At 39.9% G+C, this 72,089-nt stretch overlaps 1 protein-coding gene and 1 pseudogene across 1 annotated transcript; one reads left to right on the top strand and one right to left on the bottom strand.

Moving 5' to 3' along the window:
• Positions 1–16,099: 16,099 nt before the first annotated feature.
• On the top strand, positions 16,100–16,200 carry LOC114884909 (annotated as a pseudogene).
• Positions 16,201–39,735: 23,535 nt separating this feature from the next.
• On the bottom strand, positions 39,736–57,215 carry LOC114883814 (protein FAM240B-like). The gene is made up of 2 exons (XM_029201875.1): positions 57,073–57,215; positions 39,736–39,829 (listed from the first exon to the last, which is right to left on the bottom strand). Exons 1-2 carry the CDS (start codon positions 57,213–57,215, stop codon positions 39,736–39,738), a joined length of 237 nt encoding a protein of 78 aa, XP_029057708.1.
• Between the last annotated feature and the right edge of the window lie 14,874 nt (positions 57,216–72,089).

Raw genomic sequence — 72,089 nt, 5'->3', positions numbered from 1 at the left:
CAGGGGTTGACCAGCTTGGGAGCTCAGCAGACTCCCCGGCTGAGTGGGTCAGGCAATTGCCTTCTGCTCCTCTCCCACTCTTCCTGGAGAGTCCCTCCCACCTGCCTCTCCTGATCTCCCCGGCCTCAGGGGAGCTGATCCTGTCTGACCTCCACTTCTCCTCCCCCCTTGGTCCCCCTACAACCTACCGGTTCACTCTGGGGTTCCTCCCATCTCCTTGGGGGTCAGTCTCACAGCAGTGGCCGGCAGGTGCCTTAGTTGTGGGGAGATGCTAACTCTGCATCTTCCCACACCACCATCTTGACTCCTCCCCCCTGCATGAGCTTTATATATATTTTGGATATTAACCCTGTATCAGTCATATCATTTGCAAATATTTTCTCCCATTCAGTACATTGTCTTTTGCTTTGTTATGGATCAGTGTGCCTTTGCTATGCAAAACCTTTTAAGTTTAATTAGGTCCTATTTGTTTATTTTTGCTTTCATTTATTTTGCCTTAGGAGACAGATCCAAAAAAAAAAAAACTACTATTTATTTCAAAAAGTGTTCTACCTATGTTCCCTTCTATGAATTTTATAGTTTCATGTCTTACATTTAGGTCTTTAATCTATTTTGAGTTTATTTTTTTATACAGTGTGAGAAAGTGTTCCAATTTCATTCTTTTACATGTTGCTGTCTAATTTTTCCAGCATCACTTTTGAAGGGACTATCTTTTCCCAAGAGCATTATATACTCTTGCTTCCTTTGTCATAGATTAATTGACCATAAGTGTGTTGGTATACTTCTGGAACTCTATTTTGTTGCATTGATCTATGTGTCTGTTTTTGTGCTAGCACCACACTGTTTTGATTACTGTAGCTTTGTAATATAGTCTGAAGTCAGGGAGCATGATACCTCCAGCTTTGTCTGTTTTCCTAAAGATTACTTTGCAATTCAGGGTCTTTTGTGGTTCCACACACATTTTAGGATTATTTGTTCTCACTCTGAAAAATGTCATGGGTATTTTGATAAGACTTGCATGATATCTATAGACTGCTTTGGGTAATACGAACATTTTCACAATATTAATTCTTCTAATTTATGAACATGGAATATCTTTCCATTTCTTTGTATCATTTTCAAATTCCTTCATCAGTGTTTTATAGTTTTCAGAATATAGGTCTTTTACCTCCTTGGTTAAGTTTATTCTTAGATATTTTATTCTTTCTGATGTGATTGTAAACAGGATTGTTTTCTTAATTTCTCTTTCTGATAGTTCATTATTAGTGTATAGGAAAGCAACAGATTTCTGTATATTAATCTTGTGTCCTGCAACTTTACTGAATTCATTTATTAGTTCTAATAGTTTTTTGGTGGAGACTTTAGGGTTTTCTATATATAGTATCATGTCATCTGCAAATAGTGACAGCTTAACTTCTTCCCATCACATTTGGATGCCTTTAATTTCATTTACCTGTCTGCCAACTGTGAGTAAGACTTCCAATACTATGTTAGATAGAAGTGGTGAGAGTGGGTATTTATATCTTGTTCCTGATTTTAGAGGAAAAGCTTTCAGCTTTTCACCATTAAGTATGATGTTAGCTGTGGGTTTGTCATAAATGGGCTATATTGAGATATATTCCCTCCATACCAAACTTGTTGAGGTTTTTTTTTTTTATCATGAATTGATGTTGAATTTCGTCAAATGCTTTTTCTGTGCCTATTGAGATGATCATGTAATTTCTACCCTTCCATTTGTTAATGTGGTGTATCACATTGATTGATTTGCAGGTATTGAAACATCCTTGCATCCTGTGATAAATCCCACTTTATTGTGCTGTATAATCCTTTTAATATGTTTCAAATTCAATTTACTAATATTTTGTTGAGGATTTTTGCATCTATGTTCATCAGTGATATTGGCCTGTAGTTTCTTGTGTGTGATATCTTTGTCTGGTTTTGGTATCAGGGTGATGCTAGCGTCATAGAATGAGTGCAGAAGTGTTCTTTCCTCTGCAATTTTTGGAATAGTTTGAGAAGGCTAGTTATAATTTCTTCTTTATATGTTTGGTAGAATTCACCTGTGAAGCCATCTGGTTCTGGACTTTTGTTTACTGGGAGTTTTTTGCTTACTGAGTCAATTTCATTACTGGTAATTGGTCTCTTCATATTTTCTATTTCTTCCTGGTTCAGTCTTGGGAGATTGTACATTTCTAGGAATATGTTCATTTCTTCTAGGTCCATTTTATTCATATATAGTTGTTCATAGTAATCTCATGATCATTTTTATTTCTAGGGATGTTGGTTATAACTTCTTTTTCATTTCTTATTTTTGATTTGGACGTTCTCTTTTTTTTCTTCATGAGTCTGACTAAAGTTTTGTCAATTTTGTTTATCTTATCAAAGAACCAGCTCTTAGTTTCACTGATCTTTTCTATTGTTTTTTAAAGTCTCTATTTCATTTATTTCTGCTCTGATCTTTATGATTTCTTTCCTTCTACTAATTTTGGGTTTTGTTTTCTCTTCTTTTTTCTCATTCCTTTAGGTGTAAGGTTAGGTTGTTTATTTGAGATTTTTCTTGTTTCCTGACGTAGGCTTGTATGACTATAAACTTCCCTCATAGAAGTGCTTTTGATGCATCTCATAGATTTTGGATCATTGTGACTTCATTTTCATTTGTCTCTAGGTATTTTTAAATTTCTTCTTTGATTTATTTAGTGACCCATTGATTTTCTTAGTAGGAATTCATTTAACTTACACGTGTCTAGGTTTTTTGCTTTTTTTCCCCCCTTGTATTTGATTTTTAGTCTTACAGGGTTTTGGATAGAAAAGATGCTTGATATGCTTTTAATCTTAAATTTACTGAGACTTGTTATGTGACTTAGTATGTGATCTATCTGGGAGAACGTTCCACTGCAGTTGAAAAGAATGTGTATTCTGCTGCTTTGTGAGGGAATGTTCTATCTATTAAGTTCAACTGGTGTAATGTGTCATTTAAGGCCAGTGTTTCCCTTATTGGTTTTCTGTATGGATGATCTGTCCATTGATATAGGTGGGGTGTTAAAGTCCCCCATTGCTGTTGTGCTACTGTCAGTTTCTCCCTTTATGTCTGTTAATATTTGCTTTATGTATTTAGGTGCTCCTATATCAGGTACATATATATTTACTGTTGTTGTATCTTCTTCTTGGATTGATCCCTTGATCATTATGTAATGTCCTTCTTTGTCTCTTGTTAGAGTCTTTGTTTTAAAGTCTATTTTTCTGATATATGTACTGCTACCCTAATTTTCTTTTAATTTCCATTTGCATGGAATACCTTTTTCTATCTGTTCACTTTCAGTCTGTTTTTAGATCTGAAGTGAGTCTCTTGTAGGCAGCATATATATGGGTCTTGTTTTTTATCCATTCAGCCACTCTATGTCTTTTGATTGGAGCATTTACATTTAAAAGTATATTGATAGGTATGTACTTAATGTCATTTTGTTCATTGTTTTGGGGTTGCTTTTGTAGTTCTTTTCTGTTCCTTTCTTTCTCTTTTTTTCTTTCCACTCGTGTTTGATGACTATCTTTAGTGTTATGTTTGGATTACTTTCTTGTGTGTGTGTTTGTATGTGTGTGTACTTGTTATAGATTTTGGTTTGTGGTTACTGTGAGGTTTATATATAGCAATCTATATATATTTGATTATTCTAATTTGCTGATTTCTTATGTTCAAATGTGTTTTAAAAACCCTGCCTTCATACCCTCCCCACATGTTTACTGTTTTTGACATCATATTTTACATCTTTTCATTTTGCATATCCCTTAACTACTTATTGTGGGTATAGATGATTTTACCACTTTTGTCTTTAACTTTCCTACTAGGTTTACACATGGATGATTTACTACTTTTGCTGTATATTTGCCTTTACCAATGTGCTTTTTCCTTTCATAATTTTCATGTTTCTAGTTGTAGCCTATTTTTTTTCCACTTACAGAAGTCCCCTTAACATTTCTTGTAAAGCTTTTTTCATGGTGCTGAATTCTTTTAGCTTTTGTTTGTCTGTAGAACTTTTGATCTTTCCATCAAATCTGAATGAGAGCCTTGCCATGTAGAGTATTCTTGGTTGTAGATTTTCCCCTTTCATCACTTTAAATATATTGTTCCGCTCCCTTCTGGCCTGCAGAATTGCTGCTGAAAAGTCAGTGGATGGCCTTATGGGAGTTCCCTTGTATGTAACTTGTTGCTTTTCCCTTGATGCTTTTAATATTCTCTCTTTATCTTTAATTTGTGCTATTTTAATTATAGTGTGTCTTGGTGTGTTCCTCTTTGGGTTAATCCTGTATGGGACTCTCTGCACTTCCTGGACTTAGATGTCTGTTTCCTTTCCCAGGTTAGTGAAGTTTTCAGCTATTATGTATTCAAATATGTTCTTTGCCCCTTCTCTGTCCCTTGTCCTTCTGGGACCCCTATAATGAGAGTGATAGTATGCTTGATGTTTCCTTAGAGGTCTCTTAAACTGTTTTCATTTCTTTTCATTCTGTTTATCTGTTTAGTTTCAATGATTTCCACTACTCTGTCTTCCAGCTCACTTATCTGTTCCTCTTTATTATCTAATCTACTGTTGATTCCTTTTAATGTATTTTTCATTTCAGTTAATGTATTCTTCACCCCTGTTTTGTTTTCTTTATATTTTCTAACTCTTCATTAAATACTTCTATATTCTCACTCTCTTCTTCCAGTCTTCTCCTGAGTTCTTTGAATATCTTTATGATCATTACCTTGAACATTTTACTGGGTAGTTGCCTATCTACTTCATTTAGTTCTTCTGAGTTTTTACCTTGTTCCTTCATCTGAAACATTTTCTTCTGTGTTTTCATTTTGCCACATTTGCTGTTTTTATTTCTATTTATAGAAATAGGTAGGTTGGTCATGTTTCCCAACCTTGGAGAAATGTCCTTTCATAGGAGATGTCCTATGCATCACACAGCACACTCCCCTCTGGTCACCAAAGTATATATTCTCTGGGGTGCCCCCATGTGGGCTGTGTGGGTCTTTCTGTTGTGGAGGGTTGACTACTGTGGGTGGTCTGGTGGGTGTGGCTGGCTTTTGGTCAAGTTGATTGTCAGGCCTTGCCTTGTTTGTAGGCTGCCAGCTGCTGGTGGGTGCAGCCTGGTCTGGAGGCTACTGGCTGTAGGCCTTGAGTGGTCCCAGGCCTACTGCCAGCCCACTCATGGGTTTGGCTGAGTTCCAGATGGGTGGTTGCAGGACTGGAAGTCTTGGATCTACTGTTGGTCTTCTGATGGGTGGAGCCAGTTCCTGACACAGATGGTTGTGTGGTCCGTGGTGTTAGTCCCTTGGTGAAAGGGGCTGGATCTGAGGATGGCTGGATGATGGGTCCAAGATGTCTTAGAGATTGTATAGCCTCCTGGTAGGTGAGGCTGGGGCCCAGGGGGTCCTTGGACTAGAGCCAGCCCATTGGTGGGTGGAGCTGGGTTCCCCAGTCCCTGGCTGCAGGTCCCTGGATGTCCTGAAGTTGGTATTAGCCTTCTGGTTGGTTGGGCTGGATCCTGGGGGCAGCTGCCTGAGGGGCCCAAGGTGTCCTAAAGCTGCTGTTGGCTTGCTGGTGAGCAGGGCTGTGGCCCAGGTGGTCTTGGTGTGGATGCTGGTCTGCTGGTGAATAGCCCAGGTTCTGATATAGCTGCAGGGCTGTGATGGTCCTGGGGCTGGTGTCCACCAGTGATTAGTGGGGTCAAGGCCTCTGGAGTCCCAGGACTGGTGCCTGTCCACTGGTGTGTGGGGCTGAGGCCCTGGGGGTCCTGGGGATAGTGCTGTTCCACTGGTTGGTGGATGTGGGTCCCAGGGTCTCTGCCTGGAGAGCCCTTGGGGTTTAGTGTCAGTGCACTGGATCCTGGGCCCTCTGGTGGACAGAACTGGGTCCTGGGGTGGTTGTGGGCTCAGGGGGTCTTATGGCAGCTTACCTGCTCATGAGTGGGCTGTGTCTCCACCCATCTAGTTACTTGCCCCAAGGAGTCTCCGACTAGTACTGACAGCTTGGTGGGTGGGGCTTGGTCCTGGAACTAATAATCTAGAAGGAGGATTCCAAAATGGTGCTTGCCAGCACTAGTATGCACGTGGTAGAGCAAGCTCCCCCAGATGGCTGCCAGCAGTGTCTATGTCTCCAGGGTGAGCTCCAGTTGCCTCCTGAAGGCTCTCCAAGATCAGCAGGTGGGTTTGACCCAGGCTTCATTTAAATTACTGCTTCTGCCCTAGGTCCTAGAGCATGCAAAATTTTATATACATCTTTTAGGATTGGGGTCTTTACTTCCCACAGCCCTCTGGTTCTCCTGAAAGTAAGCCCCACTGGCTTTTAAGGCCAAACATTCTAGGGGCTTATTACTCCTGTGCAGGACTCCTGGGCCAGGAAGCCCAGTGTGGGTATCAGACTCCTTGTTCCTTGGGGAAAACCTCTGAAATTGTAATTATCCTTCCATTTGTGGGTTGCTTACCCAGGGGTATGGGTCTTGACTCCTACCCATCTTGTCGTGGTTCCTTCTTTACATCTTTTCTGCTATGCGTACGGTTTTTCTCATCAATAGTTTCTCTGTAAATAGTTGTAATTTTGATTTATCCATGGGAGGAGGTGAGTTCAGTGTCTTCCTACTTCATTATCTTGTCCACTCCCCTTTAACTACTCTATAAGTTAGTAATTAGTAAAAAACAAAATAAAACAAAACTGCAGATTAGAAGAAATAAATTTAGGTCTTAACATACTTGTATTAGTCTTTATCAAAGTTCTGAGTCAGTTCATTTGATAAAATGATCACTGGTGCCTACTTTTGTACTTAGGTGGGGGAACCATAAAAAATCACATGAAGGAACTTGACAAACCTGTCTAAAGCAGGACCTCAGAAGAAACAACTGAAACCTTCCTTCCTTGGCATTAATTTTTCTAATATGAGTAAGACACAGCCTCACAGCAGAATGGCAAAACTCTGAAAGCTTTATATCAAAGAACAAAAAGGGAGCATGAAAAAATATAAACTAGAGCTTGGAAAAATGCCACAAACTATGAATAGATGAAATTGGGGTAAACAATGTGAATTTCATTGGCAAGCACTTGAAAAACAGCTCAGTGAGAGAGAGCCAAAAATTTATTTCCTGTGATATCTTGTAGAGACTACATTTAAAGGAGAGAGTAATTAGCTTAAGAAATCACCTATCAGGAAAGGTGATGACAGAACACCTTACTTTTCTCGGGTGACCTCCAGAAAAGACCAAGTTCTCTCCAGTGTCTATCCTCTGATTCTCCCAGTGGAGCCAGGGGTTCTTGTCATCCTTTTATCTGCAGGAAGTGATGTACTCCTAATCGCATGGTAGGCAGGGGAGAGGTTTGAAACCTAGACTGGCAGTCATCAAAGCCATGGCAGGGCACTTCAAAATAAATGTCTAGAGGAGCAGTAATTTAAAAAAAGATTTCATGCTAACTAGAGACCTGAAAAAGCCTTCTAAATCCTGCCTACCATCTATTTAGATCACTGGCTTTCTCACTTAAGAGAACTTCAGAAAATTAAGGAGGTAAAAGCCACACTCAAATACTGTTGCAGCTTCACTTTTGGAAAAATCAATCTTGATGTAAACTTTCATGTTCCATGGGATGATCCAATCAATGATTTAATAACAATAGTAATAAAAACAGAGCAATCGGCTCTACTTGAATGTTCACAATCCAAGGAGTAATGGCATTCTGGCTTTGATGCCTTCTGTTATTGTTTACATAGCAAGCGAGACTAATATTAACAGCCTTTGGAAAGATGCCCTTTCATACTTGATGCTGAGGTCATCTTGTTCAAATAGAAAACCTTGAGAAAAGTGAGTCTGTCTCCCCTCGAGGCTGTCATTTATTATTTAAACATTGAGAGTCCCTTTGTTGTCCTTGCTGGATCTGTAAGTCATAGCTACCCTGGCACACATCCAGCCCAGCCAGCTGCTCTTTGATCAGCCCTTTGGACGGATCTACAGTTGCATCACTTAGAGGTGGGATCACCAGGCCTCTCTGTGCCCTAATGCCATTCCCCTCTGGTGCATGTCAATGTCATATGATAAATGGGACTTTCTCTCTAGATGGAGACCAGAGACATCCCTCACCTGCTCACCAATGCCTGCATATCTGGTATCAAAAGCAGCCTTGCAGAACACCTCCTATTGTTCAAAAATCAATATGATGTCCAAAATGTGTATATCCTACAGTGTCCTTGTGTGTGTTTTGTGTTTTTCCATTTGAAAAGCAAATATGATCCCAACATCTGCATTAGGAAGTATTAGTAAATTGAGACTTGCTTGCTGAAGTTTTACTTAGTCATGGCTCTAAGGATGCCCAAGGCAGGACCTTGCACATGGCGGTGGGAAACGGATGTGCTGACACAATGAAATGATGATGCTGAATGACTTTCATTATTATTATTAGTCTTCTGGTGGGTAATATTTAGGGTACTTGCCAAATTATAGAACTATTCCTTTATCAGCTTTGTCCCGCTTTTATACCTTGTCACCTGAAGCAGAATTTCTTTTTTTTTTTTAAAGATGTCAAAATTTATTTGACAAGTCTTCTATTGATAGATGTTTTGTAGCAGAAGTCTTAAAATGTGATAAAGGTACACACACTGGAGGATGAGGAAGAAAATTTCTCTATTTGTTCAACCAAATGGCTAAATGCACTGTGACCAAGGTTGGGAATCTAAAAATAGCCGTTTTTATAATAGTTGCTTCAATTTACATCAAAGTAACATCTAAAGTTACATTAAGCCCTTGGCGGTGGCATCCCAGCCGTCTAACCCCCCCACCCCACACCAAGCGGTCAGATGCCAACAGCGACCGGGGACTGGCAAGAAGTTTGATAGCTGTGGGGCTGGGTATTGCAGCTCTTGGATTTTCAGGTCATTGTGCATTTCAGATCTGGAAACCTCTAGGACAAGAAATCACAGAAACTGCAAAGAAGATTTCAACTCCTAGCTTTTCATCCTACTATAAAGGAGGATTTGAACAGAAAATGAATAGGTGAGAAGTGAGTTTTATTTTGGGTGTAAGCCCATCTGCCAGCAAGGCCAAGATTAGAGCAGCTCACAGGAGCATCATGATTTTGAATCATTCAGATAAAGGTGGATCTCCTGACTTAGCAACCAAAATTAATGAAGCAAAAGACTTGCTAGAAGCAACCACCAAACATTGACTGATGCTCAAGGACTACTCTGAAGCAGAAAAAGGGGGAACCTTATAAAAAATGTCCTGCAAGTTAATCTAAACCATGGCCTTCATAATTTTCATACATGTACTGACTACAATCATTTCTTTCACTACTAAACTATATAATAGTAAAAGATGAACAATCAGAAAAAGTTACGTTAAGCATGAACACACCCGTGGCAGGGATTAAAAGAAAACATTTTAAAAAAGGCAATCAGTTGCCAACATGATACAGTGAAAAGACTTCATGCTCCAAGTCTTGGATCAGGTCCTGGGTGCAAATGTTCTACGCTGGGAGATCTTGGGCAAGTCACTGAATGTCTCTAAGCCTGTGTCCTTGTCTGTTAACCTCACAGGCCTGCTGTGAAGAGTAAATGTGACAATGAATTTGGAGACCACTTTGTCAGTGCTATTCCAGTGTTCTTATTTTAAAGTTTATTGCTTTTAGAGCTATATGAATTGGGTGTTGAGACATTTAAAAATTCTTCAGCACATATGGTGGGGTTCAGAGAGCCCTGATTCACATGATGCTAATTTGCAAGTGTCAGCCACACCCAGCTATGGGGTTGCTTGGGGAGTCTGTGGCAACGAGAACTGCCTTCCCCACAAGCTGTGGCTGCTGCTGCTGCTTGGGCTTCCTCTCTTCCTCCTTCCATTTCTCTTCAGAGCTCCACCACCATCCCCTGCCAGTAGCTGAGACTGTAACTTCGGGCACAAGGTAGATTAAATACACTTTTGTAGTTGGCTTTTATACACCAAACATAATTAAGCTTACATGTGAAAAAGTCTTGCAATTTACAAAGGACTGACAAACAAATACATTTTTGAAGATCGGTATGTTTGGAAATTGAGGACTGCTCTGGGCAATATTTTTTTTTAATGTGTGGACCTGGTATAATTTTTCTGTAAATTAGATAAGGGACATTTGCAGCTAAAGGCAATACTCTGGCTAATGTTTAATATTGATGAGCAGGTAGTAAAGTCATGAACCATGATTCTCTTTATATGTCTACTGCCAATGCTTAACCAAATCAGGAATGGAGCTTCCTTGATCTGATAAAAGTTATCTACAAAACAACCTACAGATGTATATGGTGAAATACGGAACATATTCCCCTAAGTAGAGAACAAGACAAGGATGTCCACTCACACTACATCTATTCAACATTGTACTGGAGGTCCCAGACAGTAGAGAAAAATCAAGAGAAGTATAAAGAAAAGTTATAAAGATGAGAAAGGAAGAACTAGAGGTGTCTTTGTAGATGGTGGTTGTGTACATAGAAAATTCAGTGTAATTCACATGATGAAACTTTCTAAGGAGCTGAAAAATATTATACATTATACACAACAAAAATGTTATATACTTTGATCTAGGTGGTGGTTACACAGGTATATACTCATGTAAAACTACTCAGCTGTACACTTAAGATTTATGAATTTTACTTTACATAAATTATATCTCAAAATAAGCTATAAAGCTTTAAAATAATTTACATTTATCTATAACCACTGATGGTTTTAAAACACTTCTGCAAATTATGACACCCATCCCTTCAAAATGTAGAGCTTGGGCTTCCCTGGTGGCGCAGTGGTTGAGAGTCCGCCTGCCGATGCAGGGGACACGGGTTCGTGCCCCGGTCCGGGAAGATCCCACATGCTGCGGAGCGGCTAGGCCCGGTTAGCCATGGCCGCTGAGCCTGCGCGTCTGGAGCCTGTGCTCTGCAATGGGAGAGGCCACAACAGTGAGAGGCCTGCGTACCGCAAAAAAGAAAAAAAAAAAAATGTAGAGCTTAATTCCCTTACCCTTGGATGCTGGCTGGACTTAGTGATTCACTTCTAATGAATAGAAGGGATGTTATTTGACTACTGAGACTGGGTCATAAACGGGATATAACCTCCACCTCTGACATCACGTTTGCTCTGTGGGAAACCTGCCACCATGTCATGGAGATATTCAACCAGCCTTGTGGAGAAGCACACATGGTAGAGACCTGAGGCTTGGTATCAACAACCAGTACTGGCTGCCAACCGTGTGGATAGGCTAGTATGCATGTAGATCTTCCAGCTCACCAAGCTATCAGATCCTGGCAGCCCTTACCTACTATGACCTTGTGAGAGACGTGGATCCAGGACCACCCTAAGTTCTTGCCTCACAAAAACTGTAAAAGATAGTCAACGTTTATTGCTGTTTTAAGTCAGTAAATTTTGGAGTAATTTGTTACACAGCAGTAGATAATATCTGTGCTCAGGGTCAGTGGTTATGTTTCAGTAGAATACTTCATGATTATAAGTGATTGAAATGTCTGAGGTTCTTTATATCGTATATTCTAATCTGAAAAACCAGTTTTGAGTGCTGTGTATAAGGCATTACTTAAAATAAATATGTAGGCCTGAAAACAAAAATGCAAGTAAAATTAATTAGCTAGAAAGTTGTCCCTTTCTACTTTGGGACCCAAAATGAATATAGTCTCTGCATATTCAGAATAGGTTTTCTATAACTATGGTGGGTAATGTTGGAACAAATTACTGAGTAAGAATGAAAGAATCATAATAAAGTTACTCTCTGGAGAATTTTTCCAGAGTAGCAATCCAAGGCACAAAGACTGAGGACGTCCCTTGTCAAAGTGGCAGTGAACAAAGTGACAGAAGAATAAGGAAACTGCCCCTACTCTAGGAACAGCTCTTAGCGTCTCACCAGTTCCATGTTGGTCTCATTCCACTAATTTTGTTTTTCTAAACTAGATTTTAAGTCCCTATAAATCATCTTGTTTATGCTTTTTTTTTTTTTTTTGCGGTACGCGGGCCTCTCACTGTTGTGGCCTCTCCCGTTGCGGAGCACAGGCTCCAGACGCGCAGGCTCAGCGGCCATGGCTCACGGGCCCAGCCGCTCCGCGGCATGAGGGATGCTCCCGGACCGGGGCATGAACCCGTGTTCCCTGCATCGGCAGGCGGACTCTCAACCACTGTGCCACCAGGGAAGCCCTATGTTTTTTTTAATATCATATTTTAAAATTGAAGTATAGTTGATGTACAATATTATATAAGATACAGATATACAATATAGTGATTCCTGTTTATGCTTTTGAAGCACCAAGAAGTCAGGTTGGTACTCACCCAACGATGGTTAGGTTGGTGTCCCCATCACCACGGCTGCTTCCCCAGCTGGCTGCCTGTGCTCACCAGGCACGTTCAACTTTTGTAACGACTGTTGTTGTTGCTACCAGACACAAATTCTCCTACACGCACCGAATGACCATACATAGACACTTACAGCAATCCGTTTTGCTTAATACTCAGTGCACCAAGAGAAATTTAATTCCCAACACAATGCCATGCTTTGCAGCCCAAAGGTTTCTTTTTCAGATCAGCCCTTTCAGTATTAGCAGAGAGAAAGCTGCTAATGTGCTTTCAAATCAGTATGCTGTTCTTCTCCAATTCTGCTTTGTAGCCTTTCCATTCAGTCCATGGTTTCCATAGTAAGTTTGTTAAATGAGCTCTTCAAGATACATTGTCATGAATAATTTTAAGAGTAAAATGGTTTATTTAAACTATAAGTGCTGATAAGTAAGCACCTGGTTATGGAAATACAAGTTTTTCCCCTCAGAAAAATCAGTATTTCTCCAAAACCACCAGTGGCTTTTTCAGGGCATCAATTTTCTCTGAAAAAGTAAGAAAAGTTAAAGGACAGGAATAGCTACGTGAATAGCCAGGGTCTTCCTATGCCTCTGAGTTGTTATCTCTGACCACAGATATGTTCTTGATGCATTTTATACACAGTTTCCTTGTGTGAAGCCCTTATGTTAAAAAAAATAACACACACCTGAGGGGAAAAATGAGCATGTATGGATGGTAAAATGCAGACACCAGTGGAAACTATTCTTAAGCTGACAGTTAAAATTCAACAAGAGAACAATTAATTTCAAGTAATACAAAAGCAGAATGTTTTTATGTTAGGAGAGAGGATTTTGTAAGTAAGGATCAGAGTGAAAATCCATACTAAATGATAACAATAATAACGATGATGATGACAATGATGAAGATGACGTTGATTTTAAAAAATCATGAAAACAACATAAAACCCTTTCCCTCTGTCCCCAAACTGTTTGAAGTCTTATAATTGGAAGGTGAGACCACTGAAGTAAGAGATGAAGGAAGCCTGGGAAGATTTCTTTTTTAAACAAAGGAGCTTTGTTTAAAAAAGAAATCCTAAGATGGAGGTAGATAATAAAAGTTTGGGGGATGTGTGCATGCACTGCTGAGTGAATAAAGCTAAGTTACCTACATTCTGCTCCTGTTGAATTTTTGATGGTTAACATGAAAAGAAATGAGCTGTGGCCAAGGGGAGAGGAGGTAAGGGTCATACGGAGCTCAGGGGAACATGTGGCAGAGGTGATGAAAGGCAAATTCATAGATATGAGAAAGGAAAACCTAATGGGGAGATGGGACATGCAGACAGAGGGATATTTTTGGTTACTGGAATCTTTGGCTCAGCAGGGCCAAGTATGGTGGCAAGGGAACAGGTGTCAGAAGGTTTTGGTCCATGACCTCATGACAGGCACCTCTGTCCCTTTCATCACCTCCTCAGCCAAGAGCCCACAGGGTTATCTAAGCACGCTCTGATCCTGCAGTGGGAGCATTACGCATTTGTTCTCACTTTGATCCAAGAGATTAGTGTGTTTTTCACCATGTTCTCTGTGAAGAGGGTGGGAACAAGCAGGATTTATAGGAAACTTAATGGACTTAGCCTACCAGAAGCTATGCTTAGAGGCAGAGGGCATTCTAGTTTTTCCCAAAGATTAAGTGAAACTTTGCAGAATGCCAGGACAGGAACCAGCTTCAAGACTGTCTGCATGAAGACACACTCTACAGGGGAGACAGAGCCTTGGGATAGCTCATGGACCCAGGGCTCTTAAGGTTTTGTGTGTTACCAAGCAGTCTTGGTCATCGTGTGATACCTCCAGACTTTTGATCAGCCAGGGGACCAGAACACACTTAATGAATAACCACAGAGTATGCCATCAAGTGGTAAGGTAAGTGTTCAAGCACATTAAAGGGCCTTATAATCACAGGCCACATTTCTTTCTACTTTCCATGGCTTCACCCATGGTGCAAAGTGACCAGAAGAACTTTATTTATACCATTTCTAGGGTGCTGTGGGAATAGAAGTTGCCTTTAAAAAATGCAGTAGTTAATGACATATTGCACAAAGTGGAGTAACAAAAGCAAGGGTTTAGGCATCAAAACCATGTGCTAAATCTGGTCTGGCTCCTGGCTAAGGGATGTTGGACCAGCTACTTGACTTCTAAGTGTTTTCCCCTCATCTGTAAAATTAGAACGCTGTTGTTGATGTTGATGTTGCTTCCTAAGAGCTCTTGGTGTTATGAATAACCCATAAAGTGTGAAGGGTCACGTGAATGTCAGCTGTCCTTGCTATAACCCAGTGTTGGCATCCTTGGTCTCATGAAATCTCAGACGTACCCAGTCTGGCCCATAGCAGGCCTTCTTGGAGTTGGGTGTGACAAGTTCTCCATGAACTTGGTGGCTGCAGACATACCTCAGGTTTCAGGGAAAGCCATCTTCAGAACCCACTATCAGCCCCAATGAGAGGTGGGGACTTCTTTACAGATGTGGTAGGGCAGCATCTTGCTGGGTATCTTGCAGGCTTAGGCAAAATAGCCTCTACTTTACATTAGTTTTTGGAAATTACAAACTGCTTCAGAGGTCTGAGTGTCAATAGTTGTGAAACCGTGATGCATAGAATCGAAGGAAAACCTACTATTTAAAGACTATCACATGATATCGCTTGTATGTGGAATCTAAAAAAGATGGTACAAATGAACTTATGTACAAAACAGAAATGGAGTCACTGATGTAAAGAAACAAACTTATGTTTACCAGGGGTGAAGGGGGGGGATAAACTGGGAGATTGGCATTGACATATACACACTACTCTATATAAAATAGGTAACTAATAAGGACCTACTGTATGGCTCAGGAAACTCTACTCAGTACTCTGTAATGACCTACATGGGGAAAAAAATCTAAAAAGGAGTGGATATATGTATATGTATAACTGATTCACTTTGCTGTACAGCAGAAACTAACACAACATTGTCAATCAACTATACTCCAATAAAAATTAAAAAAAACAAATATCATAGAAAAATGAATAAACATTTTTAACAGAAAAATAAATATATATATTCAATGAATATAAGAAATAAAGACTATCGGGTGTTTCTTCTTTTATGAGAGATAAAGTCTGCATTAATAATTCTTCTATTTGAGAAAAGGATAAAAAAAACCCCTCATTATTGATTTTAGTTTTTCAAAGGTGAAGTCAAGATCCTGCTCTGGAATGGAGTTTAAGGCAATGCAGAACTTCATAATTTTCTATAATAAAGTCAAAGATCGTTTCCACTGATGGTAGAATTGCATTTCTGTGTTTATTCATTTAACTAGGATGCACTGAGCTCCCACTGTGTACCTAACATTCCTCTATGCTCTGAGTGTTGCCCTCAAGGATCTCATAGTCTAGTGAGACAGAACAGACACCAATGAAACAAGCATATAACTCAGGGGTCCCCAATCCCCAGTCCTCGGCCTGTTAGGAACCTGGCCGCACAGCAGGAGGTGAGCGGCAGGCGAGCGAGTGAAGCTTTATCTGCCGCTCCCCATCGCTCACATTACCACATGAACCATCTCTCACCCCAGCCTGTGGAAAAATTGTCTTCCACGAAACCGGTCCCTAGTGCCAAAAAGGTTGGGGACGGCTGATATAACTCATACTGGGTGCTGTGCTTTCAAGGGGAATATATGATTGTGATGGACCTGGTCTTGAAAGGCTTCCCTGAATAAATGGAAGATGAGTCAGACTTTATAGTCAGAAGGGAGAAGGTGCTCACTTCAGCAGCACATAGACTAAAATTGGAAAAATACAATTAGCATGGCCCCTGTGCAAGGATGACACACAAATTTGTGAAGTGTTCCATATTTTTGCACAACAATGTGAAAGTGCTTGATGCTACTGAAGTGTATATTTAAATTAGTTAAAATGGTAAATTTTATGTTATATATATTTTACCACAATAATAAAAGGGGAATGGTGTTGGGATGGTTCCATTGCAGACAGAGGGAACAGCAGGTACAAGTGTCTTGTGGGAAGAGGGAGCATGGATGAGAGGAAAGACAGCAGGGCTGGTTTGTCAAGATTTGGAGGATGTTTTATGGCCTGAGATGAGGAGTCACAGGCAGAGGCCAGACCACCACAAACCTGGATACTGATCTCTGTCCTGAGATCAGTGGGAAATTGTTGAAGAGCTTTCATAAGGGCAGCAATAGAATTGTGTTTTGAAAAGTTACCATGGACTAGGGTAGACAGTGGGTAGAGGGGCAGTGGATATGGCTGACCAGTTGGGAAGGTGTCAGAGTCCTTCAGAAGAGAGATGGTTGTTGCTTGGACTAGGGTGTTGAGGTTGAGATGGAGCGAAGTGGATAGATTTGAGAAAAGTCAGAGGGCCAATGGCTGAACTTGTTGAAAGTTTGCTTTGGGAGTGAGGGGAGGAACCAGTCAAGAAAGACTTCCATGTTTCCAGATGGATGGTGGTTCCCGTGACTGGGACAGGAAGCACAGAGAGAAGGAGTTTGGAGAGGGGGGTCATGGTTCTTGTTTTTTTTTTTTTTTTTTTTGCAGTACGCGGGCCTCTCACTGTTGTGGCCTCTCCCGTTGCGGAGCACAGGCTCCGGACGCGCAGGCTCAGCGGCCATGTCTCATGGGCCCAGCCGCTTCGCGGCATGTGGGATCTTCCCGGACTGGGGCACGAACCCGCGTCCCCTGAATCGGCAGGCGGACTCTCAACCACTGCGCCACCAGGGAAGCCCTGATTCTTGTTTTTGACATGCTGAGTTTGTGAGCCTCAGGAAGTTTGCAGCTGCCAGTGCAGGGGAACCTACTCATGGGGCATTGGTGCTGGGTTAACTGAGGCCCACACTAATTTCTGGTAGAGTTTCCAGTGATGCTACCTGGCTCACAGCACAACTTGTTCTCTGAGGCATGTTTGTCATGGGACATGTGAGGACTCAGGACCACTCCCAAGAGAGAAAACAGAAGGAACACCCAGTCTGCTCCATTGGACAGCTGACAAAGACAATTTTTTCTTCTTCTGAAAAGCTTCTCTATGACAGAATCTTGACTAAACCATACATGTTGTGGATGGTAGATAAAATGCGGTTGGATGTATGCAGCTGGGATGGCATCTGTGTATCCACCTCCAGTCTTTTAGACCCAAGGATGAGCAGTCCTCAGAGTGCTTCTGAAACATCAAGCATAAAAGGCAGGTAATGTGTGCTAATTGAAGCTAAATGTCATGTTCAGTCACAGGGCTTGATAGTCTCTGGAACAGCTGCCTTTTCGTTTGATAATTTTGGAAAATCAAAAACATCCACCCAAGGCAGAGGTAGCATTGTATTTTTGAGCTTCTCTCCTCCCTGCCTTGAGCTTCTCTGAAATGACTACCACTGTTCCGGTCCCATCTGAGGTAACCTCAATCTTTATTCACACCCCACCAATGAAAAATGTGTAAAGGCTTCAAGTGAACAATCAAATGTCAAGAAAACAACATTTTAAAGGACTCTAGCTTTAGGACATACCATCTAGGCAACTAAGCATGTAATAAATGCCTGCAATTTGTTACACATGCCTCAAGAAGTAAACTCTGGCTAGATTGAATGGCAACTTTTTTTTTTTTTGAGATGTCAATTCTTCCCAAATTTATGTATTGAATCTACACAATCCAAATCAAAATCCTAGCAAGCTATTTTGTAGATATTGAAAAAATTATTCTAAAGTTTATATGAAAACACACCATAATGGAAAATAATATGAAAAGAATATGTATATGTATGTATAACTGAATCACCTTGCTGTACACCAGAAACTAGCACAAAACTGCAAATCAGCCATACTTCAGTAAAAAAAATAAAGAAAAAGAACTTTGAATAAAGTTTATATGAAAACACAAAAGACCCAGAATAACCAAAGCAATGCTGAAGAAGAACAAAGTTGGAGGACAGATACTACCTGACATCAAGACATGCTATAAAGCTACATAATCAAGACAGCCTGGTGTTGGTGAAAGAAAAGACAAACATATCGATAGAATAGAATAGAGAGCCCAGAAACAGACTCACACAAATATGATCAACTGACTTTTGACAGAAGACCAAAGGAAATACATGGGAGAAAGTATAGTCTTTCATCAAATGGTGCTAGAACAATTGCACAGTCAAATGTTTAAAAAAAAGAAACTAGAAATAGACTTTACACCCTTCACAAAAATTAACACAAAATGTATTCTTTTTTTTTTAACATCTTTATTGGGATATAATTGCCTTACAATAGTCTGTTAGCTTCTGCCTTATAACAAAGTAAATCAGCTATACATATACATATGTTCCCATATCTCTTCCCTCTTGTGTCTCCCTCCGTCCCACCCTCCCTATCCCACCCCTCCAGGCGGTCACAAAGCACCGAGCTGATCTTCCTGTGCCATGCGGCTGATTCCCACTAGCTATCTACCTTACGTTTGGTAGAGTATATATGTCCATGCCGCTGTCTCGTTTTGTCACAGCTCACCATTCCCCCTCCCCATATCCTCCAGTCCGTTCTCTGGTAGGTCATGCCTTTATTCCTGTCTTACCCCTAGGTTCTTCATGACATTTTTTTTTCTTAAATTCCATATATATGTGTTAGCATACGGTATTTGTCTTTCTCTTTCTGACTTACTTCACTCTGTATGACAGACTCTAGGTCTATCCACCTCATTACAAATAGCTCAATTTCGTTTCTTTTTATGGCTGAGTAATATTCCATTGTATATATGTGCCACATCTTCTTTATCCATTCATCCGATGATGGGCACTTAGGTTATTTCCATCTCCGGGCTATTGTAAATAGAGCTGCAATGAACATTTTGGTACATGACTCTTTTTGAATTATGGTTTTCTCAGGGTATAAGCCCAGTAGTGGGATTGCTGGGTCATATGGTAGTCCTATTTGTAGTTTTTTAAGGAACCCCCATACTGTTCTCCGTAGTGGCTGTACCAACTCACATTTCCACCAGCAGGGCAAGAGTGTTCCCTTTTCTCCACACCCTCTCCAGCATTTATTGTTTCTAGATTTTTTGATGATGGCCATTCTGACTGGTGTGAGATGATATCTCATTGTAGTTTCGATTTGCATTTCCCTAATGATTAATGATGTTGAGCATTCTTTCACGTGTTTGTTGGCAGTCTGTATATCTTCTTTGGAGAAATGTCTATTTAGGTCGTCTGCCCAGTTTTGGATTGGGTTGTTTGTTTTTTTGTTATTGAGCTGCTTGTAAATTTTGGAGATTAATCCTTTGTCAGTTGCTTCATTTGCAAATATTTTCTCCCATTCTGAGGGTTTGTCTTTTCATCTTGTTTATGGTTTCCTTTGCTGTGCAAAAGCTTTGAAGTTTCATTAGGTCCCATTTGTTTATTTTTGTTTTTATTTCCATTTCTCTAGGAGGTGAGTCAAAAAGGATCTTGCTGTGATTTATGTCATAGAGTGTTCGGCCTATGTTTTCCTCTAAGAGTTTGACAGTTTCTGGCCTTACATTTAGGTCTTTAATCCATTTTGAGCTTATTTTTGTGTATAGTGTTAGGGAGTGATCTAATCTCATACTTTTACAGGTACCTGTCCAGTTTTCCCAGCACCACTTATTGAAGAGACTGTCCTTTCTCCACTGTACATTCCTGCCTACTTTATCAAAGATAAGGTGACCACATGTGTGGGGGTTTATCTCTCGGCTTTCTATCCTGTTCCATTGATCTGTCTTTCTGTTTTTGTGCCTGTACCATACTGTCTTGATTACTGTAGCTTTGTAATATAGTCTGAAGTCAGGGAGCCTGATTCCTCCAGCTCCGTTTTTCGTGCTCAAGATTGCTTTGGCTATTCGGGGTCTTTTGTGTTTCCATACAAATTGTGAAATTTTTGTTCTAATTCTCTGAAAAATGCCAGTGGTAATTTGACAGGGATTGCATTGAATCTGTAGATTGCTTTGGGTAGTATAGTCATTTTCACAATGTTGATTCTTCCAATCCAAGAACATGGCATACCTCTCCATCTATTTGTATCATCTTTAATTTCTTTCATCAGTGTCTTATAATTTTCTGCATACAGGTCTTTTGTCTCCTTAGGTAGGTTTATTCCTAGATATTTTATTCTTTTTCTTGCAATGGTAAACGGGAGTGTTTTCTTGATTTCACTTTCAGATTTTTCATCATTAGTGTGTAGGAATGTGAGAGATTTCTGTGCATTAATTTTGTATCCTGCAACCTAACCGAATATATTGATTAGCTCTAGTAGTTTTCTGGTAGTGTCTTTAGGATTCTCTATCTATAGTATCATGTCATCTGCAAACGGTGAGAGAGCTTTACTTCTTCTTTTCCGATTTGGATTCTTTTTATTTCCTTTTCTTCTCTGATTGTTGTAGCTAAAACTTCCAAAACTATGTTGAATAAGAGTGGTGAGAGTGGGCAACCTTGTCTTGTTCTGATCTTAGTGGAAATAGTTTCAATTTTTCATCATTGAGGATGATGTTTGCTGTGGGTTTGTCATATATGGCCTTTATTATGTTGAGGAAAGTTCCCTCTATGCTTACTTTCCTGCAGGGTTTTTATCTCAAATGGGTGTTGAATTTTGTCAAAAGCTTTCTCTGCATCTATTGAGATGATCACATGGTTTTTCTCCTTCAATTTGTTAATATGGTGCATCACATTGATTGATTTGCGTATATTGAAGAATCCTTGCATTCCTGGAATAAACCCCACTTGATCATGGTGTATGATTCTTGTAATGTGCTGTTGGATTCTGTTTGCTAGTATTTTGTTGAGGATTTTTGCATCTATGTTCATCAGTGATATTGGCCTGTAGTTTTCTTTCTTTGTGATATCCTTGTCTGCTTTTGGTGTCCAGGTGATGGTGGCCTCGTTGAAAGAATTTGGGAGTGTTCCTCCCTCTGCTATATTTTGGAAGAGTTTGAGAAGGATAGGTGTTAGCTCTTCTCTAAATGTTTGATAGAATTCGCCTGTGAAGCCATCTGGTCCTGGGCTTTTGTTTGTTGGAAGATTTTTAATCACAGTTTCAATTTCAGTGCTTGTGATTGGTCTGTTCATATTTTCTATTTCTTCCTGATTCAGTCTTGGGAGGTTGTGCATTTCTAAGAATTTGTCCATTTCTTCCAGGTTGTCCATTTTATTGGCATAGAGCTCCTTGTAGTAATCCCTCATGATCTTTTGTATTTCTGCAGTGTCAGTTGTTACTTCTCCTTTTTCATTTCTAATTCTATTGATTTGATTCTTCTCCCTTTTTTTCTTGATGAGTCTGGCTAATGGTTTATCTATTTTGTTTACCTTTTCAAAGAACCAGCTTTTAGTTTTATTGATCTTTGCTATCCTTTCCTTCATTTCTTTTTCATTTATTTCTGATCTGATTTTTATGATTTCTTTCCTTCTGCTAACTTTGGGGTCTTTTTGTTCTTATTTCTCTAATTGCTTTAGGTGCAAGGTTAGGTTGTTTATTCGAGATGTTTCCTGTTTCTAAAGGTGGGCTTGTATTGCTATAAACTTCCCTCTTAGAACTGCTTTTGCTGTATCCCAGAGGTTTTGGGTCGTCATGTTTCCATTGTCATTTTTGCTAGGTATTTTTTAATTTCCTCTTTGATTTCTTCAGTGATCACTTCATTATTAAGTAGTGTATTGTTTAGCCTCCATGTGTTTGTATTTTTTACAGATCTTTTCCTGTAATTGATATCTAGTCTCATAGCATTGCGGTCGGAAAAGATACTTGATACAATTTCAATTTTCTTAAATTTACCAAGGCTTGATTTGTGACCCAAGATATGGTCTATCCTGGAGAATGTTCCATGAGCACTTGAGAAAAATGAGTATTCTGTTGTTTTTGGAGGGAGTGTCCTATGAATATCAATTAAGTCCATCTTGTTTAATGTATCATTTAAAGCTTGTGTTTCCTTATTTATTTTCATTTTGGATGATCTGTCCATTGGTGAAAGTGGGGTGTTAAAGTCCCCTACTATGAATGTGGTAGTGTTGATTTCTCCTTTTATGGCTGTTAGTATATGCCTTATGTATTGAGGTGCTCCTATGTTGGGTGCATAAATATTTGCAATTGTTATATCTTCTTCTTGGATTGATCCCTTGATTGTTATATAGTGTCCTTCTTTGTCTCTTCTAATAGTCTTTATTTTAAAGTCTATTTTTTCTGATATGAGAATTGTTACTCCAGCTTTCTTTCGGTTTCCATTTGCATGAAATATCTTTTTCCATCCCCTTACTTTCAGTCTGTGTGTTTCTCTATGTCTGACGTGGGTCTCTTGTAGACAGCATATATATGGGTCTTGTTTTTGTATCCATTCAGCCAATCTGTGTCTTTTGGTGGGAGCATTTAGTCCATTTACATTTAAGGTAATTATCGATATGTATGATCCTATTCCCATTTTCTAAATTGTTTTGGGTTTGTTATTGTAGGTCTTTTCCTTCTCTTGTGTTTCTTGCCTAGAGAAGTTCCTTTAGCATTTGTTGTAAAGCTGGTTTGGTGGTGCTGAACTGTCTCAACTTTTGCTTGTCTGTAAAGGTTTTAATTTCTCCATCAAATCTGAATGAGATCCTTCCTGGGTAGAGTAATCTTGGTTGCAGGTTTTTCTCCTTCATCACTTTAAATATGTCCTGTCACTCCCTTCTGGCTTGCAGGGTTTCTGCTGAAAGATCAGTTGTTAACCTTATGGGGATTCCCTTGTCTGTTATTTGTTGTTTTTCCCTTGCTGCTTTTAATATGCTTTCTCTGTGTTTAATTTTTGACAGTTTGATTAATATGTGTCTTGGTGTATTTCTCCTTGGATTTATCCTGTATGGGACTCTCTGTGCTTCCTGCACTTCACTAACTATTTCCTTTCCCATATTAGGGACGTTTTCAACTATAATCTTTTCAAATATTTTCTCAGTCCCTTTCTTTTTCTCTTCTTCTTCTGGAACCCCTATAATTCGAATGTTGGTGCGTTTAATGTTGTCCCAGAGGTCTCTGAGACTGTCCTCAGTTCTTTTCATTCTTTTTTCTGCTCTGCAGTAGTTATTTCCACTATTGTATCTTCCAGGTCACTTATCCGTTCTTCTGCCTCAGTTATTCTGCTATTGATCCCATCTAGAGTATTTTTCATTTCATTTATTGTGTTGTTCATCGTTGTTTGTTTCATCTTTAGTTCTTCTAGGTCCTTGTTAAATGTTTCTTGCATTTTCTCTATTCTATTTCCAAGATTTTGGATCATCTTTACTATCATTATTCTGAATTCTTTTTCAGGTAGACTGCCTATTTCCTCTTCATTTGTTAGGTCTTTTGAGTTTTTATCTTGCTCCTTCAGCTGCTATGTGTTTTTCTGTCTTCTCATTTTGCTTATCTTAGTGTGTTTGGGGTCTCCTTTTTGCAGGCTGCAGGTTCGTATTTCCCATTGCTTTTAGTGTCTGTCTCCAGTGGCTAAGGTTGGTTCAGTGGGTTGTGTAGGCTTCCTGGTGGAGGGGACTAGTGCCTGTGTTCTGGTGGATGAGGCTGGATCTTGTCTCTCTGGTGGGAAGGTCCACATCTGGTGGTGTGTTTTGGGGTGTCTGTGGACTTATTATGATTTCAGGCAGCCTCTCTGCTAATGGGTGGGGTTGTGTTCCTGTTTTGCTAGTCGTTTGGCATAGGGTGTCCAGCACTGTAGCTTGCTGGTCGTTGAGTGAAGCTGGGTGCTGGCGTTGAGATGGAGATCTCTGGGAGATTCTCGCCATTTTATATTATGTGGAGCTGGGCGGTCTCTTGTTGACCAGTGTCCTGAAGTTGGCTCTCCCACCTCAGAGACACAGTACTGACTCCTGGCTGCAGCACCAAGAGCCTTTCATCCACACGGCTCAGAATAAAAGGGAGAAAAAGTAAAGAGAAAGAATTAGTAGAAGTAGGAAGAAAGAAAGAAAGAAAGATAGAAAGAAAGGAATGAAGGGAGGAAGGAAGGAAGGAAGGAAGGAAGAAAGGAAGAAGAAAAGAAGGCCAGAAGGAAATAAAGAAAGGAGGGAGGAAGGAGGGAAGGAAGGAAAAAAGAAAGAAAGGAAGAAGATAAAGTAAAATAAAATAAAGTAAAATATAATAAATTTATTAAATTAAAAAATAATTATTAAGAAAAAAATTTTAAAAAAAGGACCAATAGAACCTTAGGACAAATGGTGGAAGTAAAGATATACACACAAAATCTCATAGAGAAGCATACACATACACACTCACAGAAAGAGGAAAAGGGGAAAAAATCATAAATCTTGCTCTCAAAGTCCACTTCTTCAATTTGGGATGATTCATTGTCTAAAGGAGGGAAGGAAGGAAGGAAGGAAAGAAAGAAAGAAGAAAGAAAGAAAAAAGAAAGAAAGAAAGAAGAAAGAAAGAAAGAAAGAAGATAAAGTAAAATAAAATAAAGTTATTGAAATTAAAATTAATTATTAAAAAAAAAAAAATGGACGGATAGAACCCTAGGACAAATGGTGGAAGCAAAGCTATACAGACAAAATCTCACACAGAAGCATACACATACACACTCATAAAAAGAGGAAAAGGGGAAAAAATCATAAATCTTGCTCTCAAAGTCCACCTCCTCAATTTGGGTTGATTCGTTGTCTATTCATGCATTCCACAGATGCAGGGTACATCAAGTTGATTGTGGAGCTTTAATCCGCTGCTTCTGAGGCTGCTGGGAGAGATTTCCCTTTCTCTTCTTTGTTCGCACAGCTCCCAGGGGCTCAGCTTTGGATTTGGCCCCACCTCTGCGTGTAGGTGGCCGGAGGGCGTCTGTTTTTTGCTCAGACAGGACGGGGTTAAAGGAGCTGCTGATTCGGGGGCTCTTGCTCACTCAGATCTTGGGGATCAAGGGGCACGGAGTGCAGGGCGAACCTGTGGTGGCAGAGGCCAGCGTGACGTCGCACCAGCCTGAGGCTCGCCGTGCGTTCTCCCGGGGAAGTTATCCCTGGATCCCGGGACCCTGGCAGTTGCGGGCTGCACAGGCTCCCTGGAAGGGAGGTGTGGATAGTGACCTGTGCTCGCACACAGGCTTCTTGGTGGCGGAAGCAGCAGCCTTAGCGTCTCATGCCCGTCTCTGTGGTCCGCACTGTTAGCTGTGGCTCGCGCCCATCTGTGGAGCTCCTTTAAGCAGTGCTCTTAATCTCCTCTCCTCGTGCACCAGGAAACAAAGAGGGAAGAAAAAGTCTCTTGCCTCTTACGCAGCTCCAGACCTTTTCCCGGACTCCCTCCCAGCTAGCCATGGTGCAGTAACCCCTTCAGGCTGTGTTCACGCCACCAGCCCCAGTTCTCTCCCTGCGCTCCGACCAAAGCCTGAGCCTCCGCTCTCAGTCCCGCCCGCCCCGGCGGGTGAGCAGACAAGCCTCTAGGGCTGGTGAGTTCGGGTCGGCACCGATCCTCTGTGCGGGAATCTACCCGCTTTGCCCTCCGCACCCCTGTTGCTGTGCTCTCTTCCACGGCTCCAAAGCTCCCCGCCTCCACCACCCGCAGTCTCCGCCCGCAAAGGTGCTTCCTAGTGTGTGGAAACCTTTCCTCCTTCACAGCTCCCTCCCACTGGTGCAGGTCCCGTTCTCATTCTTTTGTCCCTGTTTTTTCTTTTTTTCTTTTGCCCTACCCAGGTACGTGGGGAGTTTCTTGCCTTTTGGGAGGTCTGAGGTCTTCTGCAAGCATTCAGTAGGTGTTCTGTAGGAGTTGTTCCACGTGTAGATGTATTTCTGGTGTATCTGTGGGGAGGAAGGTGATCTCCGCGTCTTACTCTTCGCCATCTTCCCCCGGAGCCCTCTAAATGGTAACTTTTAATCATGATTATGGACTGAGTTCTCTCACAGTGTATAAAGGTGTACAGGTCAAATTCTTGGGTAAGTTCAGAAATTTACTGCTCTGGAATTGGCTAGTCATAGTCAATTTAAAAGTGGATACAAGTATGAGACAAACCCCCAGGTCTGATGGTAAATATGTACTGAGGGAAACTTGTTAATCTACAAAGGTCAACTTAGATGACCTTTGATGTATCCTCAAGAAATTACAGTATGATGTGAGTAAGATTACATATAAACAAATATTACAAGTACAATACGTTTAAGGAAAGCATTCTATTATGAAAATAGAAGGGTGATAGTACACCTGGAGTGCAAGAAAAAGGGGGAAAAATGAGAATGTATGGGGTTATGGGGTTTTGCCACTGTTCTGATTCCATAGTCACTAAGCACCATTCTCTGGTTAATTTGGCCCTGAATGTTGGCCTTGCTTTGCAGGTGGAAGCATTCACCAAAAAGTTGGTACAATGATTTTGAATCACCTAATCAAAATATTCCTAGTCCCAAATTACTATACTGTTATTCAGATTTATATCATCTTTTGGATAAGTTTGGTTGGTGCTAATCTGTTCCATAGCCTCCAAACTGCTTTGATCCTCCTCAGGAGCCCACCATCTGTGGGTTGGTGAGACGCTTTAGACTTGCCAGTTAACAGTATTTTGGTTTAAATGGAACATTTTGAATTTGAGCATTTGGTCTGTTTAAAGTCCCATTGGATATCAGGACTGGTTTAAATATTCTCTTACGTGTGGCTCTTAGACAAAAGCTCAGTCTTTGGGATGTCACCAACCTGTTTTTCCCCTTCTACAGCATGGTGTCCCAGAGTATGAAGTTTGTTATTTATAATAAAGAGTTTGCCTGGCCTTTGTCTTTGGTTCCTGGGAGGGAGACTAAATCCTAGGAATTTCCTGAGTAATAAGAGTGTCTTTGTTATTCATGAGCCTCTGGGATCACACCCGAGTTTATCCTAACAAGATAACTCAGAATGGAGGTTGGTTACCAGAAAGACCAGCCATGTAATTAGAGGGTTGAGGTTTTGAGCCAGTCTGACCTCCAGGGAGGGGAGAAGAGCTGGAGATTGAGTTCAGTCATGTGGCCAAGGACTCCACCAATCATGGCTACATAATAAAATCCCAATAAATACTCTGGTCATTGAAGCTTGGTGAAAATTCCTGGTTGGTGAACACATTAACGTGCTGGGAGGGTGATGAACCCTGATTCCATGGGGAAAGGGCATGGAAGCTTTGTGTTCATAACACTTCCAGATCTTGCCCTATGTATGGTTTCTTTTGTCTGGTCCTGATTTGAATCCTTTGTAATAAAACCGTATTTATAAGGATAGTACTTTCCAAAGTTCTGTGAGTCATTCCAGTGAATTATTGAAACTAAGGGGACTCATGGGGACGTCCTGGACTTGTAGCCATTTGGTCAGAAGTACAGGTGGCCTGGGAATCCCTGAACTTGTGGCTGGCATCTCAAAGGGGGACAGTCCTGTTGGGGACCTGTGGAGCCTGATGCTAACTCTGGGTGTTTGCATCAGCCTTGAATTGTATTGCCTTATACAAAGGTTGTACTCATGGCACAAGAAGAGATATATCTGCCCTGCCCTGGTGTCCTTGGAATGCTGGGCCACATCCCCCAGGTAAGATTAGTTTCTCTTAATTCATTTATTCCATGTCTTTTATCTCTAGAGGCACATGTGTCTTGGTAAAGAATCATCAATGTATAAGCTGGCATTTTTGGTTATTGTTATATGAGTGAAACAGCTTGTAACTTTTCTTTCTTACATAGTTAAAAAGTCGAAATTTCTCGGGAGGCCTGAAAATCATATTTTCAACAAGTGGTGGTAGTGCATCCAGCATATGGGCTTTATCCAAAATGATGTTGAGCCAATTGATGTCAGTGCCATTCTCTGAAAAACTAATTCCAGGATTAAGCATTGAAGGGGACAAAAGGAACTACTCATGAACATGGGAGCTCTGCTGCCTTAAGAAAAACTCACCCAGAGGAGACAGAGTTGGAGACCAACCACTCCCACCATTATTCATCTTAGCCTGCTACACAAAATCCCTGGATCATGGGGTCTGCTGAAGGACCTTCTGCTCCGCCTCTGGGGTATCTTCTGTTCTCTTGGTAACTGCAGATGCTCCTCTGGCAGCAGCTGCCATCATCCACTTCAACACTAGTGCAGGTTCCTCATCCCTAGCTACAGGTTAGAATTACCAGGGGAGGTTTGATAAAATGCCACAGCTGTTCTTATCTTCAGAAATTCTTGACTACCAAGGCGAGGTAGTTCTCCTAGGCTCTGCTCATCATGGCCTCGCAAGGCATAGCACTTGCCTGCAGTCTTCTGGCTTGTTTAACACCAGAGAGAAAAGACCTCTCCCTAGCTGTGTCTCCCAGTTCACTCTTGGACCAGGTACATTCTGTCTCACTCTTAGGTTTTATACCTAGAAAGAAAGTTGTCAGCTTGAAATGCTTCATCTAGTTTTTCAGTTCCTATGACACATCTCTAAATTAATATCAACAAAACCAACAACTACCTTATTTAATGAGAACTTACACTGTGCTAAGGGTTTTACATGCATTTTCTTTTTCTTAGCCTTTTTATTGTGAAATATGACATATACAGAAAAAGTTTATCAAACATAAATATGCATCCAAGAGAATTATCACAAAGCCAACACTCATGTAGCCATCACTCTTTCTCATTACACCCTCATTCCCCATCAAAAGTAGCCTCCACCCTGACATTTAAGGTAATCACTTCCCTGTTCTTTTTGATTGTCCATCACCAAATACGCATCTCCAAAGTTGGGTTTTATTCTGCAGTTTGTCAATTTCTCACACATGGAATCTCACGTATGTGTTTGTCTGTGTCTAGCTTCTTTTGCTCAGTTATCACTTTTGAGATTCATCCATCTTGCTGTATGTAGCTGTAATTCATTCATTTCATTGCTATATAACCTTTCATTACATTAAAAAATCCTCTTATGCACTCTATTGTTAGCATCTGAAGCAATTCCCGATTATGGTCATTTTAACAATGCTGCTATGAATATTCTTGCATGCGCCTTCTGATGCACACATATTAGTTCTCATGTTAGCTGTCCTGATGAGTGTGTATGACAGCCCACCATTGTTTTGCTTTGCATTTCCCAATACAGTGAGGTTGAACACCCATCCTCCTATATCTTCATTGACCACCTAGACATCTTCCCCCGAAAAGTGGCTGTTAGTTCCTTTGCTCATTCTTCCGCTGGGTTATCTGCTCATCTCTTATGATTCTCAGAACATTCTAGATGCAAGCCTTCTCTGTTATAAATGACGAAACACCCCCTTCACTTCAAAGCCTGACTCCTCATTCTCTCAAATGATATACCCAGATGAATGGAGGTTTCAATTTTAAAGTAGACCATGTACATTTTCTTATGTGATCCTTCTAAAATTTCTGTGAAGTAGAATTATTTCCCCCACCCTGAGGAAACTAATGCTTATGGAGGTTCACTAACATGCCTAGTAATTGGTAGACCTGAGATTAGCTCCCATGTCTGTCTGACTCCAAAGCCCATACACGTGACTCCTTGGCTCTACTAATAACAACTTTGTCACAGTCCCAGCAAGCAACACTTGAAAACCAGACTTGTAGGTTTCTGTTCCCTTTGTTAATCACTCTCCCAACCATGAGAGTTGCCCATTAACATTTGACAGTTAATTATTAAATATTTACTTTAAAATACTGAGAATTTAATCCTGGGAAGAGTCTTGGAATATAAGTATCTTCAGGCCACACTTGGTAAAAAGTTAGCTCCAGTTAACCACTCTTATTTATTTATTTATTTATTTTGCGGTACACGCCCCTCTCACTGTTGTGGCCTCTCCCGTTGCGGAGCACAGGCTCCAGACGTGCAGGCTCAGCGGCCATGGCTCACGGGCCCAGCCGCTCCGCGGCATGTGGGATCTTCATGGACTGGGGCACGAACCCGCGTCCCCTGCATCGGCAGGTGGACTCTCAACCACTGCGCCATCAGGGAAGCTCTAGCCACTCTTATTTTGTAAATCAAGTTTTAACACCCAAACTTTATCACTTGGCATCATTCTCCCACTCATAAGACCTGACTGGGAAAAGATCAAACATGATAATTCAAGCGGCATCTTCTGGGACCCCCTCATGTCCACTCATCATCACAGGGTCTCCACCCTGTGCTGCATTTGGGGGCACTTAGTTTACTTAATGTGGCTTAGTTGGCAGGTAGGTAGGACAAGAATGATGTCACATTCGTGATGTTTCACCATATGTTCAACGTGCGTCAGACCAAGACAGTGGAAAATAGAGAAATGGAAAAAGAATACCCAAAAAATGCCAACCAAAGAAAACTGGGGTAGCAATATTAATGTTATATTAAGTCTAAACCCTGTGATTTCTTTGTTCCACATTTCCAACCCCACTTGCCAGCCACATTGCTCAGTCTTCTGTACTCACCCAGAGGATGAATCCTTGCATTCTATTTATTTTCAAATGGTCTTAAAAGAAAGTTTAAGGTTCTTCTTGGTCACAACCCAGACACTCTTAGTGCGAGGCTGACAAGAGAAGGCTCAGCTCTGACCTGACCTTGAGGCATTGCCATTGATCCTGAGGTTTTGCACCAAGACTGGTTTCTCTTGAGACCTGCCTCTGTTCTCAGCTGTGTTTATGATCAAATCCTCAGAGTCAGATCTTATGTTTTAAATTAACTTCTGGAAGGAGGAGGGGCACTTGTCAGTTGACCTGGAAACAGAGATGGGTCAACCTGAAGGCTCACCCCCTGACTAGGGGAAGACTGCCTGGGACAGGGATCCAGGTGGTGCTGTGGGACCTCGCTCAGCTGGACCCTCCAGGAGACTCCAGGTGCTGGTGAACAAATGGATACTGCAGAAAAGAAAATGCTGATTACTTGGTCTTAAAAAGTTCAGCCTACTCTGCCTCTCCCTCTTATTTAAGCTAGAGAAAGAGGTGGAAAAGAGTAAGTACAGAGAGACAAATAGTCAAGGGAGTGAGAGAGGGAGGAAAAGAATCAATGTTTAAATGCTGATCCTTGGAAAATATTTGATCAGTCTCCAGGACTGGGCCTTCCCTGCCCTTGCAGCTCACTCACCTTCCTGTGCTGTGGAAGCCTGGGAAAATTTTTGCTCTGTAAGGGACCCTTCCTCAGTATACTGTGAACTTTTATCCTAGCCGTGGCTATATGCTACTATTTGAATTTTTAATACAGTTGATATCTGAACAATGTGGGGGATAGAAGCCTGACTCCCTGCAGTTGAAAACCCACATAACTTTACATTTGGCCCTCTGTATCTGTGGTTCTGCATGTAGGGAGTCAACTAACTGTAGATTATATAGTGCTGTAGCACACATTTATAGAAAAATCAGTATGAGTGGATCTGTATAGTTCAAACCTGTGTTGTTTGAGACAACTCTACACTGAAATAAATGTGCGACTGTCAATACCTGTTTAGTGCTCTAGAGTGACCAGGACTTCTCACATACCGATCAGACCAGGACAATGGGGGCTCCTGTGCTGTCCTTACTCTGGGGAAGGAGCCCCAAACCTCCACTGCTCCAACACCACGGACACAAGTTCCAACATATTTATGTACCACCTGTTTTGTTATTTGCTTAATATTTAAAAAAAAAATGTGCTCACTTCCTTTTACTTAATATATATATATATATATATATCCTTTATAAGTCTCAATCAGTTTTTTACCAATATATGAATACTTATACACATCAATTAAGCATTTTTTAAAGAGCTTTTTACCATCACTGGTCTGACTGTCACCTAGTGGGAGGTACTGGTGATGAGAAAAGACTGAAAAGACTCATTACCAGTTAGGATCAAGTAAAGGAGGCCTCTTCCACCCAAGGTTTCTGAGAAGCTGTACCACCTCCCTGGCGATGGATGGGGCTTTTAAGGAGCCAGCCTGTATTTATTGCACTGGGGTGACACCCTGGGAATCAAAGAGGTATCTGAAGAGAAAAGAATGTTCTCCTTGGGAGGAACTATAACATATTTTGGTACCAGCCCCAAACAAACAATGTTTAAAATATTGACCTCTTGGCAGAAGTTCACAGGCAGGGGTGTCTGATAGGGACTTGTGGTTAAGACCACCACCACTGGAAATGTCCTGAAATGCAATGCAATTATGAACAGCCTTGTCCACCTGCCTCTTCCTCTCCCAGTCCAAGAAAACAGAATGTGTGGGATCTAAAAGAAAAAAATCTCAAACCACAACCCTGCACAAACCTCAGCTGAGAAGAGCAGCCTTGGCAGGAGGAGCACCCCCATTGCCTTCCAGCAGATGCACTGTGACCACAGCTTACACAATGAAGAAACTCAGTGGGCACTAAAGCCAATGTGGAGGCCAGAAGTCAAGGTGACCTTGGCTCCCAGCTGACTCCTTTGATCTAATTGCTTAAATCATATTCTTCCACTGTCACCTCCTCTCCACCAGCCTCCTGCCAGGTCAGCAGACTACAGTATGATCTGCTCACTGCCCTCTTGGACTTGGACTTGGGTACAAGAGTCCTCAGATGAGGTAATAATGGGAAAAGTACATTGTGGACTTTAATGCTAAAATGTTAATAGCTAACATTTATTGCAGTCTTTTGGTGTTTCAAGTGTTGTTCAAGCACTCTGCTTATCTAATCTTGACAGTAACCCTATAAGGTAGGTACTTCGGAGATGAGGGAACTGAGTTTCAGAGAGGTTAAGTGACTTGCCTATGGTCTTCAGCTTGGAAGGTGCAGCCCAGGACTCTTAACTGGTAGCCTGTGGGCTAGCTGGCCAGAGGCCCCCCTCTCCCCCACTTCCCCCCATACTCTTTAGGTCCAGACCACATGGAGCCTTTGGAGAGCCTGATGCATATTAGTATGCTAATGCATCTGAGAAGTTCAGCAGTAAACACTTAAAAATGAAGTTGAGCAGCCCCCTACCCCACCCCCACCTTTAAATGGGATTCTTATTCTTATTCCCCAAAACATAGAAGGAAGTGAGCCAGGGCTCTGTGAGCATCTTTGTGCAGCCACTAATGCTGATGTGCTTGTCTCTGGCCAGGCTCTGGGCCAGTATCTAGCCTGGGATCAGTCATTGTAGCCAGACATTCAGGCAGTATCATTAGGTGCAACCTAGTCAGGGCCCCGGGGCTGGTGCCTGTGTACTGGGAACTAGGTCCAGAGAAGGACATTTTTTTCTTTAACCATTATTTCCTTACTCTTTACTTTTTTTTGTTTACAAGAGAGCGAAAGACAACTAAAATGTTTTAAGAAAAAAAAAAGGGTGAAGAAATCAAATGGTCTAGGGGTGAAGTGGCTCCAGATCTTGTGCTTTGGCCTCGTTCATGGACAGCACTGTCCCCGTGGTGACTGACAGCAGCTTCAGGCTCCATCAGCTTTATTGCTGGCAGATCCTATAGTTCCAGCCCAGGCCCTGGACCTATTTAGGTCCTGGGCCGTCCCTGCAACGATCTTTAGCACTTCTTTGATCAGCCAGGCTTGTGTCACAGGTCTGGGGGTGGGGATACCTCTCTTTACCACATGCAAAGTGAGTTGGAGATGGGCCTTTACCCCATCCCCCACCCCATTACAGTCTGTTATAAGGGAAAGGGGGAATTGACACTGGTCAGGCAAAACCAACAGCACCAGTACGAAGGGGTCTAGTATGAGCCAGGAGTTGTCTTCTCTTGCATGGTCACTCTTTGACAGAGCAGTTTCACCTCTTAGAGTTTATTCTAAGTAGATAATTGGACAGATATATTAAAAAAAATTAAAGAAAATAACATTCATTGAAATGTCCTTTGTAGTGAAAAACTAAAAAGTCTGTCAAACGGGAATTGTTTAAATTAATTATTTACATCCAAATAATACACAGCCAACAAAAGTATGATGTACAAAAGATTTTTAAATCAATTTTATAATGTCCAGAATATATTGTTGAATGGAAAAACAGGTAAAAAATAATTTGTGGTAAGGTTACACTTTTGAAAAATTATTTATCTTTTTGAAAGATACTATATCTAAATAGAGGGATGCTTGGAAGTTTAAAAGATATTAGCAGTGTTTATTGCTAGTTGGTGAACTTTGGGTGATTTTTATAAGCTTTTTACTTTCCTGAAATTTTACCACAAACTTGTCTATTTTTACAATCAAAAATTATTTATTACAAGTGCAATTATTTACTCTCTTCAAAGAAAACTATTATTTTCTAAGATAATTAATCTAAGGTTCCTGGCGTGGGGGAATGCTATCTTCCCCCTTTAGCATCTATGTTCTCAAGGGGCACATGGGCAAGCAGAAGCTGAGGGGGTTGCCTGTCCTCATTCCTGTCCTGTTGTGGTCCTCTGGGGAAGCCTGGCTTTGTTCTTCACCTGCATTTCAGCAATGTTTCAGTGCTCATGGTGTTTGGGGGAGGTGGCCCAGAGTTGCAAATAATCCTTTGATTTATCTAAGGATTATTAGGTCTTTGGGTGCTGCCCATGTCGTCTGAAAGCGTAGGACAGTAAATCTTTTCTAATCAGTGTCCACCCCTCTATGCCCATCCACCATGTCTCTGGTAGCAAAGCCTTCAAGTGCCATGTTGTCTCCTGGCTGGGCATGTGTTTCCGCTTGTCTGAACCAAAGACAGCCTGAGGGCTTGGGCGCTGATCCGGATGTTGAGAGCTCTTCACAATTTTACTGTTTAATTGCTTTTGTGAAAAGAGATATTTTCTGCTTTCATTTCTTCTGTCACTGATACTAAATCATTTGTCCAAAAGACAAAAGGCCTTTTATATCTTATTATCAATCATAAATAAAGCTGTGGTTTAAATTCAGTAAAGCCTTTTTGAGTGGCTGAGCTCATCTCTAATTTGGTGCAATTCAAGATTTTGCCATTTTCAGTTTGTTTCACACAGGGTTATTAAAGGAAATGTGCTAATTAATTTTGAAATAAAAAGCTGTAAGCTTAAGGGTTTTTTTTTGAGTCACAGCATAAGGCAAATTAGTCATGTTTTGGTCTCTATATTTAATCACTTTAGACCACATTTTTATTTGTATTTTCACTCACCTTGAATGGAGTAGAGATCACATAAGGGGTATAGTTTCCAAATCAAGTTGTTTGGATAAACATAGTTTTAACAAAGACTATCCCTAGCATCTGTAGAGTGCATTCTCCACACTGCTGCCAAGGGTGTTTCATTCAGTCACTTAAGACAAATTCTTAGCAAGTTACTGCCCTGCCTAAAAGCCTCTAATGTGTCTCCATTGCCTTTGGAGACTCATCAACTCCTTAGCCAGCATTTCAAGGGCCTCCCCGTTTAACCCCAACCCATCTCTCCAGTTAAAAAAAGCTCATTCCTGAGGAAGAATGCTGTTCCCTCTCCTTCAAGGCCTAATCTCACCCTCTCTGTGAGACCTCCATGCCTCTCCCAGGCTGGACCCTCCACAGCATCTCATGTGCCCTTCTTATGGCCTTCCATGCTGACTCAGTTTCCACCCCTCTTCACTGAGGTATAATTGACAAATTGTATATATTTAAGATATACAACGTGATATTTTGATACATATATACTTTGTGAAATGACTACCACAGTCAAGCTAATTATCATTTCCATCACCTCACATAGTTACCGTTATCTGTATGTGTATGTGTGCTCAGAACACAAGTCTACTCTCTTAACAAATTTCAAATATACAATATAGTACTATTAAACTACAGTGGTTGCCAGGGGCTGGGGCCTGGGGGAAATGGGAAGAGGGTACAAAGTTTCAGTTGTGCAGGATGACTAAGTTTTGGAGATCTAGTGTACACCCTGGTGACTGACTCGGTTTTAATTGTTTTTCTCCACTCAATCCTGTGCCCTCTGGAGAAGACATTTCCAAGTCTGGCTAAGCATCAGAGTCTCCTGGGTAGCTTGATAAAAATACAAAAATCCCTGAGCCCCATACCAGACCAACAGAATCAGAATCTCTGAGAGTGGAGTCCAGATATCCATACATTTTAATCAGTTTTCTAGGTGATTCTGACCAGCAGGCAGGCTTGGTAACCACTGCCCCATTGCATTTTCCACGGACCCAGCCCAGTGAGAGCAAGAAATGGAATGAGGCAGAGAGTTGAGGTACATGGAGGACTCACTCTGTATCAGCTCCTCTCTAGGAGATTTTACATCTGTGCATTTAATCTCAACCGCCTCAAGAAATAGATTATAGCAAGCTCAAGCCTATTACTATAGACAAGAAAACCACAGTTAAAGGGGTTAGGCCCTTGTCCAAGATTCCCACTGGTAACAAAACCAGCTCTGCTGTCTTTTTAGGCTCATTCTTTTTACTTAACTCATGTTAATTAAATGTTAGTTAAAATAAGTTAACATCAATATTTTTAGAATCTCTGTGCCTTGCTCCCTTACATTCAATCAACCTGCAAGACCTACCCACTCTATCTGCCCATCTTCATTCTCTGCCATGTAGACCTCGGAAACAGCCTTCTAATTTGTCTCCTACCATTTCACCTCTAATCTGTTTTCCTAACTGTAGCTGAGTAATCATTTAAACTTGCAAATCTGCCAAAGCCACTTCTCGTGGTATATTTTACCACATATAAGCTTTTCATTTTTACATATAAAAATATGCCTAATTTTACCTTTATAGCTTTGAGGTTTTCAGACTTGATAATGGGTGTTTAAGTGAGCCTTCCCTGCCCTTTAGACTTTTAATGCAAATGACAATATAGGGGTTAAGTTTTACAATGAATAAAGAGTTTGTACATATTGATGTAGGAAGGCAAACCTCAGAAGAATGGGCAATAGGTATGAGTAGGTAATTCACAGATGAGGAAATTAAACTAATAAACAAACGAAAAGAAACCCCAATCACTAATGGTCAAAGAAACAAAGTGATGTCACTCAACTCCCCTCGGATTAGAAAAAATTAAAAACAGCTATGACCAGGACATGGAACCAACCTAAATGTCCATCAACAGATGAATGGACAAAGAAGATGTGGCACATATATACAATGGAACATTACTTAGCCATAAAAAGAAATGAAATTGAGTTATTTGTAGTGAGGTGGATGGACCTAGAGTCTGTCATACAGAGTGAAGTAAGTCAGAAAGAGAAAAACAAATACCGTAGGCTAACACATAATATGGAATCTAAAAAAAAAGGTAGTGATGAACCTAGTGACAGGGCAGGAATAAAGACATAGACTTAGAGAATGGGCTTGAGGACATGGGGTGGGGTGGGAGGGGGAAGCTGGGGCGAAGTGAGAGTGGCATGGACATATATACACTACCGAATGTAAAATAGCTAGTGGGAAGCAGCCGCATAGCACAGGGAGATCAGCTCGGGGCTTTGCGATGACCTAGAGAGGTGGGATAGGGAGGGTGGGAGGGAGGCTCAAGAGGAAGGGTATATGGGGATATATGTATGCATATGGCTGATTCACCTTGTTGTACAACAGAAACTAACACAGTGTTGTGAAGCAATTATACTCCAATAAGGATCTATTAAAAAAAAAAACAACTATGATATATATTGCTGGCAGCAATGTGGGAGAAGAGTACTCTTGTAAACTGCTGGTTCATAGGGAAGTTTCGTCAGCCTTTTTGGGAAGTGTTCTAGTAACATTTTAAAAGAAACTGCAATACTGTTTGTTCTAATTTCCCATTCCTGGAAATCAGTTTACTTTCCAGCTCAAAACCATTAGAATAAAGGACCTGTGAACAAGAGTATTTACTGCTGCATTGTTCAAATGGCAAAAACCTGGATGTAGCATGATTGTCCATCCCTAAAAGAATTGTTGACTTTATTATGGAACATCCACATCATGGATGTGGAGCTTCAAAAAAAAGGGAGGGAGCAAGTCAAGACGGTAAAGACAAGGGATAAAAGGTTAATAAACACTAATAAAATCATATCAGCATATGTGATATGATCAAATTTATGCACTTATATAAAATTATATACATATGTATGTATAGACAAAATCTGAAAAAATTAAAAATGCAAACCTAATCTGTTCATTTCTCTACCTAAAATCTGTCAATGGCTTTCTAATCCCCTGTGGATCAATGCAGGATCTTTAGCTTGGGCCCCAGAGGCCCCTGCTCATGTCTCCACCCTCCTATAAAACAGCTGCCCTCCTCATTCTGTGTCACAGACACATTTCCTGGTTCTTCACCTCCCAGGACCCCCAGGCCCCCTCCACTCTGCAGCCCTCCTGCTCCTCTTTAGTTCTTCACACATGCTGTTTCTTTTCTTCTGCATGACTCTTACTCATTTTTATGTTTCAGCTTAAACATCAGTTTCTCAGGGGGCTTTCGCTGACTCTCAGATGTGGTTATGTATCCTGATATCTATTCCCATGGTTCTCTGTCCTTACTAAAATTCTATTTTATTATTAGCTTCTTTTCCCAAACTTTGCTCAGATTTTCCCAGCTGTAATTTACTGCTTTGTTACATCTGAATTGGATAAGAGCCTATAGCAAAGACCTGAACATTGTACCCTGGATCTCATAACTGTGGGGATGTGGAATCACCTCTCCAACCCTGTTGCCACCCTGTGGACCTCTCAGCCATAAGGATCTCTTTTAGTTTTACAGGGACAGCAGTTTATGCCACCACATAGCATCTGTGAGTGCTGTGATACCCTCCCCAGCATTGTCTGTGTCATTCTCTGGGTCCCTCTGGCCAGAGGCTGCCTCAGGCTTCCCACTCTGCTCCTGTCCCCTGTGAGGAATCCCTGGGTAGAGGAGCCCTAGTTCCTGTGATTGACAGAGTCCCTCCTGATCTGTGACCATGATCATGCTGTGGGCCTGAGAGGAGGCTGCAGTGAAAGTGACTTTAAATTCCAAAACATTCTAAAGACAGCTTGGAGCTGACACTTGCTATAGCAGCAGAGAACTAACCACGACAGGCGTGAGGGGTTAACACAGGGCACACACCAGTGAGGGCACGACAACCAAGTTTATTAAGCATTATTTTGCTTTCACTGCATGTTTCTAATTAAATGTTTATTTAAAAAAAATCCAATTTATATGAAGAGAAAATAATTTAGTTCAGTTCATTTTCAAACCATAATGTTAAAAAATTATTCTTTTCATAATAACAGCTTTCTTTCTGTAAGCAGTAGCATTTCTGTCTTCACAAAAAAGGGAGAACAGGAAAACAGATTGTATGACTATGTTTTTCCAGAAGACCTAGGTAAGCCAGTTTCCCAACAAGGTCATTGCCCCTGGTAAGCTTGGATAAAATAACAAGATTTTTTACATGAGAAGAAAATGTGGAAATAAATTACATTACATGTTAACTCAAAGAGGTTTTTATATTAGATAACCCGAGCTTCTTATCCCTTTGGAGGTCATCCTGTCCTCTGTGGCAGGGAGGATTCAGTTGGATAAAGACTCCCATTAGCACTGGGGGAGGTTTCACATGTAAATCCCCTCACAAATGCGAGAGCAAATAGAGAGTGTCCTGCTTAGTAAGTCAACATAATTTGGGTGCTAGTTTTTTCTCTTAGAAAAGTGCCCTTGGTGGCTTGTTATCTTTGAAGTGGATGAGGCAGGAAGCTCTCAGCCCACAGTGTTTGCCTGCTTTTCCTTCCCATCAGGATTGTCCAACATCCCCAGCCTTTTCTCCAGTCTCTGCTTCCATTCTTCTCTGAGCCTGAAGAGGGGAAACAATATACGTGGTTAGTGCATTTGTCTAGACATGTGCTGGTCCAGAGAAGTTTTTTGTGTTTTGGGTTTTTTTCCTTCTGAAGAATATTTTTTAAGAGAAATAAATGGCTTTTACAAATTAATGAAGAAAAAAATCAGTAGAGTAATGAGCAGTCTATGAATATGTAGTTTTCTCCAAAATTTATTCCTTCCTACATTGGTATGCGGATTCAGAGTAATATCAATCAAAATACCAGCAGGACTTTTCTGTAGCTATCAACAAGCTGATTCTAAATTTTATATGGAAAGGCAAAAGAAGTCAATTAGCCAAAACAATTTTAAAGTAGAAGAAAGATGGGAGACTCATACTACATGATTTTGAGGCTTAATGTAAAGCTACCATCATCAAGACAGTGTAGCATTGGTGAAGGAAGAAACAGATCAATGGAACAGAATGGTGTGGAAATAAACATACACAAATATAGCCAATTGATTTCTGACAAAGTACAAAGGCAGCTCAATGGAGGAAGGATAGTATTTTTTTTCCAATAAATGATGCTGGAACATTATATATCCATATTAAAAAATGGCCTTTGATCCACACTCCACATCTTATACAAAATTAACTAAAAATGGATCATAGACATGAATGTAAAATGTAAGACCAAGGCTTCAAGAAAAAAGCCACAAAATAATATCTTCATGACCTTGGGATAAGGAAAAAATTCTTATATACATTACAAAAAGCCTGACTCATAAAAGAATAAAAAATTTGGGCTTCATCAAAATTAAAACAATTTGTTCTGTGAAAGATACTGTAAAGAGAATAAAAGACAAGCCACAAACAGGGAGAAAATATTTGCAAGTCACATATCTGATAAGGGAATTATTTCCAGAATATATATAGTTTCAAACTCAATGATAAGAAAGTAATATAATGAGGAAAATATTTGAACAGACATTTTCCTAAAGAAGTAATATGGGTGGCAAATAAACATGTAAAAGATGCTCAACATAATTAGGAAAATGCAAATTAAAACAACAATGAGGTACCACTTACCTCATAGAATAACCAAAACAAACAAACAAATAAAAAACCAACTCTTTCCCCCTACCTCCCCTGGCAAAACCAAAAACCAACCCCCACCCCCCAAACCAAAAAATCCTCACAACAAAACTCAAACCAAGTGTTGGCCAGGATGCTGACTAACTGGAACTCTTTTACATGCTATTAAAATGCAAAACGGTGCAGTTTGTAAAACAGTTTGGCAGTTTCTTATACAGTTAACCATACACTTGCCCTATGACCCAGTAATTTCAATCCTATTTGCTCAAGAGAAATAGAAATTTATCTTCACACAGAAATCTATATGTGAATGTTTACAGCACTTTTATTTATAGTCACCCAAAACTGGAAACAACCTAAATGTCCTTCAGTGGGGAGTGGATCACCAAATTGTGATACATCCCTACCACAGAAAAGTACTCAGCAATGAGAAGGAATGGATGTACACAATTGATACACACAACAAGAAGAAAAAATCCCAAGTACATTGTGCTAAGTGAAAAGAGCCAGACACAAAAGACTACATACTGTATAATTCATTTATGACATTCTGGAAAAGGCAAAACTATAGGGATGAAGTACAGATCAGTGGTTGCTATGGACTGGAAATTGGGAGAGGAGTTGACCACAAAGGAGAAGCTTAAGGGAATTTTTCAGAGTGATGGAACTATTCTATATCTTGACTGTGGTGATTACATGACTCTGAGCATTTGTCAAACTCATAGATCTGTACACAAAAAGAAAAGAAATGCATGGTGCTTATAAATCAATTAAGAAAAAGAAAGTCTATAATCAAACAGGCAGAGGCTATACAAAGGCAGTTTCTGAAGAAGAAATCCAGCTAGTTCCTATGCATATGAAAAGATCTCAACCAAACCTATAATTAATTAAATTCATTTTAAAACAGTGAGATGCCATTTTCACCTGTCAGATTAACAATGATTAAGAGTTTGACAACACACAGTGTGAGTGACTGTGGGAATTGGCATTCCCATGCTTAGAGTGGAAGTTTAAAACAACCTCTTTGCAAGACAAGGAGGCAATAGCTATCAAAATTTAAAACACTCATCTTTTGACATATCTTCATTTCTATGAACTTATCCCATAATGCTTATCCATGTATGAATAATGTATATACAAGTATTCTTATTACAACATTGTTTGTAAAGCCAAAAAATGAAAAACAACCTAAATGTCCTTCAGTGTGATTGTTTAAATTAATTGTCACATCATTATTGTGGAAAACATTAAAGAAGTACTGAAAGTGCCAATATAGAAAAACTTCCAAGATAGCATAAGTTAAAAAAGGAAGGTGCATATTAATACTATGTATAAAATAGATAACTAATGAGAACCTACTGTATAGCACAGGGAACTCTACTCAGTGCTCTGTGGTGACCTAAATGAGAAAGAAATCCAAAAAAAGGGGATATATGTATATGTATAGCTGATTCACTCTGCTGCACATTATAAACTAAAACAATATTGTAAAGAAACTATACTCCAATAAAAATTTTTTTAAAAATTAAAAAAGGAAAGTGCAGAATATTGAAGATTGTGTAGATCCCATTTTGCATAAAAATACAGCACACTTATTTATTTGCTTAGAAAAACTAAAGTTTTGGAGAGATATATATGAGAAACTGTTGATGTCAGTTTTCTCTGGAGAGCAGATCTAGGAGCCTAAGTGTGAAGGACACTAGTATTAAAAAGTATACACTTGGGGAGACTTTCAAGATGGCAGAGTAGTAAGATGTGGAGATCACCTTCCTCCCCACAGATACATCAGAAATACATCTACATGTGGAACAACTCCTACAGAACACCCACTGAATGCTGGCAGAAGACCTCAGACTACCCAAAAGGCAAGAAACTCCCCCACGTACCTGGGTAGGGCAAAAGAAAAAACAGAGACAAAAGAATAGGGATGGGACCTGCACATCTGGGAGGAAGCGGTGAAGGAGGAAAAGTTTCCACACACTAGGAAGCCCCTTCACAGGCGGAGACGGGGTGTGGCGGGGGGCGGGGGAAGCTTCGGAGCCACAGAGCAGAGCGCAGCAACAGGGGTGCAGAGGGCAAAGTGGAGAGATTCCCACACAGAGGATCACTGCTAACCAGGACTCACCAGCCTCAGAGGCTTGTCTGCTCACCCTCCGGGGTGGGCAGGAGCTGGGAGCTGAGGCTCAGGCTTCAGAGGCAGACCCCAGGGAGAGGACTGGGGTTGGCTGTGTGAACACAACCTGAAGGGGGCTAGTGTGCCACAGCTAGCCGGGAGGGAGTCCGGGAAAACCTCTGGACCTGCCTAAGAGGCAAGAGATTGTTTCAGGGTGCGCAAGGAGAGGGGATTCAAAGCACCACCTAAATGAGCTCCAGAGACGGGCATGAGCCACGGCTATCAGCACAAACACCAGAGATGGGCATGAAACACTAAGGCTACTGCTGCAGCCACCAAGGAGCCTGTGTGCAAGTACAGCTCACTATCCACATCTCCCCTCATAGGAGACTGTGCAGCCCACCACTGTCAGGGTCCCGTGATCCAGGGACAAATTCCCTGGGACAACACATGGTGCACCTCAGGCTGTTGCAATGTTACGCTGGCCTCTGCTGCCACAGGCTCACTCCGCATTCCGTACCCTGAACTCCCCGCAACCTGAGTGAGCCAGACACCCCGCATTCCGTACCCCGACCTCCCCCAGCCTGAGTGAGCCAGAATCCACAAATCAGCTGCTCCTTTAAACCCATCCTGTCTGGGCGGGAACAGACGCCCTCAGGAGACTTATGTGCACAGGTGGGGCCAAATCCAAAGCTGAACCCCAGGAGCTGTGCTAACAAAGAAGAGAAAGGGAAATCTCTCCCAGCAGCCTCAGGAGCAACAGATTAAATCTCAACAATCAACTTGATGTACCTGCATCTGTGGAATACCTGAATAGACATCGAATTATCCCAAAATTGAGGCGGTGGACTTTGGGAGCAAGAGTAGACTTGAGGTTTGCTGTATGCGACAGACTGGTTTCTGGTTTTATGTTTATCTTAGTTTAGTAGTTAGAGTTTATTATCATTGCTAGATTTGTTTATTGATTTGGTTGCTCTCTTTCTTTTTTTTAAAATAGATACATATATATATATTTCCTTTTTCTCTTTTTCTGAGTGTGTATGGGTATGCTTCTTGTGTGATTTTATCTGTATAGCTTTGCTTTTAGCATTTGTCCTAGGGTTCTGTCTGTTTTTCCGTGTTTTTTTTTAATATAGTTTTTAATGCTTGTTATCTATGGTGGATTTGTTTTTTGGTTTGGTTGCTCTCTCTTTCTACTTTTATAATCACTTTCTAATTTTTTAAATTTTAATACTTTAAAAATTTTTTATTTTAATAATTTTCTTTCTTTTTCTTTCTTTTTTCTCTCTTTCTTTTTTTCTCCCATTTATTCTGAGCCATGTGGCTAACAGGGTCTTGGTGCTCCGGCTGGGTGTCAGGCCTGTGCCTCTTAGGTGGGAGAGCCAAGTTCAGGACATTGGTCCACCAGAGACCTCCCAGCTCCATGTAATATCAAACAGTGAAAGCTCTTCCAGAGATCTCCTTCTCAACGCTAAGACACAGCACCACTGAATAACCAGCAAGCTACAGTGCTGGACACCCTATGCCAAACAACTAGGAAGACAGGAACACAACCCTACCCATTAGCAGAGAGGCTGCCTAAAATCATAATAAGGTTACAGACATCCCAAAACACACCACCGGACGTGGTCCTGCCCACCAGAAAAACAAGATCCAGCCTTATCCACCAGAACACAGGCACCAGTTCCCTCCAGTAGGGAGCCTACACAATCCACTGAACCAACAGCCACTGGGGGAAGACACCAAAAACAAGGGAACTACAAACCTGCAGCCTGTGAAAAGGAGACCCCAAACACAGTAAGTTAAGCAAAATAAGAAGACAGAGAAACACACAGCAGATGAAGGAGCAAGGCAAAAACCCACCAGACCTAACAAATGAAGAGGAAATAGGCAGTCTACCTGAAAAAGAATTCAGAATAATGACAGTAAAGATGATCCAAAATCTTGGAAATAGAATAGACAAAATGCAAGAAACATTTAACAAGTACCTAGAAGAACTAAAGATGAAACAAACAATGATGAACAAAACAATAAATGAAATGAAAAATACTCTAGATGGGATCAATAGCAGAATAACTGAGGCAGAAGAACAGATAAGTGATCTGCAAGATAAAACAGTGGAAATAACTACTGCAGAGCAGAATAAAGAAAAAAGAATGAAAAGAACTGAGGACAGTCTCAGAGACCTCTGGGACAATATTAAACTCACCAACATTCTATTTATAGGGGTCCCAGAAGAAGAAGAGAGAAAGAAAGGGACTGAGAAAATATTTGAAGAGATTATAGTTGAAAACGTCCATAATATGGGAAAGGAAAGAGTCAATCAAGTCCAGGAAGTGCAGAGATTCCCATACAGGACAAATCCAAGGAGAAACATGCCAGGACGAATATAAATCAAACTATCAAAAATTAAATACAAAGAAAAAATATTAAAAGCAGCAAGGGAAAAACAACAAATAACAGACAAGGGAATCCCCATAAGGTTAACAGCTGATCTCTCAGCAGAAACTCTGCAAGCTAGAAGGAAATTGCAAGACATATTTAAAGTGATGAAAGGGAAAAACCAACAACCAAGATTACCCAGCAAGGATCTCATTCAGATTCGACAGAGAAATTAAAACCTTTACATACAACAAAAGCTAAGAGAATTCAGCACCACCAAACCAGCTTTACAGCAAATGCTAAAGGAACTTCTCTAGGCAGGAAACACAAGAGGAGGAAAAGACCTACAATAACAAACCCAAACAATTAAAAAAATCATAACAGGAACATACATATTGATAATTACCTTAAATGTAAATGGATTAAATGTTCCCACAAAAAGATATAGGCTGGCTGAATGGATACAAAAACAAGACCCATATATATGTTGTCTACAAGAGAAACACTTCAGACCTAGGGACACATACAGACTGAAAGTGAGGTGATGGAAAAAGATATTCCATGCAAATAGAAATCAAAAGAAAGCTGGAGTAGAAATTCTCATATCAGGTAAAATAGACTGTAAAATAAAGACTATTAGAAGAGACAAAGAAGGACACTACATAAAGATCAAGGGATCAATCCAAGAGGAAGACATAACAATTGTAAATATTTATGCACCCAACATAGGAGCACCTCAATACATAAGGCAAATGCTAACAGCCATAAAATGGGAAATCGACAGTAACACAATCATAGTAGGGGACTTTAACACCCCACTTTCACCAATGGACAGATCATCCAAAATGAAAATAAATCAGAAAACCCAAGCTTTAAATGACTCATTAAACAAGATGTACTTAATTGATATTTATAGGACATTCGCACCAAAAACAACAGAATACACTTTCTTCTCAAGTGCTCATGGAACATTCTCCAGGATAGATCATATCTTGGGTCACAAATCAAGCCTTGGTAAATTTAAGAAAATTGAAATCATATCAAATATCTTTTCTGACCACAACACCCTGAGACTACATAACAATTACAGGAAAAAAATCTGTAAAATATACAAACATATGGAGGCTAAACAACACATTACTAAATAACCAAGAGATCACTGAAGAAATCAAAGAGGAAATCAAAAAATACCTAGAAACAAATGACAATGAAAACACAATGACCCAAAACCTATGGGATGCAGCAAAAACAGTTCTAAGAGGGAAATTTATAGCAATATAATCCAATTTCAAAAAAAAAAAAAAAACCATCTCAAATAAACAACCTAACCTTACACCTAAACAATTAGAGAAAGAAGAACAACAACAACAACAAAAAATTAGCAGAAGGAAAGAAATCATAAAGATCATATCAGAAATAAATGAAAAAGAAATGAAGGAAACAATAGCAAAGATCAATATAACTAAAAGCTGGTTCTTTGAAAAGGTAAAATTGATAAACCATTAGCCAGACTCATCAAGAAAAAAAGGGAGAAGACTCAAATCAATAGAATTAGAAATGAAAAAGGAGAAGTTACAACACACACTGCAGAAATCCAAAGGATCATGAGAGATTACTATAAGTAACTCTATGCCAATAAAAAGGACAACCTGGAAGAAATCTACAAATTCTTAGAAAAGCACAACCTTCCGAGACTGAACCAGGAAGAAACAGAAAACATAAACAGACCAATCACAAGCACTGATATTGGGACTGTGATTAAAAATCTTCCAACAAATAAAAGCCCAGAACCAGATGGCTTCACAGATGAATTCTATCATACATTTAGAGAAGAGCTAACATCTATCCTTCTTAAACTCTTCCAAAATATAGCAGAGGGAGGAACACTCCCAAACTCATTCTACGAGGCCACCATCACCCTGATACCAAAACCAGACAAAGATGTCACAAGGAAAGAAAACTACAGGCCAATGTCACTGATGAACGTAGATGCAAAAATCCTCAACAAAATACTAGCAAACAGAATCCAATAGCACATTAAAAGGATTGTACACCCTGATCAAGTCGGGTTTATCCCAGGAATGCAAGGATTCTTCAATATATGCAAATCAATCAATGTGATAAACCATATTAACAAATTGAAGGAGAAAAATCATATCATCATCTCAATTGATGCAGAAAAAGCTTTCAACAAAATTAAACACCCATTTATGACAAAAACACTCCAGAATGTAGGCATAGAGGGAACTTACCTCAACATAATAAAGGCCATATATGACAAACCCACAGCCAACATCATCCTCAATGATGAAAAATTGAAACCATTTCCTCTACGATAAGAAAGAGAAAAGGTTATCCTCTCTCACCACTATTATTCAACATAGTTTGGACGTTTTAGCCACAGCTATCAGAGAAGAAAAAGGAATTCAAATCGGAAAAGAAGAAGTAAAGCTGTCACTGTTTGCAGATGACATGATACTATACATAGAGAATCCGAAAGTTGCAACCAGAAAACTACTAGAGCTAATCAATGAATTTGGTAAAGCAGCAGGATACAAAATTAATGTACAGAAATCTCTTGCATTCCTATACAATAATGATGAAAATAAGAAAGAGAAATTAAGTAAACACTCCCATTTACCACTGCAACAAAAAGAATAAATTAACTAGGAATAAACCTCCCTAAGGAGACAAAAGACCTGTATGCAGAAAACTATAAGACACTGATGAAAGAAATTAAAGATGACACAAACAGATGGTAAGATATACTATGTTCTTAGATTGGCGGAATCAATATTGTCAAAATGACTATACTACGCAAAGCAATTTACAGATTCAATGCAATCCCTATCAAACTACTAATGGTATTTTTCACAGAACTAGAACAAAAAATTTCACAATTTGTATGGCAACACAAAAGACCCCAAATAGCCAAAGCAATCTTGAGAAAGAAAAACGGAGCTGGAGCAATCAGGCTCCCAGACTTCAGACTATACTACCAAGTTACAGTAATCAAGACAGTATGGTACCAGCACAAAAACAGAAATATAGATCAATGGAATAGGATAGAAAGCCCAGAGATAAACCTAAGCACCTATGGTCACCTCATTTTTGATACAGGAGGCAAGAATATACAATGGAGAAAAGACAGCCTCTTCAATAAGTGGGGCTGGGAAAACTAGACAGCTACATGTAAAAGAATGAAATTAGCACAGTCCCTAACAGCACACCCAAAAATAAACTCAAAATGGATTAAAGACCTAAATGTAAGGCCAGACACTATCAAACTCTTAGAGGAAAACAGAGGCAGAACACTCTATGACATAAATCACAGCAAGATCCTTTTTGACCCACCTCCTGGAGAAATGGAAATAAAAACAAAAATAAACAAATGGGACCTAATGAAACTTAAGAGCTTTTGCACAGTAAAGGAAACCATAAACAAGATGAAAAGACAACCCTCAGAATGGGAGAAAATATTTGCAAATGAAGCAACTGACAAATGATTAATCTCCAAAATTTACAAGCAGCTCATGCAGCTCAACAACAAAAATACAAACAACCCAATCCAAAAACAGGCAGAAGACCTAAATAGACATTTCTCCAAAGAAGATATACAGATTGCCAACAAACACATGAAAGGATGCTCAACATCTCTAATCATAGAGAAATTCAAAACAAAACTACAATGAGGTGTCACCTCACACCAGTCAGAATGGCCATCATAAAAAAATCTGCAAGCAATAAATGCTGGAGAGGGTGTGGAGAAAAGGGAACCCTCTTGCACTGTTGGTGGGAATGTAAATTCATACAGCCACTATGGAGAACAGTATGGAGGTTCCTTAAAAAACTAAAAATAAAACTACCATATGACCCAGCAATCCCACTACTGGGCATATACCCTGAGAAAACCATAATTCAAGAAGAGTCATGTACCCAATGTTCATTGCAGCTCTATTTACAATAGCCAGGACATAGAAGCAACCTAAGTGTCCATTGACAAATGAATGAATAAAGAAGATGTGGCACATATATACAATGGAATATTACTCAGCCACAAAAAGAAACAAAACTGAGTTATTTGTAGTGAGGTAGATGGACTTGGAGTCTCTCATACAGAGTGAAGTAAGTCAGAAAGAGAATAATAAATACCATATGCTAACATGTATATATGGAATCTGAAGAAAAATGGTTCTGAAGATTCTAGGGGCAGGACAGGTATAAAGACACAGACCTAGAGAATGGCCTTAGGACACGGGGAAGTGGAAGGGTAAGCTGGGACGAAGAGAGAGTGGCATGGACTTAAATATACTCCCATATGTAAAATAGATAGCTACTGGGAAGCAGCTGCATAGCACAGGGAGATCAGCTTGGTGCTTTGCCATGACCTAGAGAGGTGGGATAGGGAGGATGGGAGGGAGACACAAGAAGGAGGAGATACAGGGATATATGTTTATGTATAGCTGATTCACTTCGTTATAAAGCAGAAACTAACACACCATTGTAAAGCAATTATACTCCAATAAAGATGTTAAAAAAATATATGCTTGGTTAGTTTCTTAAGTTGGATAAATCATTTAATAGGGCTGCCATAACAAAATACCAGGCTTAAACAACAGACAATTATTGTCTCAGTTTTGGAGGGTGATAGTTCAAGATCAAGGTGTTAACAGGTTTGATTTCTCCCAAGGCCTCTCTCCTTTACATGCAGATGTCCTTCTTGCTCCATCCTCATGTGGCCTTTCCTTTGTGTTTGTGCATCCCTGGTGTCTCTTTGTGTATCATAACCTCTTCTTCTTATAAGGACAACAGTTACTCGGATCGGGTCCCACCCTAAAAGCTCTCACTTTAACTGTCACTTGTTTTAAAGGCCCTATCTCCAAATACAGTCACATTCTAAGGAGCTGGTGGTTAGGACTTCCACATATGAATCTGGGGGGACACAGTTCATAACAATGCTAAAGCAATGCATGATTATTATGGATAAATTAGAATCCACAATAATGAATAAAGAAAAATTGGATTCAACCTTGTTTACTCTTGTAAATAACCCTAAAATGAGTATGATAATAATTAATACTCTTTCCATATACCAGTCTACTTTCTTTGAAAAGATCCCCAGAGGTGAATAACTAGAGGGTATAAATAGTTTGAAAGCTGTAGGCACCTACTATCAAACTGACTCCAAGAAACTTCTTATGTAAAACTCTGCTCAATTATGGGCCCAAGAAAGAATGGAAAGAATTTGGAATGTTGGCCTGTTGTTTGGTGGTGATGTTGCTTAAGCACATTAGCAACCAAGGATTAAAAGTTGAAATACTGAGAGAATAGGGACATGGGGGGATATCATCCTCATTCTACCTCAACTTTAAATAGAATGAATGACATAGAAATATAGTTTGCCGGTTTGAAAGGGAAGATAAAACATGTAACTGCTGCTCTCCCATTAGTGGACATAGGTCCATGCACATTTTTCTTAAGAAGTGATGATTTATTGAGATTATATGACCTTGTATTAAGATCCACCTATTAGTAATTTTAATAATTATATTCCTTCATTATGGTTATTAAGTAATCATCTTGTTATTTTATTTGCAATCAACCTCTCCAACCTGGGAAATATCCAAGCTCACAAGCTCCCGTTGTTAAGCATCTCTGAAAGGCTCCGTAAATAAATCTGCCTCCAAATGTACATGACTTTTGTCACCTGGGGTCTTTTAAAGCTCAGTAATAAAGGTTGCTGCCTATATGTTTCATTGAACTGTAGGGGCATAATATAATGTGAATTCATCATTAATTAAAGGGGCTTTAACTTTTCCTTGGTGTGGTGGGTATGAAAATGTGTTACTCAGAGATCCTGCTGGCCAATTGCCTGTTTTTGTAAATAAAGTTTTATCAGAACACAGCCCTGCCCATTTGTGACTGTTGTCTGTGACTGCTTTCATACAATGGCAGGATTGAGTAGTTGCAACATAGAGCACAAAGCCCAAAATATTTACTACTTTGTCCTTTATAGGAAATATTTGCCGACCCCTCATCTAGATTTAAGAAAGTGATGGAGAAAATCTTAATAATGCAGATTAAACTTAGAAGTGTGCCCTGTCTTCTATAACTATTATGTTGTGAATGGCAGAAAAAGAATGTGGAAAAGCTCTTCTGGCACTAGAAAACTAACATCCTTAACAATCTGACTTTGCTGAATTGTATAGTAATTAAATATTTATTCGTTGTCTGATTTTGTCCTATTGTGGCTGAATTGCAACCATATGTTGGCTATAGAGACAAAAGGTTGGCAAAAACCCATAGAAGGATGCTGTGAGAATCAGCTGGATATATGAAATGTGTAATAAAGAGCATTGCATGTTTTATTCTTATTTGTAAAGTATATGTCACACATCTTTATAAAAGTAAAATTCATAATAAAATTATGTACACATATATGTGTATACACTTTTTTCACAGAGAGACAGTCATTAAATGTTACCAGCACACCATAACTTGCTTCCCATTTTTCTCTCACAGGTGCTTCCCCCAATAAATCTCACACCCATCTAATTTCATCTTGCCCTCTGCTTCTTGGAGGAACCAAATTAACACATTTGGAATGACGAATTTATTCTAGGAACAGAATTTAGGAATCTGGGGTTTATGACACATTTATTCACTTTTTGTATTAGCTATATCACCATTTATTGCCAGATGGATGATAGATGCCACTATCTACCTAGTTCCCATTAAATCCTATTTTATGAGTATTTAGACTGTTTCCTGCCCCTTTCTGGTCAATATCTTTCATCACTGTGTTGCTTCTCTTTATCTTTGTGCTCTCAGTAAGCTGGTGAATATAAGTGTATATATGGATCTTTTCTTTTATAGTAAGGAAGGTCAATATGAGAAAGATAATGCTTAAAAATTGGTATACAGAGTCAGATACAGCAGAGGAGCAATAAAACTGACATTAAACTTGAAGAGAACATTTTTTTCCTTAAGTCTAGAAATACTGACCTCACTTTTCAAATGGAGACCAAATGATATTTACTATTTATTGTTCTAGATTCATCTGATTTGTGGAGTTGTAATTAATATCTAGGAACACAGATTCTGCTTGATAAGTATGAGATTTGACTAGAAAGGAGGACTTTTTTTAAGAACCATAAGCCAGAATCACAAACCAGAATCACAATGTCCTTACTAAGAACCACAGAAGATCAACTGGGCACATAATTAGTTTTTTTTTTTTTTTCTATCATGTGCTTGCTAGGCCCTAAAGATATGTGCCAGTTTGGGTCCTCCAAGAAGCAGATTCAAAGGAATCAACCATGAAAAATAAAGCAGGGGTTGGGGGAAGAAACAGAAATGGTAAGGGATAGCCTTCAGATTAGCATGCTGGTCTAACACCTGTGAAAGGAGAGTGAGAAGTAAGGAATGATTGGGTAGGAAAAGGCCTGAACCACAGCATAGTTCTGGGAAAGCTTAGCTGAGCTGATGAGGAGTCCCTGGGTAAAAGTTTCCCAGTAGAGGAGTTCTGTCACACAGGAATTTACCAGGACTAGCTACCCCTGCCATGCTCAGTCATTGGCTAGAGCAGTCAGGGGTAAATGTGGCCTCAGCTCAAATAAAATGGCAGATCCAGAAAGGCAGCACCTAGGGCTCTTAGTCAACTTTCTCCCCATTGCAAGTTTAGAGCACCTCTGTGGCTACCTCAATATGTAAAGAAGAGCAGTAAAATAATAATCCTTGTCATCAAGGAATTTATAATTTACTGAGTCCTTGATCTCCCAATTTAGGTTTCACACTATAATCATAATCTCTGTGCTTTTGTTTTAATATGAAAGGTCAGATGATGCTTTTGCTGCCCCTGTTCCTGTGTAATAATGAACATGCCTTTACAGTGGTTTTTCCATAGTGGGGAGAGATGGGCCTGATCCTGGTTCCCTTTGACCTTCAGCTCACCAGCTGGGTCTGGTCACGGAGCAGCTCAGCATACTGCTCTGAACAACTCAGTTTACCAGCCATATACCTCACCCTCTCAGTTTGAATGGAAAAACTAACTAAAATTTTTCTCACTGGTTATTTTTCGTAGACTAAATCTTATAAAAAGTTTGAAATGATGATTTCATCTGGCTTGGAGATTATGAGTTGGATATTTTGTTACCTGCTTCTGAAAGCATCCTGATTGACATAACTGATAAGTAGGAATCAAAGCAGAGGGAGGTGAGTGGTCTTGGGGTGAGGCCTGATAAACCCCTCTCCTCACTTAGACACTCTGAGCTCTGCTAAGTTCTGAAGAGGTATTTTGAAGATCATACTTCTTGCATTAAAACATTATTATCTTCATATAAGCATTGTACATTTACTCAGTTATAGTTACAGGCTGGTTATTTAGGCTTAGGTGTTCATATAATTTATCATCTAAATTGAGATACTTTGGAAATAAAAGGGAGCACAATTCATAATTATAACAAATTGATATACATACACCTGGACTGTCCCAACACACCAGGAGATTTGTTCATTGTACCTACAGTACACTTGACTTCTCTCAAATTGCCTCAATCAGTTATTTGCAAACAGACTTCAACTTCTCCAGGGAACTGACGCCTGCTGTGTTGCTTCTTTCTAGCCAGACTCAGAGAGAGTAAGAGGGTTTCTAGTTCTGAGGCCACCCACTTTGGCTTGTGATCTCACCTCCAGGGCTTCTTCCACACACATGTGTTCCTAGGTTAAATGGATTCTCTGCAGCTCTGGTTGCATTCCTCTCAGTCAGTGAACCTGTAGGCATGTGCTAATGAGCATGTCCATGGTGAAACACCTGTTTCCACTCTACTCAGCTTTGGCACAAGGCCTTGCCGGTTAGCCCAGCTGAGGAACATAAGGCATTATTGGCTCTGTTCTACTATCAGCAAAGGCGTTGGTGGAAAACTTTGAGGTTTTTTTTTTGAGGTTTTTGTCTTCTACTGTTTATTTAGAACATTTCTTGATTGCACAGTGGCTTGAAATTGCCACTTTTATAAATGGAGGGTAAAATAACAAAAGGTGTCAGTGTTATGTGTGTGTCTCAGGTTAAGCACTTACATATAAGCATTTTGGAAAGCCATAGCCTTAGGTGAAATAGGGACCCAAGGTTTTATGCCATTCATTGGTCTGGTCAAGTGTATCCTGGAAGATAATTATTCTAGGACAATATTTCAAACTGTTTGCTTACATAAGCAATATTTAAGCAAATATTCTGACATTCTGGTTTTGGTTTAAAAATATTTATATTCTTTCTGTGCAACTTGGTTCATCTGGGATATATGTGGCTGTATTTTTTGTTTTTTGTTTTTGAACAAAAATAATAACAAAACCACTATGTTGTCATTCATTGTTTACCAAATTAAGAAGGTTTTTTGAGTTTTATATTCATAGTTGATAGGGGGCAACAGCTCTGGTAAGTGAGACTCAAGAACAGAGGAGGAGACCATAGAAGCTGCCACTCCTCCCCCAGCCTCTGCGTATTTTCCTCTTCTCTGAGCAAGGCAGCAGCTCTGTCTCCATCCTCAAACGTTTATTTGGGAGAGACAATGCTAAAACGTTTCATGATGAGCACATTTTGAAGATTTATTCTCTTGGCTATAGAAGGAAGAGAAAACTGCTCCAAACTCTGAAGGGAGTCTTTTTAGGGGGCACATTAGAACCTGGATAATTAATTCATTTGTTCTATGGGCCACTTGCAAATGGTTGCTTTTTTAAATAACTTTTTTCCTAATTATAATATGGTACAGTGTCATTTTAGAAACTTTGGAAAAAACAGAAGAACACATGCACACAAAATTTGCCATTCCACCAGTCAAAAATAACCCTCTTAATATTTGAGTATTTTCTTCTAATCTTTCCCTATACATATGGATAAACTGCATCTATACATTAAAAAAGCAGATCATATTGCAAATTTTGCTCTTAATCCCACACCCCAGGGCTTCTGGAAAGGAAGATGCAGTACAGGGCTCATGTGGGGATCTGGCTCCCAGTGGGCTTGTGCGCCAGGACTAGGGGAGGAAGATGGCAGGGACCATACAACTGACTCTTCTTGCTCCCCTGGACTCTTCAGGACTGGGTGCTCTAACATGTAACTCTTTTAGCATTTAGAAAAACCTGGTTTTTCTTGCTGGACAACCAGGAATGTAACTGGAATAATGGTAGAGCTCTTCTCTGGATATAGAGAGAGGCTATTTCCCCTCAGGAGCTGAAGAAAAGTTTTTAGAAGTTAATGTTGGTGCAACACATGTGAATTACACATGTTTGCAGCTCAGCATACTCAGAAACATGGAAGCACATGCCTTGCTGTCCAGCAGAACACACAGATGCGATTCCACTTATAAGTGGGCATCTCAGCAAATAGACAGCGTGGCTGGGCTGTTCCCACTTTAGGGACAGAGAACCCAGACAGTCCCTGAAAAGCTGAGCTGATCTGTCTGCTCCAGGGCACTACATGTGTGAGGGCAGGTGCTGGCCCTTTTAGTCAGAGCAATGTTGACACTTGTGACACATGTCTTCTCACGTAAATAAATGTTCCCCTCTCAGCAGACTTCTTTGACTAGAACAAGTTCAACTGCCAGTAAGAGGAAGATCACATTATTCTTCCTCCAAGAAACTTAATATGTATCATCTCAGATGTGGGATCTTTCACACTTACACACATCTGTTGACCTAACTCTGAAATTTAGTGTGTCCTCGTGTGCTGAGGATGGCAACAGAGGCAGGGTGAGGAAGAGATTTTTTCAGTTCATTAAGATATAAATAACAGAAACTCATTTTTGTTTACACCAAAAAAAAAGCTTGCTCATATCTATAAGTCATTGGTTCTCAATAAGGGGCAACTTTGCCCTCCAGAGGACATTTGGCAATGTCAGGAGATATTTTTGGTTGTCACAATGTGGCAGGGGAGTACTAGCAGCATCTAATGTTTTGAGGGATGCTGCTAAACATCTTACAAAGCATAGGACAGCTGCCTTAGTAACAAAGAATTATAAGACCCTAAATGTCAGTTGTGCTGAGGCTGAGAAACTCTGATATAGATGGTAGCAAGACTAAATGAGTAGATGAATTAATCATGTCTTTAATTTTCTATATTTTATGACATTTTGACATCTTAAAAAGCTTTCTGGCTGCCCTTGACAGGGCTAGCTTTCTTCTGCATGTCAACCAATCCTGAGTCTGTGGCCCTAAGCACCTCCTTATCTAACTCTCATAGATAAAGCCATATTTCCCCTGCCCTATATCATCCCAAGACCAGGCCAGGCACCAGACAACTAGAGACCCCCTAAATCCCACAACCCTCAGGAATTATTCAAACTAGCCAATCCTAAACTGTTTACTCTGCCTTTCCTTGGAAACCCTGATAAAGGCTCTGGCTTAGACTTTCCCTCTGCTTTCATCTTCTGCCACGTGGCCAAAACCTGGTGCTTATCCTGTGGCCCTGAGTGGCATGCAGTGATACTCTCTCTGAAAGCTGTGTGTATAATAAATGTCTTCCTTCTAAGCCTCATTCTCCTTTTGTCTGTGGCTATACCGACTTGACCATACCACCTCCAATATTTGCATTATTAGAACAGTAGGTAATGAAAACAATTCAGCTTCCCCATCTTCACATCTGGTATATTTCTGGGGAAATCTACCTTAAAAAATAGTGAAGAAACAATCCACATACTTTCTCAGGGCACTCCTTCCCTGACGATCTTCCTCCAGTTCCCGGTAACCAGTCTGTTTGCTAATTTCTTTCTCCCAGAAGCTTTTGAGCTCATGACAAGTTTCACAGCAGAAAACTTCTCGACGTATGTATTGATTGTTCATCCTCTGAAAATAAAAGAAAAAACAAACCCAAGTACTTCAAATAAAGCCACTCTAATTTTGGAGTGATGAAAGATGAGTTTGAATCCATACACTGCCAATTACACTTTTTGCGCCTGTAGACAAATCACACGGTCACTATGATTTTGTTTGTCAACTGCAAATAGGGATAATAATGGTTAATATCAGAATATACTGTGAAAAATTTTGAAATGAGCAAAAATACAAAGGATGTCTGATAACCCTTCCAGATTATCTGATTCTACAAGGGCCTGCCCCTTTCATGCCTTTGAGCTATTTTACAACTCTGTAAATTATAGAAAAAGTATAGTAATGCAAATGATTTTTGAACATAGGGATTCAAATATATTTTGTCCAGTGGAATGTGACTGATATCACTGTGAATATCAACCAATTTTCATCTACTTATAAATTCATTTTAATACTCTTGATTGTCTATATATGTGTTTTTTTAATTCTCCTTGAATCAGTTGTAGTATCTTACTAGTTTTCTTATTAATTATAGTAAGTTAAGTAAAATATCTGATACAAGTTCATTTTATATTTGTATGAGAGTCATGGTTTTAACTTAAAAAATTATCCTTTAACAATTACTTCACAGCTTTGTGTGTGTGTGTGTGTGTAGAACGAGATGGTGTATGCAAAGCTCTAAACACAATGCAAGGCACCCAGAAAATGTTATGTACTTTCCATCCTTCCTCACATAATAATATTGAGTATATAATGTGCAATAGGCTTTTCTTACACACTGTCCCATTTGATCCTTACTACAACTCTGTGAGATGGGTGATTCTGAATTCATGGTTCAGATGAGGAAACTGAGAGAGAATTTGCTTATAGACTCATAACTGAGCATGAAAGAGCAGAAATTTGGATCTAGGTCTGTCCATCTTCAAAGTGGATGCCCTCTATTCTATCAATCCTCATCACAAAAAATGGTGACTGTATTTGGAAGTATACATGTTTACTACTAAAAAACATTTACTTTTTACTAACACATTGCCCGTTTTCCAGACCTTAGTGGCTCTGGTGGGCAGGTAGATGAAAAGGACTGCAAAACAAATCCTTTTCTGCCTGCTGGTGAGTGCCTGCTCAGAGAAGAGCTTTGTCCCTGGCTGGAGATTGGAAAGGACCTGGACCTTCACTCCCTTGCTACAGAATCCCAGTGATCCCATTCAAGGTGGATTGTCTGGGGGGGCAGCCCAGAGGATTGGGGGTGAGAGAGAAGTTTAGAAAAGCTTTCAGGGAATAAATAACCCATTTATTATTTCATATTTATAATATAGAATAGTAATTCTATATTATAGAATTATAATATTTTATGCTATAGAATATGCAATTTATAATATAGAATTATTTATAATACAGAATAACATAGAATATTTTATTTATATTGTATGTATAATAACAGACTGACACCTGTGCCAGAGGTGGCAAGACCCTCCCACTTGCAGAGATATATAAATGTCCTAAAGTAGGAAGAAACTTTGTTTTCTGGAACTGAAGGCCACTTTGAGTATTCTGTAAAGATTTTTTAAAAATCCACTCCTATTTTTCCTCCTAGACCCATCTTCTATTCATCTGGTCATTTCTGTAGCCACAACTGACTTGGGCAAAACCGTGCCAGAAGCGTGTGGGAGGGCACTGTACCCTGGAGCTCTCCAGGTTCTCTCTGAGCCTGAGCTCTGAAGAGTGGCGCAGGGCCCGTCCTGCAGCCTGATAGGAGCACATGTTCTCTCCTGTAAGCACATATTTCCCATTTATTTTCTGTCCTTGGCTAATGGATTCAGCACACAGATTTCTAATAAATTCCTAGTCACTTGACATTGAAAGAATTGTTAACATTGAATCTATAGTCATTTTCACAATATTGATTCTTCCAATCAAAGAACATGGTATATTTCTCCATCCATGTATTTCATCTTTGATTTCTTTCATCAGTGTTTTATAGTTTTCTGAGTACAAGTCTTTTGCCTCCTTAGGTAGGTTTATTCCTAGGTATTTTATTATTTCTGTTGCAATGGTAAATGGGATTGTTTCCTTAATTTCTCTTTATGATTTTTTTGTTGTTAGTGTATAGGAATGCAAGAGATTTCTGTGCATTAATTTTGTATCCTGCAACCTCACCAAATTCATTGATTAGATCTTGTAGTTTTCTGGTAGCTTCTTTAGGATTTTCTACATATAGTATCATGTCATCTGCAAACAGTGACAGTTTTATTTCTTCTTTTCCAATTTGGATTCCTTTTATTTCTTTTTCTTCTTTGATTTCCATGGCTAGGACTTCCAAAACTATGTTGAATAAGAGTGGCAAGAGTGGATTCAGTGCAATCCCTATAAAATTACCAATGGCATTCTTCACAGAATTGGAACAAAAAATTTTACAATTTGTATGGAAACACAAAGACTCCAAATAGCCAAAGCAATCCTGAGAAAGAAAAAGGGTGCTGGAGGAATCAGCCTCCCTCAAGTCAAACTATACTACAAAGCCACAGTAATCAAGACAGTATCGTACTGGCACAAAAACAGAAATATAGATCGATGATGCAGGATAGAAAGTCCAGAGATAACCCATGCACATATGGTCACCTAATCTATGACAAAGGAGGCAAGAATATACAATGGAGAAAAGACAGCCTCTTCATAAGTGGTGCTGGGAAAACTGGACAACTACATGTAAAGAATGAAATTAGAACACTACCTAACACCATACATGAAAGTAAACTCAAAATGGATTAAAGACCTAAATATAAAACTGGACACTATAAAACTCTTAGAGGAAAACATAGGAAAAACACTCTTTGACATAAACCACAGCAAGATCTTTTTTAACCCACCTCCTAGAGTAATGAACATAAAAACAAAAATAAACAAATGGGACCTAATGAAACTTAAAAGCTTTTGTACAGCAAAGGAAACCATAAACAAGATGAAAAGGCAACCTTCAGAATGGGAGAAAATATTTGCAAAAGAAGCAACAGACAAAGGGTCAATTTCCAAAATATACAAACAGCTCATGGAGCTCAATATCAAAAAAACAAACAATGCAAATAAAAAATGGCTGGAAAACCTAAATAGACCTTTCACCAAAGAAAACATACAGATGGCCAAGAGGCACATGAAAAGATATTCAACGTCACTAATCATTAGAAAAATGCAAATCAAAACTACAATGAGGTATCACCTCACACCAGTCAGAATGGCCATGATCAAAAAATCTACAAAAAATTAATGCTGGAGAGGGTGTGGAGAAAAGGGAACCCTTTTGCACTGTTGGTGGGAATTTAAATTGATACAGCCACTGTGGAGAACAGTTTGGAGGTTCCTTAAAAAATTAAAAATAGAACTACCACATGACCCAGCAATCCCACTACTGGGCATATACCCTGAGAAAACCATAATTCAAAAAGAGACATGTACCCCAGTGTTCATTGCAGCACTATTGACAATAGCCAGGACATGGAAACAACCTAAATGTCCAACAAAAGATGAATGGATAAAGAAGATGTGATACATATATACAATGGAATATAACTCAGCCATATAAAGGAAATAATTGGATCATTTGTAGAGACGTGGATGGACCTCAAGTCTGTCACACAGAGTGAAGTAAGCCAGAAAGAGAAAAACAAATATCGTATATTAAGGCGTATATGTAGAATCTAGAAAAATGGTACAGATGAACCTATTTGCAGGGCAGGAATAGAGATGCAGACATAGAGAACGGACATGTGGACACAGGGTGGGAAGGGGAGGGTGGGACAAATTGGGAGATTAGGATTGACATATATACACTACCATGTGTGAAATAGATAGCTAGCGGGAACATGCTATAAAGCACAGGAAGCTCAGCTCAGTGCTCTCTGATGACCTAGATGGGTGGGATGGGGGGTGGAGTGGGAGGGAGATCCAAGAGGGAGGGGATATAGGTATACATATAGCTGATTCACTTCATTGTACAGCAGAAACTAACACAATATTGTAATGCAATTATACTCCAATTAAAAAAAGAGTTGTTAACAAAAGCATATGTCAGACTTTAAAAAGTATGTATCATATTTAAAATTTTATTTAATAGAACTAGAGTCTAGGATGTGTGCAATTAGGTTTCCTGTGAATTTCAAGCTGCAGGAGTGTCTAAGCCTCTCACTTTCCTGATGTGACCTCTGCCTCTATAAATGCTAGATAAGAAAGTAGCACTTGCTTTGAACTGGGAGGAAGGTGTTAATGCAGACTTGCAATTTAAGTAGACAAAAGGTAATGCAAGATTCATTCACACATTCTTTTATTACAAAATGTCCCTAAAAATGTAAAGTTTATGTTAGGTATCTGGTATTCAAAAAAGGATAATTTGGCCTAATAGGAACTCATTAATTTTTTTTTCTTGAAATTTTGAATTAATATTTTTTTCTAAAGAGATTTTCATTTTTTAAAAAAGAGGTCTATTCAGCAACACAGACTGCTCACATCATCATTTCATCATGTCATTTCACACACATTCCATTTGGATAAAAGATGTAGTTTGGATATGGAAGGAGGATTTATTCTAAAAAACATTGTAGTTGTGTAATTATGAGCTAGGTTAAGAGAAACAGCTGAAAGCAGGGTGGTATCTATACATCCAAGGAATAAATTAAATCAGCGTAAGCCTTTGGGAAATCAGGCAGCGGTCTCTGAAGAATCTGATGCATGCTGGCTCTCCTTCCTGTTCCCTTTGGGTCAGGAAGCACTTCTGAGGCTATGACCTTTGGGAGGGCTTGAGGAAGGGTTGAACTCAGAGGTTGAACGTCCTCAGGGGCCAGGCCAGGCTCCCTTTACTCATAAGGAAGTGAAGCTACTAGACCTGAGCAACAGGGAGCAGTGGGCACTGTGGTCATCTGCAGAGCGCATGCTTTGCTTCAAGACATCCCATTCAAGGAGGCGAACACTGTGCTTGCTGAAGAAAAGAGGGTTTTCCGTTACATGAAGTCTGATGGCTCCCTAGTTGCTCCTCTTAAGGGATGTATTCTCTATCTGTAGCTTTAGCTTTACGTCTTTCTTCCTTAGCTTTTCTCAAAACGTCCTCCCCAGGCTCTCCCTGAAGGGCATTCTGAACTATTTCACTTTCTCTCTGCTTCCCTTCTTCCTACACATTCCTGCCTCCAAACCTGAATGTGCAAATAGCATCCTCACTGTCCACACTGGTTCTTGCTGTCATCCCAGCAGCAACTGGGATTGAAACTTTTTACCAAGCCTCACCTCACTCACTAGAGGACATGTGGACACAGCTACCTACCAAACACAACTTCGGTTTTGGTCTCACTCACCAGACCTGGAGGCTGTGCTCTGACAGCCAGGATGGCCAGGGAGTTAAGAAGGAGGATGGAGGACTGTTGTCACTACTGTGACTTTAGGCAATAACCCCTTCAGGTGCTCTGAGCCCCAGTTTCATTATCCATGAACTAGAGTTAAAATGTGGCAATACAGAGGAAAGCACCTAATACACTGCCATTCATTCTCCAAATGTTCATCTACCAATACAATACATGCTTGCCCTCAGGGAGCTCACAGTTTATTGTCCCATCCCTGGTAAGAGATCAAAAATGTTAACTGAACTTGACCCATCACCTAAATAAGCTCTCATCATCTCTATTTTATAAATGATATTAAATGCTTTGCTCCTTCGTGACTCAGACCATATTTAAGGTTTATTTATCTCTATTGCTGAGCTGTCAGAACTAGAAACCCTTACACCTCAGGGATAAGAGGCTTCCCTTCTTGTCCAAGGCCCAGGGTTGGACTGTGAACAGAGAACACTTTAACAAAAGCTCTTGGTGATGTTTCGCCCTTATATCACTTAGGATGCTATATTTGGGGACCTTTGGTGTCAGAGCTTATAATTATATTCACTAAGTGATGCCCAATATGTTTAAGAAGTGATTGTCTTACTAAAGTTGACAGTTGCCACTCTGCTAAAGTTTGGACTCAATCCTCCCATGCTACTTCATAACCTAAGTGCTTGTTTTGCTGGAAACTGCTGGGAAATTGAACTTCAGCATTTGGGATCATGACAACTTGTAAGAACTTCTATAAGAGGAAATGCATTTTGTTTTGCATGAGCTATGCCACATCAACTTCTTTTTTTACTTGTTTTACATCTGTTGCATTATATGTTGTGCTGTGAGCAGCATGGTAGGAGCTGGTATCCTCTCCTTTGTACCCTCAAGAAACAGAATTGACAGTAACTTTAGAAACGCATTTTTTCAGGAAAATATCAAAATGAGACAGGGAACAGAAAATAAAAGGTGTCCAGTTTTCCTAAAGGGTACTGATGAGAAACCTAAGCACTGAGAGTTACTTTCTCTGCATCTTCACCTGGTCCTTCAACTATGTATGTGGTGCTGCCCCTGTAGGGGCTCCAATGAGAATGAAAAGGTATTACTTTCCCAAGTTGTTCTCTGAGTAGAGTCAGGAAGAAGGGAAAACCACTGTGATCTCCTGTGGGACAGATCAGTGGGGCTTTTATAGTCACAGAGATAAGAAATAAGTCACAGAAATAAGCAAGTTCAGGTAGGAAGTGAGTTCATGCCCCCATGAAGGGACCAGAGAAAACCTGCTGCCGTGCCTTCCGCTACTGGCTGGTGGGCTGCTAGTCTGTGATCTCTGGCTTATTTTTATGCTCTTTATTGAGTACTTACTGAACACCTTCATTTTTCAAAATGCTTTATATCTTGCATTCATTTCTTACAACGCTATTCTTATCCATATTTGACTGAAGACATGCAAAGAGGCAAGCCATTGCCCAAAGTCACCTAATCTATGGTGATGGAGCTGGGATTCAAACCCTACCCAACTCCAAAGCCTGTGCTCATCACAGTCACACTTTCCAGTCAGCCCAGCAGAAAGATGGCAACTCATGGGAAGAGCTGGGTAATGCGAGAAGCATACGCCCTGGTTAAATTTGTTCTGAGTGATATGCAAATCATTAGTTCTTTCTCAAGGCAGAGCTAGATTAATTTTTTTCCAAGATTATTTTATGATTATTGAATTAAGACAAACTTCCCTTCTTCTCTCCAGTACCTTTTTGAAAGGTGCCCACCATTATCAGTTTTATGTGCATCATGATAGGAACCAAAATACACATACACAAACTAGAGGCACCCTTCCCCCATCCCACACAAATGTTGATCCCATCACCTGGAAATTCTGCCTCTACAAGTGTCAGGGGACACAGCTACCACTTCATCTCCTCTCAGGTTGTCTTTTTCACCCATAGTGAAAATAACTTTAGGAGTGATGTTCCTAGTACCAGTTGCTAAGATGACTGCAACTGACAGTGGCTCTGAGATATTTTGATGGGTTTCTCCTCCCATCCCACCTTTGAGCCCCCCTGGATGAGAGTAAAGTGAGTTTTCTTACCGTCTCCTCCTTTGCAGTTGGAAGTTGGAGGAGGATTATGTGAAAGCACTTCTCCTCAGTTTAGCACTTTTTCAGAAAATTTTCTCTTAAACCTCCCCTCTCCTCTTAAAGGCTATTTAAATTTATCTTGAGTCCCTCTCCATAGTTTTCCCTGCAATTAATATACTTCAAAGCCACCTCAGATTTTTGCCCACTGTATGATATTTGGGTCTTAAGAAAAGGTGCAGGTGAAATAAAAGACTGCCTGTGGCAGTACGAGTGAGTTCTGAGATAGCTGAGCATTTTAAGTAAAAGAAGATTAATAAGAAAAAAATGCTTATATTGAACGTGCCCATAATAACTCAGCCCTGTTGTTTCCTCTGGGATTTATCTGAATTAATTGAAATGACACAAAGTCATGAAGGAGGGATGCCAATAATGACTTGGCAAATAGCTAACAATTAAGTAAGGAAGTGGCCTTGAGTCCATGTGACCTTGGGAAACTTAAATAACCTTTCTAAAGCTTAAGTTTCTCTACAAAAAAAAAAGATTGTTGGGCTTCCCCAGTGGCGCAGTGGTTGAGAATCTGCCTGCCAATGCAGGGGACACGGGTTCGATCCCTTGTCCGGGAAGATCCCACATGCTGCGGAGCAACTAAGCTCGTGTGCCACAACTACAGAGCCTGTGCTCTACAGCCCGTGAGCCACAACTACTGAGCCCGGATGCTGCAACTACTGAAGTCTGCGTGCCTAGAGCCCGTGCTCCACAATGAGAGAAGCCACTGCAATGAGAAGCCCACGCACCACAACAAAGAGTAGCCCCCGCTCGCCGCAACTAGAGAAAGCCCGCGTGCAGCAACGAAGACCCAACACAGCCAAAAATAAATAAATAAATAATAAATAAATTAAAAAAAAAAGATTGTTGTGAGAAGTAAATGAGATTAGCATCTAAAACACTTAACATAATACATGGCCTATGAGAAAACACTCAGCATCGTCCTCATCATTCTATATTCAAATTATCGACTTGCATCGAGTACAGTACTAACTGTTATCTCATTTAATCCTCAGAATATTGTGGTAGGTTTTATTATTTCTGTATTTGTGAATGAAAAAGTGAGTCTGAGGGGCTTAGAGACTTACCCACGGTCACTGAGCTAATAACGGGGAAATCCACGAATCTAGCCCAGACCTGGGGATTTCATGGTCCCTGGTCTGTTCACTCATCAGGTGTTGACATCACACAGAAGTAACAGTGGGTGATGAATCATGCTTTGCAGTTGCTAACAAGATCTTGAAAATTATCTTATTTAATGATATAAATAGCTCTGGGAATTAGGTCTTATTATTTCCTATTACCAGACAAAAAGTCAGGCTTAGAAGGTTTAAATTTTTGTTCACATCACAGAACAAGTTAATGCTGGTGCTGAGCTCTGAACCTATACTGTCTGATTCCAAAGGTCCTGTCATCACTTCCCACAGTTTGAACCAACTTCCCCACTCATTTAGGGGAAAGTTCACCTACCCTAGAAAAACTAAAGACTGCTTAGTTTCCATCAGAGAATATAATTATTCTCTGCAAGGGCATTTGTTGGACTCACCCAGGTCCAACCTACAGTTTCAATCCTGAGAGTTTTTGTATCTCTGTGGGGTTAGACTGGGAGCCTTGGTAACTAGATCAGAACTATTCTTGTAACATTTCACAATCTTGACATTTTTTTCCAAATAAAAAGTTAAAAAAATAAAAATTACTTTTTTCTTCTTTCAAGAGACAAATTGTTATTTACCTTTTTCTCTCACATTTACTGCCCCCTCCCACCCCCCACCAACTTCTTATGCAGAGCACTGAATAAATCCTGGACACACATTACCGTTTAAAATCCTTGGTACTGAGGAGCATTTTGTAATGCCAAAAAGTAAGAAAGGGCTTAAAAAAGTGAGGGGCATTGAAGAAAGATGAGAAGCTAACTTGAAAGAGCACCCAATATCTAAAACTGGGAACAATTTGAGCAACAAATGACATGATATTATTTATGACCAAAGAATGGATCCAATACAAATTAGTGAAATAAATAAGATGGGGGAGAAGGAACACATTCCTTTCAGAAGAATTCCAATGAATAAATGTAGAAGGAATGAGGGGAATAGAAATATCATCATGAGAATACCACAATAGTTGCTACAGGTAGGATCCTTTGATGAATGATAAAATTAGTGGATGAAACTTTAAGGAGAAATAGTGTATTTGCATAGCCTCAAAAAAATCTCTCCAAAAATTCAGTAACCACTGTGGTAATTTTAACATATGACCACAAATTCTTGATTGCCGGCCCCCCATCCTGAGAATGGAGTTGAATTCCCCTCCCCTTGAGTCGGGGATGACTTGGTGACTGAAGGGAAAATAGTAACTTTACAGTAGAGAAACAGCACCCTTAACCACATGACCAAGGTTCACATCCTTAGTAATAAGCAATATTGATATCACATGTCCTCTGATATAAGACAGAGGGACACATCACCTCTGTGGTATACTTTCCTTAACACCAGAAAGTTAAGTCTGTCTATTCATGAGAAAACTGCAGACAAAATCAAATTCTGGAACACTCTACAAAATACCTGATCACTACTTGTTAGAAGTGTCAAGGTCACAAAAGACAAGGAAAGACTGAAAAACTGTCACAGACTGGAATTGATCTAGTTACCATAAATACAATGTAGTATTCTGGATTGGATCCTGAAACAGGAAAAAGGACATCAGTGGAAAAAGTGGAGGAATCAGAACAAAGTCTGCAGTTAATTTTTTTTTTTTTTTGCGGTATGCGGGCCTCCCACTGTTGTGGCCTCTCCCGTTGTGGAGCACAGGCTCCGGACGCGCAGGCTCAGCGGCCATGGCTCACGGGCCCAGCCGCTCCGTGGCATGTGGGATCTTCCCGGACCGGGGCACGAACCCGTGTCCCCTGCATCGGCAGGCGGACTCTCAACCACTGTGCCACCAGGGAAGCCCTGCAGTTAATTTTATTGTACCAATTTTTATTTCATAGTTTTGATAAATGTACCTGGTTATGTAAGATGTTAATATTAGAGAAAAGTGGGTGACAGATTTGCAACTTTGTCTAAATCTAAAATGATTTCAAAATAAAAAGTTAAAAAAATTTATATCAAGTACATGCATCTTCCTGGCACTATTGACAGTTATGAATTATGGACCATTCTTTAGCAGAGGAACATTTTCAATGAGCTCAGAATTAACCTCTCCAGGAGCACAACCCTACCTGAGTCATGGAAACAGCCGTGAACTAGGAGTTAGGAGACCTCTACGTTCCACATGGGCAAGTTACTTGAACCAGGTCTGTTTTCTCATCTGTAAAATGGAACAATACATACTTTCACAAGATTAAATTAATTTTCAACTGAAAAAGCTGCTGTGATAAGTATTTAGCACCTGACAGAGTAATTGCTTAATAAAATCCTGGGTGGTCTAATTCATATCCATAACATTGATTGCCTACAAGTCACGGGCCATAGACTCAGAAGCCTGCAGGGTCCAGGTGCATTTAGATGGCTCTGTAACAAATTCTAGAATGCATGGCTCATTTAAAGGAGACACTGTCACTCAGCTCGAACGGACTGTTGCCAGCAGAGCTTGGCCCCAGAGTTGCCAAAAGTTTTTCAAGACAAGCTAAAAATTCTGATTTCTAAAAATGTGTTATCTCCTTATTTTTAAAATGTTAATAATGAATTTAAGACATTTTAAAGCATTGTATGAATATCAGAAAATGTCTGTTGGCTAGATTTGGCCTTTCGGTCACCAGTTTCTGAGTCCTACGTGGTCTAATGGGAAAAACCTTGGAGTTCTCCGTGAACCATGTAGCTATGCCTTAGACTCCAGGAAAAAATATACACTGGGCACGTGTAGAGTTAAAATAAAACACTACAAAGCAAAAGCAAACAGAGTTTAGCCTCCTCCACCTCCCTGGTCACTGCTAACCACTGTAGGTTTATATTGGTCACATCTAGGCTGTTCTATTTGATGTCTAGCCACCTTACTGGGGTTGGAAGGGAACTGGGGGGCCATAAAGCCCATCCTCCCAGTCACTGAGAAGCCCCTGGGTCTGCATTTGCCCAGCTCCATTGAAGCACAGAGTGTCTGGCTGAGTTGGGACCAAGAGCCAGGTCTCCATCCCCTTTTCCCATTAACTAAACTCTAAATACTGTGGGCCAAGGACCGTGCTTAATAGAACACCCTTCACCCAGAGCATCGTAAACTTTCTTGCCCAATGGACAGAACACCTGTGATTCCCTCATGATGACATCACTCACCTGGTAAGTCAAGATTCTCCAAAGAATTTGGAGCTAAAAGTGATAACTTCTCTAGCAAATTTTATATTCTACTCCCATTTAAAAAAATCTTTAAAAGTAAGTGGTAAGATGGCTAAGATATAAAATTTGGCTAAAATATCATTTCTCCCCCCATCCCCAATTCCAGCCCAGTGGCTACTTGACTGTCATTAATCAATGTTACTTTTTCCTGGACAGAAAATGATCTGTGTATCTTCTTTAAAACAGTGGGTTTTAGCCAGAGTCTGATTTCCCAAATAGTTGCATGTCCAGAAACATTTCTTTTTCTTTTAGAAAGTGGAATATATGGAACAAACCTCCTTAATCATCTTTATTGCTCTGCTGAGTGAGAATAAAATCATGGTGGTTGTTATCTCACATTTCTGCCCCACAGAGAGCAGGTTCTAAATAAGCTGGATCATTGTGATCAATAAAGCATAATTCTTTAGAAAATCAAGAGATGTGAGAGAGGCAGCTGTGTCCAAACAGACAAATTCTGGAAGACTGGAGTGCAAGGAGAAAACAGTGAGCATGGCTGACAAGGAGGACAAACACAGTTGGCACACTTGGTGGTGGTATTGAAGGAGATAAGACACTTGAGACCAAAATATGGAGACTTAGAGCAGCATTCACCTTCCTTTTTCTCTCTGAGTATTGTAGGTCACTTTAAAAATTTTTCCCCTTTTGTTGTGATGGTCCATATATTGGGGATACATATGAAAATTATTGCATGCCACAATTTATTCAATCTTTCTTGTCAGAAAATCCCCCAAATAATTTGGTCAACCAGTTTTGAAGTTTTACACTATAAGCAAAGATGCTCCTTAAAGAATGTGAAAATACAGTAGTACACAGCAAAACATTTCAAAAAGTACTGAAAGATATAAAGCTCAAAATCTTCTCTTTCCTTGCTGTTGCCAGATACACTTCCCAAAGTTGTCCACTGTTAATGATGTCTTATTTATATTTCCATTTTAATGAAACCACATGTGTGCATGTTTTTTGCAAGTAGAACCATACTATATACACTGTTCTGTATTTTTCTTTTTTCACTTCAAAAAATATTTCCTTACCAGCCTGTATTGTTTTTCATGGTTGCCACTTTTAATGGATATGCCATAATTTATTTAAGCATTCTTGTATTGAGGGACATTAAATTAATTCTTATTTGGATCTATTACAAAAAAATTACAGAGTGAATCATACATTTTGTTCACAAGTATATATGGAGCATAAACTCCTGGAAGTATAACTGCAGGTCAAAGGCTATGTATTATTAAACGTTGAATGTATAATTCCATATTGCACTCTGCAGTTATGGAAATGTTGGAATGTTTATGGACTTAGATAATCCTCTTCTATAGCGGTGCTTTTAGTCTCCACTAGGGCAGAAAATACCAGACTGTAAATGTATTCAGCTCTTAGTGAAAAGACAAAAGCACAGCTTCTAGTCTTGTACTCAGGAGAACATATGTGAATGTGCCACCCCAAGACAGACCCTGGAAAGTAGTTGGCACTCAAAAAATATTTGTTGAATTAATGGACAAACAAACCATGGCAGTGCCAATATAGAGTTAGTATGTGTTTTAAGTCAATTGTGTTCAAACATAAAAAAAAACTCATTTAAACAAATAAATGTAAATTTTAACAAGTTTTATTGCATTCTTGTGCTAAAAGGAAAGACTAAGTTATCCATTAATCAACATGAGGTGTATTCTGTATTTTATTTATTTAATCTTAAGAGAGCCTTGTTCAGTGAGATAAAAAACTGATTTCTGGTTTTTTTTTTCACACCCTTTAACTTGAAATTCATGCATAACTGACATGTAGAAATCAAGAGATGGAAAAGTCCTATTGGCCTGTCTAACTCTATTTCCAAACTGGTACAGGGTGGGGTGTTCAAAGTGAGGGGAAAAAAATGAGTCCAAATGACCAAAAAGGACACATGTATAAAAATTGGGACTCAACTCCCAGCCCCAGATGTAAGCTATGCCCACACCTGACAACACAAAGCTGAACACACTGTACCTTAAAGATGAATTTACAGGTGAACTGATATCCTGCTGGGATGCAAAGGAGGGCAAGTCTCAGAGTCCCACTCCTGGATCCTCAGCTCTGATTTGTGGAGACCACAGGTGCTGTCCTGAAATCTCATTGTTACAGTCCTTTATATATGGAGTGGAGGAGTTACAGAAATCCCTCAGCCTTCCAAGGTCATTTGAACCAAATTAGTAGCAGAATCAGACAATTATCTTTCCAGGGACATTGTAGCCTTCCCTTGTGGTGAGAGATGGCTCTAAACAAATTCCATCTCTTGCTATCCCACCCACCCCAGGGCAGGGGAGCTTCTGTTTTGGCAGATCCCACAAGTGCCATGACTTGGCCTGAACCAAAAGAGATGATTTAGAACATGTATTGGATTATCCATGTGCCCTGTTCCTCTGAGACTTGTGAAAAGCCATCCTCTGCCCCTCGGTGTGCAAAGGCGACTAGAATGGAGGGACAAGTCACTATTGGGTGTAATGTTACAGGAAGACTTAGAGAGGCATCTTGTTCTTTGGAGCCATTAATCCTTGAATGGAATCTGGTGATGACATATCACAGTCTGCTTAGTTCTCTACCAGCTGAAGCAGGAATTGACCCCTGGTGAGTGTTTTCCAATAAACTGTATCCAAGTGAGATGACTTCTCATTTTAGAGTGGCTCTTATCCCAATTTGGAGGAGGACATTTTGTCCTTAAAATAAACGTTTAGAATACTCATTCATCTGATAACACAAATAGCTCTGGTTTTCATCATATCCTTCTACTGTGTTACTAATTGCATGCCCATTACTTGGTTCAGCGGGTTAAAAATGTATAACTGATGTTACATGTGACAACCTTGTCTAATATTGATGTTCAAATTTTATCTTATTGAAGTGGTAATATTTAATATTGAGTCTATGAAAGTAATAAACCTGTTTACTTTAAACTGAATGCCTACTTTAATAGCAGAACCAAATTTTACAGGTGAAAACTTTTTTACATAAGGAGAGAGAGGAGTTAATTCTGAAACTATTTTGTAGGGTACCACCTATACAAAAGCAACAATTTAAAGAAAGAAAAACTCAATAAAAAATGTTTCCAAGGAGCTCATTGAAA

The sequence above is a fragment of the Monodon monoceros genome, unplaced genomic scaffold, assembly GCF_005190385.1.
Source record: "Monodon monoceros isolate NGI ecotype Baffin Bay Population unplaced genomic scaffold, NGI_Narwhal_1 Super_Scaffold_5, whole genome shotgun sequence".
NCBI classification, from domain to species: Eukaryota; Metazoa; Chordata; class Mammalia; order Artiodactyla; family Monodontidae; genus Monodon; species Monodon monoceros.
Note: the sequence above shows the minus strand (reverse complement) of the source record. Positions and strands in the feature narration are given on the sequence as shown.

Bases quoted from the DNA above. Each gene is read 5' to 3' on its own strand.
- LOC114883814 (XM_029201875.1), bottom strand. From the start codon at position 57,215: ATGAACAATCAATACATACGTCGAGAAGTTTTCTGCTGTGAAACTTGT. The intron at 39,830-57,072 runs GTATGTGGATTG...TCCCCTCTTCAG, and splicing joins GGAAGGAGTGCCCTGAGAAA to GCTCAGAGAAGAATGGAAGC.